Genomic DNA, 70,302 nt, shown 5'->3' with positions numbered 1-70,302 from the left:
GACATTTCATTAAATAAAGTTTGGAACTAGCAGGGAAACCTCACTGTACAGACGTTCACACAAATGGGGTAGGAACACGGGCATTCACAAGACAATGTATCCAGTTATGCTCTTAGGTTAGGAGCTCCAGTTGAAGATGATATGTGCATGTGTGTGTGCACATTGGCGCATCGGCAATGCCTCGGAAGCGGGCACATTATCATGCAGACTGAGATTCTGTGACGTGATGTCCTTTCATATGTCTGTCTACACATCTCATATTCTATGCTAACCCATTTCATGTTATTTGAGAATCAGAAAAACACAGTAACGTGACAAGACTCACCTGTCATGTTTCCTCATTTTATCAATCTCGTTGAGCACATTTCATTTCTCTCTCTCTCTCTCTCTCACACACACACACACACACAGAGAGAGAGAGAGAGAGAGAGAGACTGCTAACATGGAATCCTTCTGTCTTAGGGGGATGCTCTCGGGAAAGCACTAGTTCCCAAGGTTCTGAAATGGAAAAAGACTAGCATACGCTAAGTGGCATAACAGGGAAATTGTTTGAGATGCAAAAGAAGGCAGAAAACAAAAATGACAACTACGTGATGCCTGAGATGAAGACGTCAGTTCTGTTTCAAAAGGGCATGCATTCAAGAGTTGGGGAGGGGAACAGGATAAATCACTTGATTGGCTTAATTTCCTATCTGTGTTTGTGTTTCCAGGTTGACATTAGGAGTGCATAGGTCCTGAGCATCTACACGCGGTGCCACTGGGTCGCCAGAAGAACAGCGCACTTCAGGGGCACAGAGTGGGGTTGAAGGGTCTGCACACCAGCGCTTGCAGGGTGAGCAGCAAGAGATCCAGCTCACAGAACCAAACCTGCTGCGATCCATGTGACACTGGGTAAGATTTCCCCATTTACTAAACATTCACTTGCATTCACCTCACGCTGACATTTCACAGTGGAATTTTCCTTGCCCGTCGTTGTACAGACACTTGTTTTCAGGATAAGAGTCACTGATTTGGTGTCGGCAGGCAAAAGTTTAAAGCCACGGTAGAGAGGTGCAGATGGCAGCCAGTGACCGCTGCCTGCAGCGATCCTCACGACCGATGGTAGCCAGTAATCACCAGGATGATCGCCACGCAGCTCTGGGTTCTGTGTGCTCTTGCACATGACATGGTGCCGACACCCAGCATCTGCATGTGGGAGACCTCCTCGGGCTTCCTGGGAAGCACAGGTCCATACTAGCACCCTAGAAATAAAAACATGAAGCATTTCCCCAGGTTTCCGCCCAAGGAGCCCAAAGGCACAGAATACTCAGTAAGAAACGTGGGGTCCCTGCTGGTACACCCACCTCCCCATGCAGGTGCTCCTCAAGACGGAATTGTTAAAATTAGGAGAAGGCCTTGGGTTTGCTGTGTAATAAAGCTTCTGTGGACCTTCTGTATGATCCCAAATACTTGCCATCTGTCTATCCCTCTGTCTAAGACTCACTTGTCACGTTTCCTTATTTTATCAACCTCACTGAGCAGGGTGCTTCGCGTTTCACGAAAGGATGCTTTCCTGATACATTTCCGCTCTCCCTTTACCATGTTGCAGCATACTCCAGAATTGTCCATTGGAAACACGAGTTCAAGTGCCTCAGGGAGATTCAGGAGGAGGAACACAGCCCACCCACACTGCACCCCCTTTGCAGTCTGAAGGCAAAGGATGCTCTGCAGAGCAGCTTGGTTTAGGAGAGACCTGCGGTAGCAGAGGGTGTGGCAGGCAGACCCCTCGGCCTCCCTTAGCTACCTTTTCCCAGCTCATCATGGACTCGGAGTACGTCCTATGCTCTTGGAAAGGCCGACTATGGCCAGCAAAGGTTTTGTGCACACGTGGGACTTCACCAAAAACGAAGCCTGAAAAGGCGATTTCTCTAGAAGTTCAAATCCTCGCAGTAGATGAAAAAATCAAGGTGAAAAGCACAGACGTGAAGACCCCAACTAAGTTTGAGATGGAAGACATTGCCGCCTCTGCAGCGGCACAGACGAAGCTCGGTGCCCCACTCAGAGAGAAGATGGGGTACAGAGGAACCCTTCGGGTGGCCCTGGAGATTCTGAAAGAGAGAACAAATCTGGGTGGAGGAAGGAAACCACATGAACTAGAGAGCACCACACCCTCTCAGCTTTCTCAAAAGGTGCCCGAAAAGCCAGCCAGTTCTGTCCCTCGTGAAGATGACTGGAGATGCAAAGGCGACCTAAGGAGGAGTCTTGGGAAGAGGGAAAACCCAAGCTCACCGACGGTCCCTTCAGAGAGTAAGCGTGCCCTGAGGGATGACAGGTCGCAGGAGCCCACAGCCATTGCCCCTACTCCAGGCGCCCTGCCCGGGGACAGATCAGGGGCGCCCAGGGCCATTGCCCCTACTCCAGGAGCCATGCTCAGTGGCAGGTCACGGGCACGCAGGGCCATTGCCCCTACGCCAAGCGCCCTGCGAGGTTACAGGTCTTGGGCGCACAGGGCCATTGCCCCTACCCCAGGCTGCCTGTACAGTGACAGGTCACGGGCGCACAGGGCCATTGCCCCTGCTCGAGGTGCCAAGCACGGTGGCAGGTCATGGGCATGCAGGTCCATTGCCCCCAAACCAGGCTCCCTGTGCGGGGACAGGTCACAGGCGAGCAGGGCCATTGACCCTACCTTAGGCGCCAGGCGCGGTGGCAGGTCACGGGCCCACAGAGCCATTGCCCCTACTCCAGGCTCCCTGTGCAGCAACAGGTCACGGGCTTGCGGAGCCATTGCCCTTACTCCAGGTGTCCTGTGCGGTGTCAGGTCACGGGTGCCAAAGGACATTACCCCTACTCCAGGCGCCCTGCGAGGTTACAAGTCATGGGTGTGCAGGGCCATTGCCCCTACTCCAGGTGCCCTGCGCGGAGACAGGTCAGCAGCATGCACGGCCATTGTCCGTACTCCAGGTGCCCTTGGCAGGGACAGGTCACGGGCACGCAGCGCCATTGCTTCTACTCCAGGGACCCTGCAGGGAAACAGGTCATCTGTGTCCAAGGCCATTGCCCCTACTCCAGGTGCCCTGCGTGGAGACAGGTCAGCAGCGCGCACGGCCATTGTCCCTACTCCAGGCGCCCTTCACAGGGACAGGTCACGGGCCCGCAGCGCCATTGCTTCTACTCCAGGGACCCTGCGGGGAAACACGTCATCTGCGTGCAAGGCCATTGCCCCTACTCCAGGTGCCCTGCGAGGTTACAAGTCATGGGTGCGCAGGGCCATTGCACCTAACCCAGGCGCCTGGCACGGTTACAGGTCAACGACAGGCACCGCCATTGCACCTAATCTGGGCGCCCTGGGCGGGAACAGCTCACCAGCCCACACGTCCATTATTCCTTCTCCAGGTGCCCTGCATGGTGACGGGCCACCAGCGCACATGGCCTTTCCTTCTACTCCAGGCACCCTGCATGGTGGTGGCTCTCAGGCACACATGGCCATTGCTCCTACTCCAGGCACGATGCGCGGTGACAGCTCAACAGCGCGCACGGCCATTGCCTCATCTCCAGGGGCCCTGCGAGGTGACAGGTCATGGAAACGCAAGGCCATTGCTTCTACTCCAGGTGCCCTGCATGGTAACAGGTCTGACAGGTCACGGAAATGCAAGGCCATTGCTTCTACTCCAGGCACCCTGCACGTTGAGAGGTCACCAGCACTCAGGGCCATTGTTCCAACTCCAGGCACCCTGGGCCGTGACAGCTCACCAGGGCGCACGTCCATTATTCCTTCTCCAGGCGCCCTGCATGGTGACAGGTCACCAGCACACATGGACATTGCTTCTACTCCAGGCGCCCTGCACGGTGACAGCTCTCAGGCGCACATGGCCATTGCTCCTACTCCAGGCACCATGCGTGGTGACAGCTCAACAGCTCGCATGGCCATTGCCCCATCTGCAGGGGCCCTGAGAGGTGACAGGTCATGGAAACGCAAGGCCATTGCTTCTACTCCAGGTGCCCTGCGTGGTCACAGGTCTGACAGGTCACGGAAACGCAAAGCCATTGCTTCTACTCCAGGTGCCCTGCTCGGTAACAGGTCTGACAGGTCACGGAAACGCAAGGCCATTGCTCCCACTCAAGGTACCCTGCTCGGTAACAGGTCTGACAGGTCACGGAAACGCAAGGCCATTGCTCCCACTCCAGGTACCCCGCGCATTGACAGGTCACCAGCATGCAGGGCCATTGCTCCTACTCCAGGCGCCCTGGGTGATGACAGCTCAACGGCCATTGCCCCTACTCCCCCGCGAGGTGACAGTTCGCCAGCAAACACGGCCATTGCTTCTACTCCAGGCGCCCTGCACGGTGACACCTCTCAGACACACAAGGCCATTGATCCTACTCCAGGTGCCCTGGGCAGGGACAGGTCACAGGCCCTCATGGCCATTGCTCCTACTCCAGTTGGAATGCAAGCACGTGTGTTGCAAAGCCCCCGAGCCTGCCAGGATTCCCTGACGCTTTCGCGGCATGTTTGTGAGAAAAAGGGGAAGAAAAGGGCAAACGCCTCAACTCTTATGTCCCTGCCTCCCACAGTAACGGAGGAGGGTGCATCTCTGCCTCCAGGTCTCACCAGCCCTGCACCCCCCGCTCTGAAGGAAGAGACACAGGACAGCCGCCCGAAGAAGGCCCTGGCTGCATCCCCGGAATGTTCTCCCTTCTCGGGGAACATTCAGGACCCCGGAGAGGGTGCCTGGAAGCCAGGCTGGGCAGGTATGGCTGCATCCTCTGGGTCCCGTCAGCACAGGCTGCCTTCTTCACTCCGGCTTGCCAATAGAAAAAGGAAGCGTCCAGGTCCAGATTTTCAGAGGAGACCTCAAGGACCTCAGACGCCTGGTGATGCTAAGCTTGCTAATCCTGTCACCACCGTTCAAAGGGCTGGCGGTAAACAGGATGGGCAGCCCCCCAGCCTTGCTTTTCCACAGGAGCCACATCCCATCGAAAGGGGAACGATGGTCTGGTTCAAATTTCAAGATCATCCGTTTTGGCCAGCAGTGGTCAAGAGTGTCAGCAACACAGACAAGACCGCGAGGGTGCTCCTGCTTGAGGCCAACCTGCACCATGGAAAGCGGGGCATTCAAGCTCCTCTTCGAAGGCTGAAGCACCTGGATTGTAAGGAGAAAGAGAAACTGCTGAAGAGAGCCCAGAAGGCCTACAAGCAAAGCGTCAACTGGTGCTTCTCACTGATCTCCCACTACAGAGAAGGACTGGTCCGGGGTTCTTTCCGGGGCTCTTTCCTGGACTATTATGCCGCAGACATCAGCTACCCAATCAGGAGAGCCATCCAAGAGGGAGACCTGCAGATTGACTTTCCAAAGGTGAATTATGGCGACCTGGAAGACTGGGAGGAGGAGACCTCCCTGGGCGGGAAGAGGCCTTACAAGAAAATCCTCCCGGACCGGATGAGGGCCTCTCGGGACCGAGACAACCAGAAGCTCGTGGACTTCATCGTGAGGAGAAAGGGGGCCGACCCCCACCTTCTGGACATCTTGCAAGGCAGGAAGCAGTCCAGGTGGCTGACCACGTTTCTGAAGCCACACAGGGATTTGCACTGCATTGAAACATACCTGGAGGATGACGATCAGTTGGAAGTTGTGGCCAAGCATTTACAAGAAATCTACAAGCAAATTGACAAGACCATGCTGACTCTGATAAGGGATGACAAAGTCAGTTTTGTTCTGGAAGTTCTTCTGCCGGAAGCCATGATTTGTACCATCGCCGCACTTGATGGGCTGGATTACAAGGCAGCAGAGGAGAAGTACCTGCGAGGACCACCTGTGCATTACCGGGAGAAAGAGCTGTTTGACAGAAATATCTTAAAGAAGGCAAGAAGAGAACGAGCAACCACCCATACAGCTAATTAGCTCCCGCCCGCCTCCCCCGCACCCATACCTTCGCAGGGAGCTGCCTCCTTTCTAGAATTAATGAGGAAGCCTCCTCTCTTCCCCAACGCGTGTAAGTATGTTCTGGATATTCGAGACTTTGGGAATGTGAGGAATTCATTTGGGGCCCATCTCTCGCACGTGCTGGTGGCATATTCATCACCAGGTCTTCATCGCAAACTCGTGAAGAGCTATTTTGTTAAACGATTGCAACCCCTTGCGATTCCCTCGACGTCTTTGGATGTGTAGTTGTCCCGATAGGTTTGAAAGACAAGAGCATTGATTTTCATAACGTGTCTTTTGACTGGACTTGGTACTTTCGCTTAGGACCTATATTCTTTTACACAAAAAGCCACTGGTATCAGCTTTTAAACAACAATAATTTTTAAAGCCTAATGTATATTTCTATGGAAACATCAGTGAGACTTTTCATTCTTTTGGCGATACGTGGATAGAAACCATCAGATTCCTCTTTCAGATAATTCCTGCCTTTTCCCTGCTATGCTTGTTTATTTTTTGAAAAGTAGCCCCGAGAGTTGAATCCCATGAGAGAGTCATTTTCTCCTATGTTAACACGACCTTCCGATACTTTTTCAAAAAGCAAACTGCAGGCCAAACATGAAGTTACCGAATGGCTTGCACGTAGTCCATATGTGCTTGAGTGAAATCTCAGTGTGCAGTGAGCGTCTTGTCAGCCTCATGCAAGATTGTCGCTCTGCATTTCCCTGAAATTCCACACCCTCCTTCAACGGCTGAACTGTTTCCTAGAACAGGCTTCAGGCTGTCTTCATAACTGACAGTGATGGATCCTCTCCCTCTAACTGTCGGTCCCCTGTGGAGGGCAGCTAGAGCCATCTCCTTCTTGGCCTGGCTTCTCTCCACCTATGTGGCTGGCCCAACTGCTTAGGAGCCCGTCTACCTGCCCGTAAATTGGAGTAAAGCCAGCTCCTTGTTCTGGATCCAGAATCCCCCAAGACGTGGCCATTTGTCTCAATGTCACCAAGCTTCATCTTCCGACTTATTCACGGGCCAGCTCCAACAGGTCCCAACAATCTAGACACAGGCTGGTAAGCCATTCCCGGCTGCTAGAGGCGCCAGGGCTGGGAGTTGGAAAAATGGGTCACAGGGGCAGCCTTCATTCCGCTAAGTGGGGCCGGCCCTTGGTGGAATAATATTAAACAGATGCAATTCAGACCTAAGTTGTGAAGCCCACAGATTGCTAGGATAACTTGAAACAAGATGGTTTTTGAGGATAAGTGTTATGGAAAAGCCAGTTTGTTTTTCAAACTTGATGCTAAAATAAACGCGAAGGCCTTCACATGAACCTGAGTCCTTTTTTAGTTCTTAGAGGAAGTCACCTGTTCTCATGAGACCATGTTATGTGTTCACATGGCCATGTGTTGGGGTAACATTGGCAGAGGAGCTGTTTGGAGTCACCTTAAAACCACTGTGTCTCCCACCTTGAACTTCAGCTGTGTCATGCTTGAGATTGTCCAAATCCATAGGTGGAATGTCTAGGAAATATATAGACACACTTCCAAAGCAGTAATAGCTTGGAAATTCTGAGGAAATTTTAGAAGAGAGCCTTCCAAGTGGTGTATACATCAGACCCGACGGAACCCTCTCTAGACTCTGCCTGAGTGTGACCAAGACTCCTGGGCACACTGCCTGGGCGGTCCATGTGACATCCTCATGGCCCCGGCAATTATTTGGAAACAGATCGTCTCCGTGCTGTGTGTGGACCTCACACACCGAGACAACACACTTTAGTTACTCCACAACACTGTCTCTCCGAGTCCAACATATCACCTGAGTTCAGCTTTCTCACGGAGCCATGTTTATCTCTAGCTTCTAATATTACTTTACTACCCCATTCATTCATTCCTGACCTCATGCTAGATCGGGAGAGCAAGTGAGGTGTGGTTGAAGGCTCTGCTCTGAAGACCGACTTCAGGTGACATAGAAACAGATGGGAATGTGGTGACTCAGGTGACAACCTAATCTTTAAGGTAACAAGGATGCACTGCTTCCTCCTGTCAGTGAGAAATTCTCACCAGTGTCATGGGCCGACGGCCTGTTTTTGAGAGCACAGCCCCAGGTTCACCCAACTATGTGAGGTCATAGGTGCCTGTTGGCTTGGGGTGAAGGGAGGAGACCTGGTGTCTCTTGGATGTCACTGACACCTGGGGCATCCACTGAAGAGAGGCAGACATGCCTCGGACATGCATCTATTCTCCTCCTCCTTGAATCAGGGTCACTGAAAGGCATCCGGGGCACGTGTGTGGGTTGAGGGATATATACACTCTGAGATCCTTTCCAGCCTGAGCAGATGCTGCGGCCCCTCCGTGATTGCCCTCAGCTGGACCTCCATCACAGGTGCCTGTGTGTTTGATGACAGAGCCCAGCCTGTCACCCACCCTGGCCCGCTAGGTTAAGGTGACCTCCTCTTCTCCAGTCAGAAGGAAGACTGCTGCACATCAGGCCCTGATCTTAACTGTTGCTTGGCAGAGCTGCACACACAGAGACGGCTCACACCACATTCGTAGGTCTCTATATCCAAGTAAGCAACTGATGGGAAAGAGGGGAACCCTCAGATTTGTAAGAGTGATGACCATGAGAATTTTGAATACCTAGAATCTCCTGAACCCTCACCCTGGCATTAGCAACCACCTAACCCTTGCTAATTGGGGAGCAATCCCCTTATTCATGGAGGCTCTGTAAAGACCTCGTCCAAGGGAGCTGCCGTAAAGGAAGTTGCCTTCGAGCCTGTAATTCCAGCACATTGAGAGGCCGAAGCGGGAGCATCGCTTGGATCTAGGAGTTGGAGACCAGTCTGGGCCACATAGTAAGACTCTGTCTCCACAATAATAAACATTTAAAAACTACACAGGCGTGGTGGTATGTGCCTATAGTCCCAGCTACTCGGAAGGCTGAGGCGGGAGGATTGCTTGAGCTCAGGAGGTTGAGGCTGCAGAGAGGTATGATGGCACCCTCGCACTCCAGCCTGGGAGACAGAGCAAGACCCAGTCTCTAAGAAAAAAAATTGCTTGTCTTACCTAACATCCATCCCGCTAACTTTCATCGCTCTGACAAGCGCGAAGTTTGAATAGGAAAGATCACAGCACAGAAGAGAAATACGGTTTCTGTTTGGGTGGGACATACCTCATATTCAGATAAGCTGCAGAAGCTGGCTAGTTCTCCTTGGCATGACCTGGGACAGCATAGGTGGGAATGGATTTTGGGCATGCGGAACCAGCAAGACAGCAGACAGAATACAGTTCAATATAGGGGAGAGTGTATTTACGTGGGAGCACGGAGCTACAAGGTGGGGTTCCCTGTCTTGGGGCTGGCCTCAGATCCTGCTGGGCTGGCAGCTTCACGTTTGGACAACAGCCTACAGTAAATGACATGGAGTTATGGGAACTGCCTTGGCAGAATATTGACCAATTGGTGAAAGGGTTGAGCGGAGAGCAGTATTAGATGTGATTCATTATGTGAGACCAGTGGCCCTACCTGTGAATGTTGTCCCCTTCGAGGGCTGAGAAGACACTCTAAAATGAGGAATTTGCTAGTGGGGTGGCCCCGGCATCTTTGAGAGCCTCTGCTTTGACTCCTCTCAAAACAATGGTTGGAAGCAAGCGACGCCGCCATGGAACTGGCAGGCAATGAGAGGATTCTCAAATGGCAGGGTCCAGACGGTGACACAAAATTATCAGGCCTCAGGTGGGCACCATTGTCGTAATGGGCAGCACAATCAGGGTGGGGTCAGGCTCATTTGATGAACAGGGACCTGTGGCAACGTTACAGATTGTAGTATCTCAGGGCCTGCATGTAAGGACAGCTGACTGGACTATTTCTTGATTTTTATTAAAAGACTAACATGAGCTGGCAAGCAGAAGGCTGATGTTAGCAGCTGCAGTGGAAAACTGTGGTCCCCCACCAAGGGTCCAGATCTGTCAGTTCATAGGCCCAGAGCTTATTGATGGAAGTGGAGGTCAGAAACCCTCAGCCACACATTCTCCCAGAAAACCTGTGGCTATTCACCAACATAAATAATGCAGTTCTGTCTAAAGCTCTTCTAACCGGGGATCCGATAGTTCTTTGGACCCATCCCAAGTTTGTTTCCCTCAGGACCTAGTTGTCAGTGATGTACTTTGGATGTTGCATCATCTTCATGTTGGCTCAAGCAACATTACATAGAAAGGTACATATGGGAGCCTACTAAGCTGCTCCCTCTTTACAATACAGGAACAAAGAAGTAATACCACTTCTATAGTAAAAACGAAGAGAAGACCCAAATTTCTAAATCAGAAATGAAAGCAAGGACATTGCTACTTACCTTACAGGGATTAAAAAAAAAAGACTCTAAGAGTGTATCATGAGAAATTTTACATTAAGAATGAATCTAGAGGAAACAGACAAATTATTAGAAGCACACAACTAACAAACTGGCTCATAAACAAAGAGAAACTCTCTATAGAACTATAACAAGTAAAGAGATTGGTTTTGTTATCAAAAATCTCAGAACAAATAAAAGCCCAGCACCAAGTGGCTTCACCAGTAAACTCTACCACACCTTTAAAGAAGAATTAACATAACTCCTTCTCAAACTCTTCCAAAAAATAAAAGAGGAGGGGAGTCTTCCCAACTCCTTCTATGAGGCCAACATTACCATGACACTAAAGGAAGAAAAAGACACCATAGGAAAACTACAGGCAATGACCCTCATGAAAACAAAGTTTAAAAATCCTCAAAAAAATGCTAGCAAATACAGGAGGCTGAGGCAGGGGGATATCCTGAGCCCAGGAGTTTAAGACTGCAGTAAGCTATGATGGTACCACTGCAGTCCAGCCTGGGTGACGGAGTTAAATGCCATCTCCAAAGAAAAAAAAAGTAATAGCAAACAAAATTGGGCAGCATAGTAACAGGGTTATGCACCACGACCAAGTGAGATTTATTGCAAGTGAGATCAGTGTGAGGGTGGTCCAACACGAAAATCAGACAATGTAATACACCACATTAATAAAATGAAGGAAACAAACCACGTGATTATCTCAAATTGTGTGGAAAAAGCATCTGAGAAAATCAAACACTCTTTCATGATAAGGACACTCAGAAAAATAAGAAGAGAATTTCCTAAACATGAAAAGGGTCATTCATGAAAAATCCACAGCTAAAATCACGCTCGATGGTGAAAAAATAAAAGCTTTCTCTCCCTAAGATCATGACCAAGACAAGATGTTCACTTTCACCACTTCTAGTCAACAGTTTACTTGAAGTTGTAGCCAAAGCAATTAGGCAAAAAAAAAAAAAAAAAAAAGAAACAAAAGACATCCAATTTGGAAAAGAAGAAATAGAATGACCTAGACCCATAGATGGCATGTTCTTATATATAGAAACTCCCAAAGAATCCACCAAACAAAGCCATCAGAGCTAATGACAAAGTCAGCAAAGTTATAGGATACCAGATCAATATGCAAGATCCATTTGCATTTCCACACATTATGAACAATTTGAATAGGAAATTAAGAAAACACTTCTATTTACGATAGCCTTAAAGAGAACAAAATACTCAGGAATAAATTTAGCCAGGGAGGTGTACACTGAAAACCACAAAACACTATTGAAAGAAATAAAAGACCTAAACAAATGGAAAGCCATACTGTGTCCATGGATTGGAAGAGGTAATGTTGCTATAATATAAAATTGTTATTGTTTAGGGAGATGAAAATACTCCCCCAATTTACCTACTTATTCCATGCAATCCCTCTCAAAATCCCAACAGCCCTTTGCAGAAATGGAAAAGCAGACCCCAAATTCCTATGGGATTGCAAGGGACTCTGAAACCAAAACAATCTTGGAAACAAACAACAAAGTTGGAGGACTCGCACTTCCCAGTTTCAAAACTTACTATGAGGCTATGGCAGTCAAGACAGTGTGGTACTGCCACAAATCTAGGCATACAAATCAATGGCATAGAATTGAGAGTGCAGAAATAAACACCTCCATGTTTGATCATTGATTTTCAGTAAGGCTGGCAAGGCTACCCAGTGGGGCAAAGGGTTTAGGTGTGTGATGAGCAATAAGGTTTCAGAGCAAGCCACTGGGCAGGGCAATGACATTCAGTGGAAGCCTGTCTACATTTGGTAGCCACTGTCTTGAGTAGGCACCCTCCTGAGGCTGCAGGGGAGGAATAGGTCTCCTCCTTGAACTGAAGTCCATGCATCCTCCAGATGGGACAGCCTCCCAGTCTCATTTTGGAGAAGCCCAACATAGCTCAGCATCCTGTTGCTGAGAGCCCCGTGTCCTGCCACAGACTGGCCCCCCAGCCTTGCCGCCCGCCAACATTCCTGGAAACTCCTTTCTGTACCTCCCTTGCATGCTGTCATGGAAACAGGACTTCCCCACCCCCACCCCCACCGCCGGATACCGCATCCTCTGAGCCCTTTCCAGCAGGGCTATTCTTGTCCACCCTCCTTGGAGCACAGGGCCTGGAGGTGGCATAGGTGACCTCCTTGCTTCTCACAGTGGCTTCCACATCATTCTCCCTCAATCCTCCCTGAAAAATACCCAGTCCCTTTGAAGTGCATGCTCTCAGACTACACTGCTAGGATTACCAGATTTAGCAAATAAAAACACTGGAAGCCCAGTTAAATTCAAACATCCCATTAAGGATGGCTATCTTGAGTAGAAGGGGTCCCATGCATTTCCAAATTTAACTGGGCATGACCACTGCCCCTCCTCACCCAGGCCAGGCTCCTCAGCCCAGAGCATGGATGGCTCTTGCCCGTCTCCTTACGGTTGTACTCACCTAGTTCAGCCTCCACTTTGCAGATGCAATGAAACATTCAGGACGTGCACCAGAGTTGAAAACGGGACCCACTTTTTGTCCAGTCCTGTGTTTTGAGCCATCTATCGGGATGCTGTCTGTGAACTGGAGCCCAGTCAGTATAACTCAACCATTCCTTCTTTTTCAAACCATGTAAATCATAGAGACCTCCCTTCTCCCGGCCCTTGACCCCATCAACAGCAGGAAGCGATACATCCAACTGGCTGTCCCCCTCTTCCAGGAGAAGGTTCAGGCTAAGATCATTGTATGTTAGATACCCAGGCGTCATAGAAACCCAACACCCCCAGCCTGTTCTTCATCACCCAGACTCTTTTCTGCATAAAGCACCGCACGTGCTGTCCTTAATCTGGCTGAGATTCCCACTGCCCCTTGCTCATGCATGTGCTGGGAAATGCTGGAGCCTGCCAGCCACAAACGCCTCTATCGTCACCTTCCACTGCGCCCTTCACCTGCCTCCATGCCTTGACTGTGTCATCCCCACTGCAGCTCTCTTGGGCCCACTAATGGCTAGAGCAGCCTAAGTGGCTTCTGAAGGGGAGGGGAATGCTGGGGTGTGGTGGGGGCTGGACGGTGAAGCTGCAGAGGTCAGAAGGGCCTGGGGACAGAGAGGGAGAGGCCGATTCCTCTCCCCGCATGACTCATGCCCTGCCCATACCCTGCAGAATGGGTGCCTCCCAGCTTGCAAGCCCCACACCTGCCTCGGAGCACCTGCCGCAGGACCAGAAGACACAAGACCGTTGTCCTATTGCAGTCAGTCATCTGCACACCTCCCTGTCATCTCCCATGCCTGGTCTTCACCACCCTTTCTGTCTTGGCTCCTCAGGCCTCTGGAATCCTCCTCTAACTCCCTGCTCTCTCCATCCTTTGCATTTCTCAACTCATAGAGTCTTTTCAGCCATGGGACCTCAGCCACCGTCACATCCCCTGCTGCCTACCACCAATACCTGATGCCAAGGATCCCACCCGCTGACCACCCCTTCTCTCTCTCCTACACGCTCACTCGATTCCCCAACAATCACTTAGCCCTACTACTACATCTCCCACCTCCTCCTTGTCTCCATCCTGGAAGGCATTATGATCACTCCTCACGCCACTCTCCTCACATCATGCTCATGCGGCCAGACCCCAGCGCAACCCTGCCAACGGGTCTCCTTTTCAATGCATCACGGCTCCTCTCACGTTGCTCCTTAGAGCCACCCAGTAATCCTACTCCACTTTCCTGGTCAGTTCACTCTCCCGCTCTGCCGTTTCTCATGGTGTCCCCTCTTCTAGCCCAGCACCCTCTTCTCCCCATCACCTCAGTTGATCTTCCCAGTGTGCACTAATATCGCCCACCTCCAAAGAGCAGGAGCCTTTCGTGCTCCCACATCCCACTCCCGCTTCTGCCCCTCTCTTCTCTCCCCTTGCACAGAATTGCTCCTTGGAAGGGCTTTTCCCTCTCCCTCCCTGTCTGCACCTCCTCCCCTCCGGGTTCTTCTTGAGCCCACTTGTCTTACGGCTTCTTCTACACACACCACTTGTATTACAGCTTCTATACATACCTCCCACTGCCGTGGCTCTGGCCAAAATCCCCAGTGACTTTTCTCTCGCTGAATCCAATATCGTCCTCTGCTCTCAAACCCTTCGTTAACATTCGATGTAATTGAGCATGGCTGCTTTTTCAAGGTGTCTCCACCTGGCTTCTGGCACATCACATTTTCTGAGGCTGTGTGACTAGAAGTGCAAGCCATAAACAAAGAGGAAGAGAGTATTGTTTTCCGCTCTGTTTGACTCTAGTCGGGCCAGACCTAGAGTGCCGCATCTCTGGTCCGACAACATTTTAAAGGGGAACATGGACAAAACCCAGTCCCTACACCAGAGTGACCGGAGGGAAAAAGGAACTCCAAATCGTGTCCCCAGAAAAGCCAAAGGAATGTGGGACACTTCTCTTGAATGAGAAGACACAGGGACACGCCTTTGGCCAGTTGGGTGTGACTCACAAGAGAACTGGACTTCTGCCCCCACCACACTAGCACCAGAAGCCAGGACCCGAGAGGAAGAGACGACAGTTTCCCCACTACAGAACTGGCACCCAGAACGGCAGCCGTCAGAGAAGGGAAGCTGCCGCGTGGGCCCCGAGATCACTGCGACCCGCTGCCTGAGAAGCAGAGCAGAGTCCAGGGCAGCTGCAGTGTCCGGACTCTGCTGGCCGGGGTGGGGCACTTGAGGAGGGACCTGGGCAGGCTCAGGGGGCCCATGAGTCCCCGGCCCAAGGCAGGGCTGCACATGCACCGGGTGAGAGCCGGGCAGAGGCCCTGGAGGCCCAGGCCAGCCTGGGTGCAGACAATGCCTGGACCACATCAAAGACAGACATCTGGCGGGACACCAAGCAGGTCACCCCTCGGCAGTGGGGACCACGCCCTGAAGGAAGGACTGCTACTGTAGTCCTGCCCAGGCAAAGCCCAAAACTGCCCTTGGGGAAGAAGCAAGGGTAAGACAGATTTGAGGCGGGCTGAGCCCTGACCAATAAGAGGGGCAGAGGGACCCTCAATCAATGGAGCATCCCGCTTCTGTCTTTCAAGTGCATCACCCTCTTCAAAGCCTTCCTGAGGACACATGGGAAAACGTTCTGGGAAATTCCAAGGGTGCGGTCACAGTGGTCCGCAGCCACGTCCAGAACCGCTGTGAGACCCTGCAAATCCGGGAGCTGCCCCCCGGGTTGAGGCGGCAGGGCACACAGGAAGGCCGGGCCTGAGGCGCTCCCTCCACTGCCTGCAGGCTCCCGCCGTGGGGGCGGTAGGCTGGAACACTGCGTGTTCATTCGTGTTTCTGCATCCCCGGGTCTGACTCACTGTAGACCAGCCGGAGTGGGGGCCCCAGGCCCAGGGTGGGGGGTTCTCACACTGTGAGGCCCTGTGCCCACCTTCTCCAACAGCCGGACCCTGGAGAGGGCCTCCCCACGGGCCCGGGAGCCCATCCCACCACGGGAGGGCGCTCCTCAGCGAGTGTCAGCTGCCTTGGGGCGGTAGGCACAAGGCAGAGGCAGCCGCCATGAGAGGGGAGCATCTGGCTGCCCCAGGGAGGAGCTGCAATGCTGGGAGGGAAGGCCTGGAAGCAGCCTGGCCATGTGGCTGTGCAACAGGGTGAGTGCTTCTCTCTTCCACCCTCCGCCTCCCTCCCGAGGTGGTGGGGGGCAGTCTGTCAATGGAGGCAGGCAGGCCGATCTCCTGGTCCAGCTGCAGCACAGAGGGCCCACTAATGGCTAGAGCGGCCCAAGTGGCTTCAGAAGGGGAGGGGAATGCTGGGGGGTGGTGGGGGCTGGACGGTGAAGCTGCAGAGGTCAGAAGGGCCTGGGGGCAGAGAGGGAGAGAGAGGGCGGGAAGGAGAAGCAAGTGCCACACTCCCCTGCCTGCAGGTGGGCCCCATGGTGACTTGGGCCCACAGCAGGCCTAGTGACAAAAGGCCTTCCAGGGCTCTTGGATAAACCTGCTCAGGGGTCGGGGGTGCGGAGGGTCAAGGAGACCTCGGGGAGGTGGGGGAGGCCTGTTTCTGTCATTTGTTACCAAGGAGGGGCCCGTGGCTTGAACGAGCCCTTGCTCCAGGAGACACGCACGTGGTGAGTGGGGCTGGTGGGCCAGTGTCTTCACAGACATCTCAGGGTGGAGTCAGCCCCTGTGCCAGCCACCAGGCACACAGAGAGGTAGGGGCCAATGTCCCCACTATCCAGGAGCCCACAGTCTCCCAGAGGAGACGCAAGGGAGGGCTCATCATCACCCTGAAGGTCTAAAGGCACTGAAACAGACTGGACCCAATTAACTCTCAAATCTTCCCTCCAGGACAAAGGCCCCCACAGAGCAGAAACTTCTGGGAATAGAAGACAAGTAAAGCAAGACAGGCACAATAGGGGCAAAGAAAAGAGAAAGTCCAAATCACAATGGAGAGGGAGAACAAACGGAGAACGTACAATGGAAAGTAGACAGACAGATGGTCACAGTTCTCACAGTCACCAGAAGAGAGTGCCCTTCATACGCGAAATCAGAAAACCTAGCCTCTCCCACCCTTCCACAAGTGCAGAAGGACTGATTTCATGGGAAAACCAGTTGACAAGAGGATCAAAGGCAAATTTTGTACAAAGTTACTAAAAGAAAGAAGAGAATAAGGAGCGGAATAACATCCCTCCAAGCCCAAGACCGGGCCTGACGGAGGCGTCCCTTAGCCCAGCACGTCCTCAGCCTTGGGGATCGTGAACCCCTTTGAGAACCAGAAGGGGGAAGGGCCCTTCCCTGGAAACAGACATGAATGCACAAGACCCCTAGAAGGGTGCCTTCTCTGGCCGGGCAGTCACGGGCACCCTGGCCCCATCCATGGTCCCAGCTGGAGCCTGACTTCCGAAGGTGAGCTCTATGTTATTTCCATGATGATACTTTGTCATCGTAATAGGACCTGGGGAAGAATCAGAGCAAAACAATCAATCACTTTGTTTAGTAAAATAATTTTATTTTCTATCTCAAAGTTGGGGAGAGATTTGGTTATTTTTATTTTTATTTTAAAAAAGCAAGCAAATATTATGATGGCTCCTCACAAAATGAAACATAAAATTACCCAGCAACCCCACTTTTAGGCAATACCCCCCAAAATTGAAAGCAGAGTCAAAGGGGTTTTTGAACATCCATTTTGACAACATTTATTGTTATTACTATTATTATTATTATTATTTGAGACAAGCTCTCACTCTGTTGCCCAGGCCCAAGTGCAGTGCTGTGGTCATGGCTAATTGCAGCCTCCACCTCCTGGGCTCAGGTGATCCTCCTGCCTCAGCCTCTCAAGTAGCTGGGACTACAGGCACGCATCACCACACCTAGCTACCCATTTTGTTTTTTGCAGAGGGGATGTCTCAGTATGTTGCCCAGGCTGGTCTTGAGCTCCTGGGCTCAAGGGATCTTCCCACCTCAGCCTCCCACAGTGCTGGGATGACAGGCGTGAGCCACCGCACCTGGCCGATAGCAGCACTATTCGCAGTAGCCAAAAGGTGAAAGCAGCCCAAGCTCCCATCCATGGATGGATACGCAAACGTGCTCCACGCACACGACAGAATACGATTCAGCCTTCGAAAGGCAGGAAATTCTGAGCCAAGCTACAAGGTGGATGACCCTTGAGGACATTATGCTAAGTGAAGTCGGCCAGATACAAAAAGACAAATACTGTAAGATTCCACTTCCATGAGGCCCTTAGAGTAGTCAAATTCAGAGACAGGAAGTAGAAGGGTGGTTGCCTTGGGCTGAGGGGTGCGGGGAGTTGGTGCTGAACAGGGACAGGGCTTTAGTTTGGGAGGACAAAGATCTCCGGTGACAGATGGTGGTGATGGCTGCACAGCACCGTGAATGTGCTGAACGCCTCCTAACTGTGCATTTCAAAATGGTTAAAGTGGTATATTAAAGTGGTATGCTTTATGTGATGTGTATTTTACCACGATTAAAATTGTAGAAAGGAAAAGAAAAGCTGGCCAAGCATCTTAGTTTCGGCACACTGACACTCCATGTCACAGCCAGAACGAGGGACTTCCACCACCGGGATTCGAGAACCTGGAGACGCTGGCCACCAGAGAGAGTCACCAGGCGCCAATGTCTGTGGCCCGCGGCCCATCGCAGAGGCGAGGCTCTCGGTATCCAGGGCCGGCTCGACCTGTGGTCCGCAGCCAGCCTCCTGCAACCACAGGGAGGAACCAAGAGAGGCGAGAGGGCCTTCGGAAATAGGCACCTCACTGACCTGCTAGAAGTTACTTGAGCACATCCATTCCTTGGCAATCACGGAAAAGAAAGTATTTTCTTCTAGCGTACCCAGAATGCCCAGCTGAGCTATCTGACCTGACCTGGCCCGGCTCACGGCCCCAGCGTGTGGATTTGGAACCTACAAGCACACTGGCTCTGTTGGCAGCCCCAACTCGCACACCCAGTCTCGTCTCCCCGGCGGGGCTCACCGCTGCTGCGTGGGCCTGTGGGGACTCCTCTCTGCTCTCCCACTGGCTGCAGCGTTCATAAATCCCCCTTCCCCCAACACGGTGCTCGGTGCTGAGTAAAAATATACACACACACGTGGAGCCCAAAACCATATTTGTCCTAGGGATTGGCTCATGCTAGATGGGAAGAATAATCGGAGTGTGCACAAGCAGGAGCATTTGCTATTTCTTTTCCAGTCTACGATGAAGCAGGAACGTAAACTGAGTTACTCTAGTCGGCCACAACGTGGAGTTCTGGTGTTTATCTAGCTGAAAGCCTGTGTAATGTGAGCACAGAGACACATTCATTCATTCAAGAAGCACTTTGGGAGCACCCACGCTACGCCAATAAGACGGCTGGGAGCCGGGATTACAAAACACCCCCGGTCAAGGTGTGCCACAAAAGATGACAGCCCCCCAGAGGGGATCCCGAAAGCAGCAGCTGGAAGTCAGTGGGATGCGTGCTAAGATCCCAAACGGGGGAAGCCACGGGACTACAGGAGGCAACGGCAAGGGCGCCTGCCCCTACCGAGTGGGCAGGGAAGGCGTCCCGTGGGAACCGTTTAAGCGAGAAAGGCACTACGAGTAGGAGTTACCCAGGCTGAGGACAGGGGTGCGCAGGCAATACCAGGCGGGGACAAGCACTTCCAGACAAAAAGGAGCAGAGTCATTGGAAGGCGGGGGATGGCAAACATTTTCTGGGCAGGGCCGGAGGGTCAATATTTTCAGCTTTGCGACCTCAACTCTGCGGTTGTGGCACGAAAGCCACCCCACAGGCACAACGCAGAGATGAAGGATCATGGCAACTTGATTCCTGGACAGTGGCATCTGCATTTCCCATCACTCTTGCCTGTCCTGAGATAATACCACTCTCCCTTTGGTCATTTAACCAGTCTCCCCGGGCTGGACACTTGGAACTTTCCCAGTCTTATGCTGTCACTAGCTATGCTGCACTGAAGAAGATCTTAAACATATTTCTTTCATCTATGAGAGGGTTCATCTGTCGGCTGGATATTCCTCCCACACAGTGGAGGGATCAAAGGTTCTGTGCATCTGAATTTTTAGTGGATCTTGCCAAACTGCCCTCCATGGGAGTTGTGCCAATGTCTACTCCTGCCAACAACCAGTGGGGGCATCTGTGTCCCATCAGGCTCACCAACACTGTGTGATCTGACATTTAGAATTTAGCCCATTGAATCAGTAAAAACAAACAAACCAACAAACCAAAAGTGATTATCTCAGTGTCTTTTGATGTGCATGTCTGGGGATGTGCATCTTTTCATAGGTTCAAGAGCCTCTTGTATTTCCTTTCTTCTTAACGGTCTGTTCACGTCCTTTACCCATTTTTCCCACTGGGTGCTTCATCCTTTTCTCTGTAAGAGTTCATTGCGTATTGAGATAGGAGTTGGAGATAGTTTTCCCTAGTGTGTCATTTGTCCTTTGACTTTGCTGATTGTATTAGTCTGTTCTCACATTGCTATAAAGAAATGCCTGAGACGACTGGGTAATTTATAGAGAAAAGAGGTTTAATTGGCTCACGGTTCCGCAGGCTGTACAGGAAGCATGGTGTTGGCATCTACTCTGCTTCTGGGGAGGCCTCAGGAAACTTGCAATCATGGCAGAAGGCAAAGGGGGAGCAGGCACGTCACCTGGCCAGAGCGGGAGCAAGACAGAGAGTGTGAGGTGCCACACACTTTAAAACAGCCCGATCTCACAAGAACTCCTCACTATCACGAGGACAGCACCAGGGGGATGGTGTTAAACCATTCATGGAAAATCCACCCCCAGGATCCAATCACCTCCCACCAGGCCCCACCTCCAATACCGCAGATGATAATTCAGTAGGAGATTTGGGAGGGGACACAGATCCAAACTACATCACTGATGATGGATCGCTTTGCCACTCACAAGGTTTGGCTTGGCTTTGTACCTTTCTGTTACAGAAGAGACTTTCTAAATCTCATGAAGGAACAGGTGTCAGCGGTGGCAGAGATCCGAGTTACCCCGAGTTACTGGTGGCGAATCTGTAGGCGTCTGCAGTAACTGCAATTCTTGCCTCCTCAGAAGAAAGCATTCAACTGAGGGGTATAGGGCAGAAAGGGGGACCGAGGTGAGTTCCAGAGCAGGGGTGTAAGTTTATTAAAAAAGGTTTTAGAATAGGAAAGAACCCTTGGAAGAGATCCAAGTGGGCACCTGAAGGTCAAAGAGAAAGAGAAAAAAGGGCCTTTCCCCCTTGACCCTGGGACTTTATAGGCTCACATCTTTCCGATGATTCTTCCCTTAGGGTGGGCTTTCTGCACGCACCGTGTCCTCCTTACCCTTGAGAACTGCACCTGCCCAGTGTGTTGAGGGATTTGTACACATGCCCACCTCAGGCTTTTTCCCTTTTTCCAGTGGCGTGTATCCGCGAGATCATAAAATACTTCAGCATTTTTGTCTCTTAATGTGCATGCCCAGGAAGTTGCTTCTCCCTTGGGGCCTGCCTTTAATCAACACTTTAATGTTAACAGGTGCGGACCATCAGGAACTGGCCTCTCTCTGGCGCCGGCACTACTTTTAGAGAGGCGATGCGATAACTGCTGAACCATCACCCGACATTTCCAGTGGGTAGGGGGAAGAGCCCTCACCTGCCCCACTCATGGCTAGCTACCTGTATAACACAGGGACTTGATCCTAAAGGCAGTGGAGGGCTGACACGGAGGTGTTTTCAGCAAGGAAGTGACCCGGTCATGGGTCCATGTTATTTATGAAGCTCATTCTGGCTACAGGGTGGTGGAGGGACTGGAAAGGGACTGAAATGGCCCCAAAGAGACCAGCTGGTGGCCAGGCCCAGGGTGTGGAAGTTGGGGCGGGCCAAGAAGCATTTCTGAGTGGAGCTATGTGATGGGGAGAGGGTGCAGTCCAGGAGCAGGCCAGGCTTTGGGCTTGTCCAGCTGGGTCACTGTATGGATGTCCATGATGAAGCCATGGAATGTAGAAGGAAGAGCACGGCTTCCTTTTCCTTCCTTCTTTTATTGGGGTGCAGGGGAGACAATGAGTTCTGCATCCTACAGGGACCCTTTTCTTAAACCCCACAAGGAGCTGAGTGCCACACCTCTGTGCTCCAGGGCAATGGCCTGTGCAGTGCCTGTTTCCCTCAAGAGCCTCCCCCAGGGGCAGGGACGATGCTTTAGCCGTATGTGGATCCCTAGTGCCTAGCACAGTGCCAGGCACTGAAAAAATACTAAAAAAATAATGCTTACACCAGAGGAAGAGAGCTCCCGAGGGGAAGATAAATCTAAGTCATTAACAACAGCTCAGAGGGCAGGATCCATGCTCTGGAGGTGGCACCATAGGCCCACAGGCGGGGCTGGGCCTGGAGAATGAATGAATGGATAAGTGAATGAATGAGGTGCCAGGCAGAGAGGAGGCCTTTCTCCACCCCCTGCCAGTGTCTCTCAGGCTTCCGTCCTTCCTTGGCCCTGCTCTTCTCAACAGGCCATGTCCCACCCTCAGCTCCAAAGGCCACTTGCCCGTTCTGTGTTCAAACTTCAAGGTCAGTGGTCCACGGAAAGGAATGGTGGGCGGCGCATGGGTGGGGGGCAGGAGAAGAAGGGCCATAGAACCTCCCTTATTCCAACACCACTTTCTGAGTGTCTAGTTTGTGGATGTTTCATAGGATAGTAAGTAGCATATTACAGCAGTGACGTGTGTGATTTGGACATATCTAGGTGTGCACTTCTTTGGTGGGGAGGTGTCTGTTGGGCCCTCTAGGGATGCCAAAAGAGCCTTAGGAGTGCCAGTGTCTGCCAGCCCACAGCGGGAGATGGAAGCAAAGACGGCCCCTTGGAGGGGCCCCGTGGTGAGCAGAGATAAGAGGTGCAGGCAGACAGGAGGAGTGTGGCTGGGTTGGGGGGATGTTTTGTGGCGGCAGCATCATTGATATATGATGAGCTGGGCAAGGAGGAGCTGGGCAAGGAGGAGCTGCCACCACACAGAAGCAGTTACAAATCCGTAAGCTCTGCCTCAAGCAGCAGTAGACTCAGCACCCGTTTCCTGAGCGAGCACAATGTGGCCAGCAGAGTTCAAGAAGGAGAGTGGCATGGCCCCTGCCCCCAGGAGGCTTGCAGCAGGGGGTACCCCTCTAAATACATCTGCCTCTGTGTGCTTCCCTCGGCTGCCGTAAGAAAGCACCACAAACCAGTTGACCTAATCACTCCACAGAAACTGATTCTGTCCCAGTTCTGGAGGCCAGAAGTCTAAAACCAAGCTGTCTGCAGGGCCGTGCTCCCTGGGAAGGCTCCAGGGGATGATCCTTCCTCGTCTCTCCCAGCTTCCAGTGGCCCCAGGTGTCCCTTGGCCTGTGGCCTCCTGGCCCTAATCTCCACCTCCTTCTTCATGTGGCTTTCTCCCCTGGGTCTCCATGTCTGCGTTTCTCCTCTGTTTGGTCCCTATAAGGACATTTGTGATTGGATTTAAGGCCCACTCGGGTAATGTAGGATCATCTCCTCTCAAAATGCTCAACTTCATGATCTCTGCAAAGACCCCTTTTCCAAATAAGGTCACATTTGCAAGATCAGAAGGTGAGGATGAGGCCATGTGTGTTTTTTTGGGGGGGGGGAGGTGCAGGTGGGGGGGCACAATTCAGCCATGACCCTGGCCCTGTCTCAGCTTGTGCATGGCCGTGCTTCTCAGGGGTTGCCCTCTGCCTTGGAGTCCAGCCCGAGAGGCGGCGGGAGGCTTTGCCACACTCGCTGCATCTGGAGGATTTCCCTCGGCTAGAAAGAATGTGATGGGGATGAAGAGCTGACTGCCTGGAAGTCTTCGCATGCTCAGTGCCCTTGTGGGCACCTCCTGGGTCTGAACTCTCTGCTATCCCTGCCCTGCCATACAGTTCTGGAGGTCAGAAGTGCAAAATGGGAAGTTCTAAGGGAAGAATCCTTTTCCTTGCCACTGCAGGGCCAGTGAGCACAGAAGTCAGGGAGAGCAGAGAGGAGAGCTCCTGGCCCAGATTAGCAGAGCCTGGCCTTTACCTAGGGCCCCCCCCCCAGAATCAAACAGGGAGCCATAAGGATGCCAGAAGTATCTCCTCACCTCATCTGCAGGACCCAGCCCTTGAGCAGGGTGCACAAGACTCAGCTCGTTACCGCCCGTGGTGGCACAGTAACAGCCCCCAAAGATGTTCGTGGCCTAACCCCTGGGAGCTGCACATATGTTACCTTACATGACAATAGCGATCGGGCAGATGTGAGATGGGTGGGGAGATTATCCTGGATTGGCCAGGTCTTTACACTTGAAGGACAAGGGTCCTTAAGTGAGGGAGAGGGAGGAAGAAGAGTCAGTGTCAGAATGATGCCGCCAGAGAAGGACTCAACCGGATGTTGCTGGCTTTGGAGACGGAAGGAGCCAAGAGCCAAGGAATTCAGGCAGCCTCAAGGTGACAGGAAAGGCAAGGAAAAGGGTTCTTCCCCTAGAACTTCCTATTTTAGACTTCTGACCTCCAGAACTGTAAGACGATAGATCTGTGTTGCTTGAAGCAGCGGGTTTGTGATCATTTGTTACGGCAGCAACGGGGAACGAAAACACCACCTGCCTGCAGGTGCACATCTGCAGCACACTGCGGGGGTGGGGGTTGCTTTCACTGTGGTGAAACAGACATCACATTACATTTACTATTTTAACCACTCTAAAGTGTACAGCTCAGTGTCATTAAGTACATTTGCAATGTTGTGCAACCACCATCTCTACCCAGTTCCAAAAAGAATTTCATCATCCTCACAAAGACTCCTCCTCCCATTAGCAGTCACGCCCCATTTACTCCTCCTCCCAGCCCCTGGAAACCACAAATGCACTTTCTGTCTCTATGGATTTACCTCTCTGGGCGTTTCATAGAAATGGCTTCCTGTCATATGTGAACCTTTCTGACTGACTCCCTTGTCTTTTTTTTTTTAATTGTAGTGAACTACACATAACACAAGATTTACCGTTTTCACCATGTCTAAGTGTAGACTTCAGTGGCACTAAGTCCATTCACATTGTTGTGCCACCATCACCACCATCCATCACCAGAGACCTTCATCCTTCCAAACTGAAATGATGTCCCCCCATTAAACACTAGCTCCCTTTCTGTCCCTCCCCTGAGACCCTGGCACCCACCATTCTACTTTTTGTCTCCATGAATTTGACTGCTCTAGACCCTCGTATAAGTGGAATCACAGAGTATGTTCCCCTCTGTGACTGGCATGTTTTGCTCAGCATAACGTCTTCAAAGTTCATCCATGTTATAGCATGTGTCATAATCTCCTTCCTTTCCAAAGCTGAATACTATTCCATTGTGTGGATGTACCACAATTCGTTTATCCATTCGTCTGTCAGTGAACAACCTCGTGTCGTTTTACAGCAGACTCACCCTTAAATTGGGTGGGCACAATCTAATGAGCTGCCATCGAGGTTAGAATATAAGCAGGCAGAAAAATGTGAAAAGAGATACTGGTCTAGCCTGCCAGCCTGCATCTTTCGCCCATGCTGGATGCTTCCTGCCCTTAAACATCGGACTCCAAGTTCTTCAGTTTTGAGACTCAGGCTCTCCTTGCTCCTCAAGCTTACAGACAGCCTATTGTGGGATCTTGTGATCGTGTAAGTTAATACTTAATAAACTCCCACATATATTTTTTATATATATATATATATACACACACTTAATAAACTCCCATATATATATATATATATGGTTATAAACTCCCATATATATATATGGGAGTATAAACACTTAATAAACTCCCATATATATATATGTATATGTATATGTATATATATATATAGTTTACATATATGTATATGTATATAGATATAGTTTTTATATATATATATGTATATGTGTATATATATATGTATATAGATCCCATTAGTTCTATCCCTTCAGAGAACCCTGATATGCTCAGTTCCAACAGACTTTCACAGCATAGGCCCATCCTTCAAGCAGGCAACTTGCTTGCTGTGAGCTATGACTGTGAGCTATCCTATTGGTTTGCTCCTAAAGTCTTGCCTACAGGGAAAATTTATTGTGACATCCCCCAGGGAACTTGATCACTGCCCAGTGCTCACAAACTCATGATTTGAGAAAACCATGGGCATCTTTTTCTTGTGGCTAACTAGACCAACGAGGAAACTATCTTCCACAGAACCAACCAAAAGGACACAGACGAATGGCCTGAACTTCACGGAGCAATTTGGAAGCAGGTAACAGAGAAACACAGCACAGAACACTTATGGGGCCAACTCCAGCCAAACCATGATATTTCCTTGGCAACCATGGTCCCAAAATTCACTCTGATATGTGACATGAGACACCGTCCAACACACATAGCACCTGGGAAGCCAGGACCCCGGAGTCCTCCAGGAGAGGACAGGGACACGAGTCCCTGGGACCAGGGTGCAGCCATCTGCAGGCTTCTCTCCCAGAAACCGTGGCCCTGCCCCTGAATGCTGGTTGACTGCTGAGTCACCATCCAAACTCCAAAGTCAAAGTGAGGAGGGCCGGCAGGCTCGAGGGCAGGAAGAGCAGGAGCAGGGGCCTCTGACAGGAATCCCCGGACTCCTGGCAGAAAGGGCCAGCCATGCCCAGATGACACTGCCTCCTCGGGAGGAGAGTGAGTGTGCCCCATGGGTTGGAAGAGCCAGTGGCACACACAGGAAGGAAGGGAGCTGGAAGGCAGCTGTGGGAGGAAAGATGCTGATGGCATCTAGCTGCAGGCAAGCTCACTGGGAGCAAGCACCGGGCTGAGCTTGCTATGAAGGCCATTTCAATCCCAAACCAAGGCAGAGAGGACTGATCACCAATGCAGTTGTACCCTGAGCCCCATGGCACCACCCAGCCCACTGCCACCGGCCTCCACAACCAACGCCCCACCGACTCTCCTCCAGAGGGACTTGACTTCAATGAGTTGAAGACTGTGCCACAGGCAACCAGCTGTGTCAAGGACCAACGCAGAACAAGCTCACACTTATTCAGCCCAGCAGGACCCTGAGTCTGGGAAGCATGGCGTGCCACATCGGGTTGTCCCTCAGAAAAACCCTGCTAGGTGGGAAGGAGCCACCTGCACCTGTGAGGCTGCAGAGGGCAGGCTAGGGGCAGGGCAGGTTGTACGTGCATGTGCATGCGTGTGTGTGCGTGTGTGTGTGTCTGTGTGTGTGTGTGTGTGTTTCGGTGTGTGTGTGGGTGGGGCACAGCCAGACAGAAGCTGAGGAAGTACTGCTCCCCCCGCCCCAGGTAGGGGCAGCCAGCCAGGGAATGGCAGGGTCATATGGCAGGAGGCAGGTGCTAGCCTGGCAGCCCAAGGGCCTGTCGTGGGCTCTGGGCAGGGCAGAGAGCCGTCGGGAGCAGAATCAAAGAGGGCATTGGAGGAAGAAGCTTCTGAGCAGTCAGAGCAGGCCGCGGCCGGTGGGGAGCTGGCCCGAAGCCACAGACTGGGGAGCTTTGGCCCTGCCTGAGGTAGGACGGTAGGGAGGAGCCCCAGGCTCTCCCTGGAGGACACAAGGGGGCCCCCGTTGGCTGTGCAGAGCCTGGGCCCTCGGACATTGTGGTGCACAGCAAAGAAGCCCTTCCTGGTTCAAGAGCAGACAATGCTCCCACTCAACCTGTGGAGGCTGTAAGGGACACGTCCGAGGTCAGCCAGCTGGGAGGCAACCAGGTGGGGAGAAACACACACGGAGACCTCCTCTGCGTCCAGGCCTGTGTTGGAGGCACTCAGCAAGGCTGGCTGTCCTTGCGACTTGTTTCTCAAGAGCCAGTACTACAGCAGGTGCTCTACAGAGGCGTCTGGTCACCAAGCAACCCAGAGCCTTCTGTGAATCTTGATTGCAGCATCTTCAATCAAGTGCCACCTCACAGTACAGTGCTTCCGTGTTTATCCCTTCAGGTGTCCAACATCTGCTGGGCACGCTGGCTCTGTGCAGTGCCTTCTGCTGGCAATCAGGGGGACCAAGCCAAAAAGATGGAAGCCTCTGGGAGCCAAACCAAGCAGGGGCCACCTATACAATTCCTTTACCTTTACCAGGGAGTCTGCCTGCCCACAGGGCAGGGCTGGGTGCTGCGGGGCAGGGTGGGGAGGGACGGGAAGATGGAGAGTGGCAGGCTGGCGGGAGGGAGGAAGAGGGCAGAGCTAATGTCTACCTGGGTGTCACACGAGCCACTTGAATGTGACCACGGCCACAGGAACTCATCCCCATGCCCGTCACCCCTCTTTCCACAAAAGGCAAGAGGAAAGACAACTGCCAGCATGATCCCCATGTCAGACAAGGGTCCTGCCTTCCACCCGGTCCACACACAACAAGGAACCCGGGACCCTGCCTGAGCCCTCCCCGGGCCTTCTCCCTCTCTAGAGCCTGTATCTTCTGCTTTCCCTTAGACCCTCCTTGCCCAGCCCCGGGGTCGGGGGGGGCCTGGACTTGGGCTGCAGCCCCCTCGCTGCTCCAGGCTTCCCTTCCTGCTGATTAGTTCCCCCAGACGGCTGGCCGGCCGGTCTCAGCATCACCGCCTCCTGGCTTCAAACCCATCGGGGCTCCCCACAGCCCTCAGGATAAGGTCCCGGTACCCTGGCAGGCTGGAGCAGGCTGACAGATTCAGGCACTTGCTGGAAAGAAGGCACCGAGAGCCTCCTCTGGGCCACACTCTGTTCTAGGTGCTGGGGATCTCAGGGTAGGAAACGCTGTACTACGGTTTGAACGTTGTGTCCCTGCCAAAATTCATGTTGAAAGTTAGTCCCTAACGCAGCAGTGTTAAGGGGTGAGACCTTTAGGAGGCAATGAGACCATGGGGGCAGAGCCCTCGAGGATGAGAGGAGTCCCTTGTAAAAGGCTGGAAAGCACTAGGTAAGCCCCCTTTTTGCTCTTCCCTCCCCACGACCATGTGAGGACGCAGGCACAAGACACCATCTTGGAAGGAGAGACTGAGCCCCCACCAGATGCTGAACCTACTGGTGCCTTGATCTTGGGCTTCCCAGCCTCCGGAATTGGGAACAAGAAATTTCTGTTCTTTTGTAAGTTTCCCAGTCTCCAGTGCCTTGACTTTGAGCTTCCCAGCCCCCAGAATTGGGAGCAATACATTTCTGTTCTTTGCAAGTTACCCAGTCTCAGGTATTTTGCTATAGCAGTGCAAATGGGCTAGACACACAGGCAAGTCCACCCCACCTTCTGGGGCTCTAGCTTGCCACCTGGGGAGGGAGCCCCTGATACCCAAAAGCAAAGACTCAGACCAGCATTTCTCACGTGCCGACACATGTACTGATGCCGCCAATAAGAATATAAACCGAGGGCACGTGATTTGTGTGTCCCAGCAGAGGGGGCCTATGGGAGGAGGGGACAGTTCAGCTGAGACATGAAGGAGGAGGAGGTGCAGGAGGAGGGGGAGGAGGAGGAGGGGGAGGAGGAGGAATAGGAGGAGGAGGAGGAGGGAGAGGAAGAGCAGGAGGAAGCTGCTGCCACAGAAGGTTCTTGGGCCTGGATGGCTCACACAGAGGAAGGAGGGATGGCAAAGGCCGAAGGTGGGAACAAGCCCTGTGCTGCGGGGCCAGCTGAACAGGCCAGATCGGCAGGAGTGTGGTGAGAGGAGCTGGGGACATGGCAACATGGGGTGGATTTCGGGGAAGGAAGGAGAGCATCAGAGGAAGCCAGATCCCCAGGAGCAGCGTGGGGGGTGCTCTTGACCAGGATGGGGACTTTGAGATTACTCTAAGGAGATGGGGTGCCACAGGGAGGAGCAGGGTCTGGTGGTGTTGCAAAAAGATCACCCTGGCTGCTGCGGGGGTGTTGGTGGAGCAGGGAGGAAGCGGAGTGGAGGCAGGGAGAACAGGAGACAGGGCGGGCCAAGGACCACGGAGATGAGAAGGGTAGCAGTCTTGGACCAGAGTCAACAAAATCCAATGATGGGTTAGATTTGGGAGTGAGGAACAAAGGATAGGGGAGAGAATCCTGGCTGCTTTGTTTGAGTCACCAGGTAGAAGGCAGAGCCCTTTGCACAGAGGGGGAAGCCTGGGGACAGTGTAGGCATGGTGAAGGGGACGAAGCCCTCCGGTTTGAACATCTTAGCTCTGAAATGTCTGCGGGGCATCCACGTGGGCAGATGGATGGGTACGTGCGGAGCTTGGAAGAGAGGTCACGTCCAGAGACAGAGCATTCATCGGAGGTGCCGTATGTCCCAGGGTTGAGGCTGGGAGCCCGCCCCGACCACGCTTAGATCCAGCAAAGTAGGAGGAGGAGGAGGAAGGTCCAAGGGCAGAGAGGCAGGTAGAGAGGGAGGAGGTCAGCCCAAAAGTGGGGTGGGGGAGAGGAAGAAGCTGAGAAAGGAAATGGTTTTGAGAAGGAAGGAGAGTCAACTGTGTTGAGAGGTGGAGACAATGGGGACAGAGGACTGACAAAAGAAAGACAGTTGACGTGTCACAGCCCAGCCTTGCCCGGGGTTGGCGGGGGGCAATGGGTGTCCTGCAGCGTCGTGGACTTGGAGTCAGCAGGTGCAGAAGGAAGGAGAGTGGGAAGAGACAAGGCCGAAAACAGGAAATTAGTTGCGAGCCGGCCTGTGGGCTGACTGGGCCAGTTGGAGACACCAGACCCACAGATGTTCCCAGGGTGGGGGCGGCCGAGGCGGTGGGGGGGGGGGGGAGGGGGGGTCGGTGCCCTTTCTGAAGAAGGACTCCAGAAAAATCACGGCTGAAAACAAGAGAGAGGACAATATGTGGTATAAGCCGTGACAAGTCTAACACTAAAGGTTCGATAGACAGACACTCTCACAGCAGAGGTAAAGAGCAGCAGTTTGCCTGAATGAGAACAAGCAGTCTTGGCCCTCAAGGGGGAGAAGCGGTGGGGGGCAGGGGGGCGGGGAGGACTGGACACACGAGCCCAACCGGGGAGGCTGCTTTGTGACAGAAGACATGCGTTTCTTCGCTGACCCCACGTTTACTACCTGGGAGGTAGAAAAGCCTGGGGAGCAAGACCATGCCAACCTAAGTACCACACAGAGAGGGAGCCTCCCTATAAGAAGATGGTATCTATTCAGAAATAGGCATTGCAGTGGGGACGTGTGCGCCCTAGTGAACTATGTGCATATTCAGGCAGGGGAAGGCAGACAAAGGGTTTTCAGGACAAGTGAAGAGGATTACATAATTGTTTTGACATAATGATCTTTGGCTACAAGGATGAATAACAAGGGTAGCATTGGTCAGGGGCTTGGACAGGAAGTTGCTGGGCAGGTGTCCTCGCAGAAGTATTATTTGTGTCAGGTTGCAACAGCCTTTGTGCAAATTTGTGGGTTTTGCAGTCTTCTGTGATAGCTTTTGTTATCAGGCATTCGTGCATGGGAACCCTGCCTAGGTGGCCCTCCACAGCTCTATTTGTCAGGTTTTTGGATTTTTGTTTGCTTGAACAACAAGTGACTCCATCTTGATTCTGAAACCTTTCACAACCATACGGGCAAGCCAAAGTCTAATTGTGAGGCCCACTCCAATGCGACCTGCTTCTGGGCAACGTGATAGACTGGCCATGGCTTATATCACAAAAGGAGAAAGGCTTCGATCTTGACGCTAGGAACTTTCTCCTGGAAACGGGCCGATGACGCCTGTCATCTGCGAGATGAGGAGGAAAGGAGCAAAGGAGATTCACAGAAGAGGAACCAGGAACGGCCAGTGGGAGGATGCACGACCTCGCCACCGCTCGGGGAAACGCAAGGCACACAGCGATGAGGTGGTGTCTCTCCCCGTGGGATGGGCAAGCGGGCGAGGCTGGACAGGACCAAAGGCTGCTTGGGCTGTAGGAACCCAGGACCGCTCCCACGCTGCCAGTGCGAGGGAACATGGGTTCAGCCACGCACCGGAGGTCACAGATGAGCAATGCTTGGTTGTGGCGTTGATAGGCACAGCCCAAGTCCCAGCAGAGCCACTGCCTGCTGTGCACGCCAGAGTCTTTCTGGCTGACGGTGGTGGCTCAGACAGGCATGCGGGATACCACTGGCAGCAGTGTCTGCAACAGCCAAACAGTGGGAAGGACCGGAATGTCCATCCCCAGGGTCATAGACAAATACTCTGGGGCTGTGATTCAGCAAGGAGCTTGGGCGAGCTGGACGCTTGGGGGAAACCTTGGCCAGCAAGTTGCCAAACAGGAGGTCAGGCAAGGAAAGAGAAGGGGATGAGGGAACGACACCCAGAGGTGTGACCCCGTGGGAACCCGTTTGCCACCTGCCTGGTGGAGATGCTGTTCACATGGCCCCAGCCTCCCGTGATGGGTCAGGTGCAGGGTGGTCAGATCCACAGGCGCAGAATCTCTGTTTTGAGCGGAGGCTGCTCTGCCCTGGCGCAGTGTCTAGCCCCGGCAACAGAGGACTGGGGAAGGACCTATGGAGGGCTGACTCAGGCCCTGACAGACGGAGGTCTCCAGGGAGGTACGACACCCATGCTGCCCTCAGGGCCAAGAGAGCAATGCCCCAGAGCCCATCAGGCTGGTGAGGGCACAGGGGGCAGGGGACAAATTGAGTAGCCCACTCCACGCGGACTACCTTTCCAGGCACACACTCAGGCAGAGACCCAGACTCGGGACTTGCGGCTGCAAAACGGACGAGGCCCGGGCATACTTGGGTGCTGGGTCACCCTCCTAGGTGCTGGCTCCTGGCACCAGGGCAGCAAAGTGCTTCGGCCGGAGGGCTGCGGGTCCCTGAAGCCAGATGGGCAGCGGGGAGATGGCAGACCCTCCGTAGGATGGTGTGTGTGAGCTGCGTGAGCGCCTGGGGCATCTCCTCCACGGAATGGCACCCGCACCAGGTGCCCCTGGCCTCGCCTGGCCTTGCCAGCCAGAGGACCAGTCCTGGACGGGGAGGGGTAGGACAAGAGCAGGTGCACAGGCCCCAGAACCCGGCTCCCTGACCCTGGCCAGAACGCAGAGCTGCCGGGCGCACCTCAGACCACTCCCTGGCCCTCTGGTGGGCACGCCGGGGTGCAGACCCCTCGCCCCGCTGGCGCCTGCCTCCGGGGCACGTGCGGGAGGGGCAGAGGCCTGGACCAGGAACCGCTCTGGTGAGAGCCAAAGGCGCTGGGACCTGCGGCCCACAGACCTTTGGACACCCCGGTGGGGGTGCGGGTGGGCTGGCGCCTGTGTTCCCGGGACCCGCGGCGCGAGGGGAGTGGGGGTGGGGCTAGGGGATAGGAGCAGGTGACGTCACCCGGGGTCCTGGGGCGCTCGGGAAGGCGGCGAGAGCCAGGCCACGTGACCCGCCCGCGGCAACGGCCCTGCGCTCTCCCGGGCCGGCGACGCGGAGGGGTCCGCGCTGCACCGCCGCCGCACCCCGGCCGCGTGACCGCACTGCAGAGAGCGGCTGCGAGCAGGCGCCGGCGCACCGGCCCAAACGCCGAGCGAGCGAGGGAGAGGCACAGTCAGAGGCAACGCCCGCGCTGGGAGCCAGGGGCGCCCGACCCCGCCGCCGCCGCAGCGGCGCGCAGCCCCCGACGCGCCCTGTGGGGACCCGGACCAGGAGGGACCCTGCCCCGGGAAAAGGTATCAGACCCACCCGGGGAGGGGGACGCTGGGTCCCGGGAGACTCCGCCGCCCCTCGCCTGTCCGCCCTAACAGAACTGAAGCAGCCTGCGGGGCAGCGGTCCGGGGTCCGGGGTCCGGGGGCGGCGCGGGGATGAGGCCAAGACCCGCAGGGACCACCCCCCCGGGGGGGCGGGGCGGGACAGGGGCGGGGCCTGGCTGCAGAGGCGCGGCCAGGGGAGGAGGGCGGCTGGGGGTGGGAGTGGACGTGGACGTGGACGTGGGCGTGGGGAGGGGTGGGCATTAACCTCGCTCTCGCCCGCTCGCATTCACAGGCTGTGGAGACCTGGGCTCCCACCCCAATTCATCCCCCCACACCCCCGCCGCCCCGTGCCACCCTGGTCCGCGCTGGGAACCCTATCCTGCCCCTGGTGTCAGCCCGGCACTGGCCAGAATTGCGGGCATGGCGGTGACGATGCTGCAGGACTGGTGCAGGTGGATGGGGGTCAACGCTCGCAGGGGCCTGCTCATCCTGGGCATCCCGGAGGACTGTGATGATGCCGAATTCCAAGAGTCCCTCGAGGCTGCCCTGAGGCCTATGGGACACTTTACAGTGCTAGGCAAAGTGTTTCGAGAGGAGGATAATGCCACCGCGGCCCTGGTCGAGCTCGACCGGGAAGTCAACTATGCTTTGGTCCCCAGGGAAATCCCCGGCACTGGGGGCCCGTGGAACGTGGTCTTTGTGCCCCGTTGCTCAGGCGAGGAGTTTCTCGGTCTCGGTCGCGTGTTCCTCTTCCCGGAGCAAGAGGGGCAGATGGTGGAGAGCGTGGCCGGCGCCCTGGGCGTGGGGCTGCGCAGGGTGTGCTGGCTCCGATCCATCGGTCAGGCGGTCCAGCCCTGGGTGGAGGCCGTGAGGTACCAGAGCCTGGGCGTGTTTTCCGGGAGGGACCAGCCAGCCCCAGGGGAGGAGTCCTTTGAGGTCTGGCTAGACCACACCACCGAAATGCTGCATGTGTGGCAGGGGGTCTCGGAAAGGGAGAGGAGGAGGAGGCTGCTGGAAGGCTTGCGTGGGACCGCCCTGCAGCTCGTGCACGCGCTCCTGGCGGAGAACCCCGCCAGGACGGCGCAGGACTGTCTGGCGGCCCTGGTCCAGGTGTTTGGAGACAACGAGTCCCAGGCGACCATCCGGGTGAAGTGTCTGACCGCTCAGCAGCAGTCAGGCGAGCGTCTCTCAGCTTTCGTGTTGCGGCTGGAAGTGCTGCTGCAGAAGGCCATGGAGAAGGAGGCCCTGGCCAGAGCATCCGCCGACCGCGTGCGCCTGAGGCAGATGCTCACCAGGGCCCACCTTACTGAGCCTCTGGATGAAGCACTGAGGAAGCTGAGAATGGCCGGGAGGTCTCCAAGTTTCTTGGAGATGCTGGGGCTCGTTCGGGAGTCTGAGGCATGGGAGGCCAGTCTAGCCAGGAGCGTGAGAGCCCAGACACAGGAAGGGGCCGGTGCCCGGGCTGGTGCCCAGGCTGTTGCCAGAGCCAGCACTAAAGTAGCGGCGGTCCCAGGAGGTCCTGGTCGGGAGCCAGAGGGCCTCCTCCAGGCAGGAGGCCAGGAGGCTGAGGAGCTCCTCCAGGAGGGGCTCAAGCCCGTCCTGGAGGAATGTGATAACTAGGTTGGGGCTGGGGAGGCAGCCCAGCGCGAGTCCTCCCCGGGCAAATAGGCTCCGAGGGCCCCGGGGCCTCCTCTCCTCCTCTCAGGCAGCAGGGCCCTGGAGACAGGCGGAGGCGGGGCCAGGGCCGGTCCCTCACCCCACATCGGGATCGGGGCCCCCCACTTCCCCCCAAGGGGCCCTGCCCACCACCACCTTCCCGGTGACCCAGATGACCACATTTAATACCAAATGGGGTGGGGGGAGGCGCCCCTCCAGTGCCAGGGGCACATGCTGTGAGCTTCCTGGGAGCCCAGGTTGTGCTCACTGCTCTCCTGTATCATGAGCACCACCTCTGCTTTCCTTGCGTAGATCTAGGCCAGGGGCTGCTTGTTTTTGTGGAGCCGTGTGTGTTCTTCTCTGAGCAGCTCCTCCCCAGAGGGCCCCAGCGCAGTCCCGGGAGATGGCGGGAAGAAGACACCAGGGCACAGTGGACACTCATCCCGTGACAGCGATGGTGACCATGACTGCGGGAGAAAGAACGGGACCCGGGATGGAGTGGGGCTGTCTGAGGTTCCCCAGTGAACTTTGTGCTTTGGCGTTCCACTCCTGTTGTTACTTGTTACTGAGTTTCCTAGACCTGGGGTGGGTGTTCCCCCAGGAGGAGGGGGGTCCTGACCTGTGTCCTGTGGTGGCCATTTGCAGCTTCTGTGTTGTGATTCCCTTCTCTTCAACGGTTTCAGTACGTATCTCTCTTCAATAAATTTCATTCAGTGTTCCAGCCGGCCTCGCCTCTGCTGTGGGAAACTGCATGGGGTGCGGGGTGCGGGGTGCAGTGTTGGCTGGGGACAAGGTGAGGTGAGGTGCCACAGTGGCTGGGCTAACATCGGGGTGTGTGGGGTGCTTGGTCCCTGAGGGTCTGTGTGGTCCCCTGGGCTGCACGGGATGGTGTGGTAGTCTTGAGCAGGGGCTGATTGGGTTCCCAGGGCACTCTGATCACCTCCCAGGAGTAGGTGGTTTGGACGTTGCAGACAGGCAGAGGGACAGTAGGCTAGTTCCTGGTATCCAGGATCCCTGACAGCACTGTGGGGTGGGGTGGGGGGGGGCGGCGCTCAGGGCTTTCAGAAGGGTCAGAGTGGCCACATGTGTAACCTCAGGCTGGAAGCCAAGATCAGGGAAGAGCCCCAGGAGGGCCTGGGCATGAAGTCAGAGGCCCACATGGGAGCCATGTGGAGGACTCGGCGGGTGGGGGACCCCTCTTGGGAGACCCAGGCAGCTGACACCCTTGAGAGGGCCTCTTTCCCCCTGCCTCTCCCAACCCAGGACAAGGAGTGGGGGGCAGACATCTTCAGGTGCCCCTACCCAGGCCACAGCTGGCCCGGATCCCGATGTGGGGTGAGGGACCGGCCCTGGCCCCGCCTCCGCCTGTCTCCAGGGCCCTGCTGCCTGAGAGGAGGAGAGGAGGCCCCGGGGCCCTCGGAGCCTATTTGCCCGGGGAGGACTCGCGCTGGGCTGCCTCCCCAGCCCCAACCTAGTTATCACATTCCTCCAGGACGGGCTTGAGCCCCTCCTGGAGGAGCTCCTCAGCCTCCTGGCCTCCTGCCTGGAGGAGGCCCTCTGGCTCCCGACCAGGACCTCCTGGGACCGCCGCTACTTTAGTGCTGGCTCTGGCAACAGCCTGGGCACCAGCCCGGGCACCGGCCCCTTCCTGTGTCTGGGCTCTCACGCTCCTGGCTAGACTGGCCTCCCATGCCTCAGACTCCCGAACGAGCCCCAGCATCTCCAAGAAACTTGGAGACCTCCCGGCCATTCTCAGCTTCCTCAGTGCTTCATCCAGAGGCTCAGTAAGGTGGGCCCTGGTGAGCATCTGCCTCAGGCGCACGCGGTCGGCGGATGCTCTGGCCAGGGCCTCCTTCTCCATGGCCTTCTGCAGCAGCACTTCCAGCCGCAACACGAAAGCTGAGAGACGCTCGCCTGACTGCTGCTGAGCGGTCAGACACTTCACCCGGATGGTCGCCTGGGACTCGTTGTCTCCAAACACCTGGACCAGGGCCGCCAGACAGTCCTGCGCCGTCCTGGCGGGGTTCTCCGCCAGGAGCGCGTGCACGAGCTGCAGGGCGGTCCCACGCAAGCCTTCCAGCAGCCTCCTCCTCCTCTCCCTTTCCGAGACCCCCTGCCACACATGCAGCATTTCGGTGGTGTGGTCTAGCCAGACCTCAAAGGACTCCTCCCCTGGGGCTGGCTGGTCCCTCCCGGAAAACACGCCCAGGCTCTGGTACCTCACGGCCTCCACCCAGGGCTGGACCGCCTGACCGATGGATCGGAGCCAGCACACCCTGCGCAGCCCCACGCCCAGGGCGCCGGCCACGCTCTCCACCATCTGCCCCTCTTGCTCCGGGAAGAGGAACACGCGACCGAGACCGAGAAACTCCTCGCCTGAGCAACGGGGCACAAAGACCACGTTCCACGGGCCCCCAGTGCCGGGGATTTCCCTGGGGACCAAAGCATAGTTGACTTCCCGGTCGAGCTCGACCAGGGCCGCGGTGGCATTATCCTCCTCTCGAAACACTTTGCCTAGCACTGTAAAGTGTCCCATAGGCCTCAGGGCAGCCTCGAGGGACTCTTGGAATTCGGCATCATCACAGTCCTCCGGGATGCCCAGGATGAGCAGGCCCCTGCGAGCGTTGACCCCCATCCACCTGCACCAGTCCTGCAGCATCGTCACCGCCATGCCCGCAATTCTGGCCAGTGCCGGGCTGACACCAGGGGCAGGATAGGGTTCCCAGCGCGGACCAGGGTGGCACGGGGCGGCGGGGGTGTGGGGGGATGAATTGGGGTGGGAGCCCAGGTCTCCACAGCCTGTGAATGCGAGCGGGCGAGAGCGAGGTTAATGCCCACCCCTCCCCACGCCCACGTCCACGTCCACGTCCACTCCCACCCCCAGCCGCCCTCCTCCCCTGGCCGCGCCTCTGCAGCCAGGCCCCGCCCCTGTCCCGCCCCGCCCCCCCGGGGGGGTGGTCCCTGCGGGTCTTGGCCTCATCCCCGCGCCGCCCCCGGACCCCGGACCCCGGACCGCTGCCCCGCAGGCTGCTTCAGTTCTGTTAGGGCGGACAGGCGAGGGGCGGCGGAGTCTCCCGGGACCCAGCGTCCCCCTCCCCGGGTGGGTCTGATACCTTTTCCCGGGGCAGGGTCCCTCCTGGTCCGGGTCCCCACAGGGCGCGTCGGGGGCTGCGCGCCGCTGCGGCGGCGGCGGGGTCGGGCGCCCCTGGCTCCCAGCGCGGGCGTTGCCTCTGACTGTGCCTCTCCCTCGCTCGCTCGGCGTTTGGGCCGGTGCGCCGGCGCCTGCTCGCAGCCGCTCTCTGCAGTGCGGTCACGCGGCCGGGGTGCGGCGGCGGTGCAGCGCGGACCCCTCCGCGTCGCCGGCCCGGGAGAGCGCAGGGCCGTTGCCGCGGGCGGGTCACGTGGCCTGGCTCTCGCCGCCTTCCCGAGCGCCCCAGGACCCCGGGTGACGTCACCTGCTCCTATCCCCTAGCCCCACCCCCACTCCCCTCGCGCCGCGGGTCCCGGGAACACAGGCGCCAGCCCACCCGCACCCCCACCGGGGTGTCCAAAGGTCTGTGGGCCGCAGGTCCCAGCGCCTTTGGCTCTCACCAGAGCGGTTCCTGGTCCAGGCCTCTGCCCCTCCCGCACGTGCCCCGGAGGCAGGCGCCAGCGGGGCGAGGGGTCTGCACCCCGGCGTGCCCACCAGAGGGCCAGGGAGTGGTCTGAGGTGCGCCCGGCAGCTCTGCGTTCTGGCCAGGGTCAGGGAGCCGGGTTCTGGGGCCTGTGCACCTGCTCTTGTCCTACCCCTCCCCGTCCAGGACTGGTCCTCTGGCTGGCAAGGCCAGGCGAGGCCAGGGGCACCTGGTGCGGGTGCCATTCCGTGGAGGAGATGCCCCAGGCGCTCACGCAGCTCACACACACCATCCTACGGAGGGTCTGCCATCTCCCCGCTGCCCATCTGGCTTCAGGGACCCGCAGCCCTCCGGCCGAAGCACTTTGCTGCCCTGGTGCCAGGAGCCAGCACCTAGGAGGGTGACCCAGCACCCAAGTATGCCCGGGCCTCGTCCGTTTTGCAGCCGCAAGTCCCGAGTCTGGGTCTCTGCCTGAGTGTGTGCCTGGAAAGGTAGTCCGCGTGGAGTGGGCTACTCAATTTGTCCCCTGCCCCCTGTGCCCTCACCAGCCTGATGGGCTCTGGGGCATTGCTCTCTTGGCCCTGAGGGCAGCATGGGTGTCGTACCTCCCTGGAGACCTCCGTCTGTCAGGGCCTGAGTCAGCCCTCCATAGGTCCTTCCCCAGTCCTCTGTTGCCGGGGCTAGACACTGCGCCAGGGCAGAGCAGCCTCCGCTCAAAACAGAGATTCTGCGCCTGTGGATCTGACCACCCTGCACCTGACCCATCACGGGAGGCTGGGGCCATGTGAACAGCATCTCCACCAGGCAGGTGGCAAACGGGTTCCCACGGGGTCACACCTCTGGGTGTCGTTCCCTCATCCCCTTCTCTTTCCTTGCCTGACCTCCTGTTTGGCAACTTGCTGGCCAAGGTTTCCCCCAAGCGTCCAGCTCGCCCAAGCTCCTTGCTGAATCACAGCCCCAGAGTATTTGTCTATGACCCTGGGGATGGACATTCCGGTCCTTCCCACTGTTTGGCTGTTGCAGACACTGCTGCCAGTGGTATCCCGCATGCCTGTCTGAGCCACCACCGTCAGCCAGAAAGACTCTGGCGTGCACAGCAGGCAGTGGCTCTGCTGGGACTTGGGCTGTGCCTATCAACGCCACAACCAAGCATTGCTCATCTGTGACCTCCGGTGCGTGGCTGAACCCATGTTCCCTCGCACTGGCAGCGTGGGAGCGGTCCTGGGTTCCTACAGCCCAAGCAGCCTTTGGTCCTGTCCAGCCTCGCCCGCTTGCCCATCCCACGGGGAGAGACACCACCTCATCGCTGTGTGCCTTGCGTTTCCCCGAGCGGTGGCGAGGTCGTGCATCCTCCCACTGGCCGTTCCTGGTTCCTCTTCTGTGAATCTCCTTTGCTCCTTTCCTCCTCATCTCGCAGATGACAGGCGTCATCGGCCCGTTTCCAGGAGAAAGTTCCTAGCGTCAAGATCGAAGCCTTTCTCCTTTTGTGATATAAGCCATGGCCAGTCTATCACGTTGCCCAGAAGCAGGTCGCATTGGAGTGGGCCTCACAATTAGACTTTGGCTTGCCCGTATGGTTGTGAAAGGTTTCAGAATCAAGATGGAGTCACTTGTTGTTCAAGCAAACAAAAATCCAAAAACCTGACAAATAGAGCTGTGGAGGGCCACCTAGGCAGGGTTCCCATGCACGAATGCCTGATAACAAAAGCTATCACAGAAGACTGCAAAACCCACAAATTTGCACAAAGGCTGTTGCAACCTGACACAAATAATACTTCTGCGAGGACACCTGCCCAGCAACTTCCTGTCCAAGCCCCTGACCAATGCTACCCTTGTTATTCATCCTTGTAGCCAAAGATCATTATGTCAAAACAATTATGTAATCCTCTTCACTTGTCCTGAAAACCCTTTGTCTGCCTTCCCCTGCCTGAATATGCACATAGTTCACTAGGGCGCACACGTCCCCACTGCAATGCCTATTTCTGAATAGATACCATCTTCTTATAGGGAGGCTCCCTCTCTGTGTGGTACTTAGGTTGGCATGGTCTTGCTCCCCAGGCTTTTCTACCTCCCAGGTAGTAAACGTGGGGTCAGCGAAGAAACGCATGTCTTCTGTCACAAAGCAGCCTCCCCGGTTGGGCTCGTGTGTCCAGTCCTCCCCGCCCCCCTGCCCCCCACCGCTTCTCCCCCTTGAGGGCCAAGACTGCTTGTTCTCATTCAGGCAAACTGCTGCTCTTTACCTCTGCTGTGAGAGTGTCTGTCTATCGAACCTTTAGTGTTAGACTTGTCACGGCTTATACCACATATTGTCCTCTCTCTTGTTTTCAGCCGTGATTTTTCTGGAGTCCTTCTTCAGAAAGGGCACCGACCCCCCCTCCCCCCCCCCCCCCACCGCCTCGGCCGCCCCCACCCTGGGAACATCTGTGGGTCTGGTGTCTCCAACTGGCCCAGTCAGCCCACAGGCCGGCTCGCAACTAATTTCCTGTTTTCGGCCTTGTCTCTTCCCACTCTCCTTCCTTCTGCACCTGCTGACTCCAAGTCCACGACGCTGCAGGACACCCATTGCCCCCCGCCAACCCCGGGCAAGGCTGGGCTGTGACACGTCAACTGTCTTTCTTTTGTCAGTCCTCTGTCCCCATTGTCTCCACCTCTCAACACAGTTGACTCTCCTTCCTTCTCAAAACCATTTCCTTTCTCAGCTTCTTCCTCTCCCCCACCCCACTTTTGGGCTGACCTCCTCCCTCTCTACCTGCCTCTCTGCCCTTGGACCTTCCTCCTCCTCCTCCTACTTTGCTGGATCTAAGCGTGGTCGGGGCGGGCTCCCAGCCTCAACCCTGGGACATACGGCACCTCCGATGAATGCTCTGTCTCTGGACGTGACCTCTCTTCCAAGCTCCGCACGTACCCATCCATCTGCCCACGTGGATGCCCCGCAGACATTTCAGAGCTAAGATGTTCAAACCGGAGGGCTTCGTCCCCTTCACCATGCCTACACTGTCCCCAGGCTTCCCCCTCTGTGCAAAGGGCTCTGCCTTCTACCTGGTGACTCAAACAAAGCAGCCAGGATTCTCTCCCCTATCCTTTGTTCCTCACTCCCAAATCTAACCCATCATTGGATTTTGTTGACTCTGGTCCAAGACTGCTACCCTTCTCATCTCCGTGGTCCTTGGCCCGCCCTGTCTCCTGTTCTCCCTGCCTCCACTCCGCTTCCTCCCTGCTCCACCAACACCCCCGCAGCAGCCAGGGTGATCTTTTTGCAACACCACCAGACCCTGCTCCTCCCTGTGGCACCCCATCTCCTTAGAGTAATCTCAAAGTCCCCATCCTGGTCAAGAGCACCCCCCACGCTGCTCCTGGGGATCTGGCTTCCTCTGATGCTCTCCTTCCTTCCCCGAAATCCACCCCATGTTGCCATGTCCCCAGCTCCTCTCACCACACTCCTGCCGATCTGGCCTGTTCAGCTGGCCCCGCAGCACAGGGCTTGTTCCCACCTTCGGCCTTTGCCATCCCTCCTTCCTCTGTGTGAGCCATCCAGGCCCAAGAACCTTCTGTGGCAGCAGCTTCCTCCTGCTCTTCCTCTCCCTCCTCCTCCTCCTCCTATTCCTCCTCCTCCCCCTCCTCCTCCTCCCCCTCCTCCTGCACCTCCTCCTCCTTCATGTCTCAGCTGAACTGTCCCCTCCTCCCATAGGCCCCCTCTGCTGGGACACACAAATCACGTGCCCTCGGTTTATATTCTTATTGGCGGCATCAGTACATGTGTCGGCACGTGAGAAATGCTGGTCTGAGTCTTTGCTTTTGGGTATCAGGGGCTCCCTCCCCAGGTGGCAAGCTAGAGCCCCAGAAGGTGGGGTGGACTTGCCTGTGTGTCTAGCCCATTTGCACTGCTATAGCAAAATACCTGAGACTGGGTAACTTGCAAAGAACAGAAATGTATTGCTCCCAATTCTGGGGGCTGGGAAGCTCAAAGTCAAGGCACTGGAGACTGGGAAACTTACAAAAGAACAGAAATTTCTTGTTCCCAATTCCGGAGGCTGGGAAGCCCAAGATCAAGGCACCAGTAGGTTCAGCATCTGGTGGGGGCTCAGTCTCTCCTTCCAAGATGGTGTCTTGTGCCTGCGTCCTCACATGGTCGTGGGGAGGGAAGAGCAAAAAGGGGGCTTACCTAGTGCTTTCCAGCCTTTTACAAGGGACTCCTCTCATCCTCGAGGGCTCTGCCCCCATGGTCTCATTGCCTCCTAAAGGTCTCACCCCTTAACACTGCTGCGTTAGGGACTAACTTTCAACATGAATTTTGGCAGGGACACAACGTTCAAACCGTAGTACAGCGTTTCCTACCCTGAGATCCCCAGCACCTAGAACAGAGTGTGGCCCAGAGGAGGCTCTCGGTGCCTTCTTTCCAGCAAGTGCCTGAATCTGTCAGCCTGCTCCAGCCTGCCAGGGTACCGGGACCTTATCCTGAGGGCTGTGGGGAGCCCCGATGGGTTTGAAGCCAGGAGGCGGTGATGCTGAGACCGGCCGGCCAGCCGTCTGGGGGAACTAATCAGCAGGAAGGGAAGCCTGGAGCAGCGAGGGGGCTGCAGCCCAAGTCCAGGCCCCCCCCGACCCCGGGGCTGGGCAAGGAGGGTCTAAGGGAAAGCAGAAGATACAGGCTCTAGAGAGGGAGAAGGCCCGGGGAGGGCTCAGGCAGGGTCCCGGGTTCCTTGTTGTGTGTGGACCGGGTGGAAGGCAGGACCCTTGTCTGACATGGGGATCATGCTGGCAGTTGTCTTTCCTCTTGCCTTTTGTGGAAAGAGGGGTGACGGGCATGGGGATGAGTTCCTGTGGCCGTGGTCACATTCAAGTGGCTCGTGTGACACCCAGGTAGACATTAGCTCTGCCCTCTTCCTCCCTCCCGCCAGCCTGCCACTCTCCATCTTCCCGTCCCTCCCCACCCTGCCCCGCAGCACCCAGCCCTGCCCTGTGGGCAGGCAGACTCCCTGGTAAAGGTAAAGGAATTGTATAGGTGGCCCCTGCTTGGTTTGGCTCCCAGAGGCTTCCATCTTTTTGGCTTGGTCCCCCTGATTGCCAGCAGAAGGCACTGCACAGAGCCAGCGTGCCCAGCAGATGTTGGACACCTGAAGGGATAAACACGGAAGCACTGTACTGTGAGGTGGCACTTGATTGAAGATGCTGCAATCAAGATTCACAGAAGGCTCTGGGTTGCTTGGTGACCAGACGCCTCTGTAGAGCACCTGCTGTAGTACTGGCTCTTGAGAAACAAGTCGCAAGGACAGCCAGCCTTGCTGAGTGCCTCCAACACAGGCCTGGACGCAGAGGAGGTCTCCGTGTGTGTTTCTCCCCACCTGGTTGCCTCCCAGCTGGCTGACCTCGGACGTGTCCCTTACAGCCTCCACAGGTTGAGTGGGAGCATTGTCTGCTCTTGAACCAGGAAGGGCTTCTTTGCTGTGCACCACAATGTCCGAGGGCCCAGGCTCTGCACAGCCAACGGGGGCCCCCTTGTGTCCTCCAGGGAGAGCCTGGGGCTCCTCCCTACCGTCCTACCTCAGGCAGGGCCAAAGCTCCCCAGTCTGTGGCTTCGGGCCAGCTCCCCACCGGCCGCGGCCTGCTCTGACTGCTCAGAAGCTTCTTCCTCCAATGCCCTCTTTGATTCTGCTCCCGACGGCTCTCTGCCCTGCCCAGAGCCCACGACAGGCCCTTGGGCTGCCAGGCTAGCACCTGCCTCCTGCCATATGACCCTGCCATTCCCTGGCTGGCTGCCCCTACCTGGGGCGGGGGGAGCAGTACTTCCTCAGCTTCTGTCTGGCTGTGCCCCACCCACACACACACCGAAACACACACACACACACACAGACACACACACACGCACACACACGCATGCACATGCACGTACAACCTGCCCTGCCCCTAGCCTGCCCTCTGCAGCCTCACAGGTGCAGGTGGCTCCTTCCCACCTAGCAGGGTTTTTCTGAGGGACAACCCGATGTGGCACGCCATGCTTCCCAGACTCAGGGTCCTGCTGGGCTGAATAAGTGTGAGCTTGTTCTGCGTTGGTCCTTGACACAGCTGGTTGCCTGTGGCACAGTCTTCAACTCATTGAAGTCAAGTCCCTCTGGAGGAGAGTCGGTGGGGCGTTGGTTGTGGAGGCCGGTGGCAGTGGGCTGGGTGGTGCCATGGGGCTCAGGGTACAACTGCATTGGTGATCAGTCCTCTCTGCCTTGGTTTGGGATTGAAATGGCCTTCATAGCAAGCTCAGCCCGGTGCTTGCTCCCAGTGAGCTTGCCTGCAGCTAGATGCCATCAGCATCTTTCCTCCCACAGCTGCCTTCCAGCTCCCTTCCTTCCTGTGTGTGCCACTGGCTCTTCCAACCCATGGGGCACACTCACTCTCCTCCCGAGGAGGCAGTGTCATCTGGGCATGGCTGGCCCTTTCTGCCAGGAGTCCGGGGATTCCTGTCAGAGGCCCCTGCTCCTGCTCTTCCTGCCCTCGAGCCTGCCGGCCCTCCTCACTTTGACTTTGGAGTTTGGATGGTGACTCAGCAGTCAACCAGCATTCAGGGGCAGGGCCACGGTTTCTGGGAGAGAAGCCTGCAGATGGCTGCACCCTGGTCCCAGGGACTCGTGTCCCTGTCCTCTCCTGGAGGACTCCGGGGTCCTGGCTTCCCAGGTGCTATGTGTGTTGGACGGTGTCTCATGTCACATATCAGAGTGAATTTTGGGACCATGGTTGCCAAGGAAATATCATGGTTTGGCTGGAGTTGGCCCCATAAGTGTTCTGTGCTGTGTTTCTCTGTTACCTGCTTCCAAATTGCTCCGTGAAGTTCAGGCCATTCGTCTGTGTCCTTTTGGTTGGTTCTGTGGAAGATAGTTTCCTCGTTGGTCTAGTTAGCCACAAGAAAAAGATGCCCATGGTTTTCTCAAATCATGAGTTTGTGAGCACTGGGCAGTGATCAAGTTCCCTGGGGGATGTCACAATAAATTTTCCCTGTAGGCAAGACTTTAGGAGCAAACCAATAGGATAGCTCACAGTCATAGCTCACAGCAAGCAAGTTGCCTGCTTGAAGGATGGGCCTATGCTGTGAAAGTCTGTTGGAACTGAGCATATCAGGGTTCTCTGAAGGGATAGAACTAATGGGATCTATATACATATATATATACACATATACATATATATATATAAAAACTATATCTATATACATATACATATATGTAAACTATATATATATATACATATACATATACATATATATATATGGGAGTTTATTAAGTGTTTATACTCCCATATATATATATGGGAGTTTATAACCATATATATATATATATATATGGGAGTTTATTAAGTGTGTGTATATATATATATATATAAAAAATATATGTGGGAGTTTATTAAGTATTAACTTACACGATCACAAGATCCCACAATAGGCTGTCTGTAAGCTTGAGGAGCAAGGAGAGCCTGAGTCTCAAAACTGAAGAACTTGGAGTCCGATGTTTAAGGGCAGGAAGCATCCAGCATGGGCGAAAGATGCAGGCTGGCAGGCTAGACCAGTATCTCTTTTCACATTTTTCTGCCTGCTTATATTCTAACCTCGATGGCAGCTCATTAGATTGTGCCCACCCAATTTAAGGGTGAGTCTGCCTTTCCCAGCCCACTGACTCAAATGTTAATCTCCTTTGGCAACACCCTCACAGACACACCCAGGAACAATACTTTATATTCTTCTATCCAATCAAGTTGACAGTATTAACCATCACACTGAGCTGGGCTGAACTGTGCCTCCTTGAGGACATACCACACTTTCTGGTAGAAATAAGGCTTTTAAGGGTGTCAGCTCAGAGGGGAGAAGGCAGCCAGCAGCACATGGCCTCCGGAAGATCCCAGGCCCTCCCTCTTGTGACATAATGTGACCCCATGGCCTGGAGTTTTGGATGGGGGGATGGGAAGAAGGTGAGTAGTGCTAGCTGACAAGAGCTACCTCTAGGGGCTTTTTGATGATCAGTCAAAACTCTAGTTTTCCAAGGGGAAGTGTGGCTCAAGACTGGAAAGAGACCCTGTCCAACAGAAATCTCCTTGTCTCCTGGCTCTGGTGTCTCTCCAACCTCAGCAGATGAGAGCACTCAGTAGTCCCTGGATTTAGCCAACATCTCGACCTCTGTAGCCACCTCTGGTGTATACGAATGCCCCCTCCAAGCTATCCCTAACACTGCTTCCTGGCTGACTTTTCTAGTTCACAGACATGAGCAGGTCATTCCTATCCTTCACACATCTCAGGGCAGTGGTCATTCCCTGAAGACCCAGGTGCCTTGCTGCACTTCTAGGGCAGAAGTCCAAAGTTGTTAGCAAAGTACTTAGCATTACAGACCCTTCATGGCCCTGTCTGACCTCCCTATGGAGCTATTGTCTTCTCCTTGCCTCTCCGTCCATCACCCTGGGACCCAGCCACACTAACTTTCACTACAGCCTCCAAATATCTACAGATCATTCAACCCCATTCATCAAAGAGTGAGTGCCTTGGCTGTGGAGAGCTCACCAGGACTGCAAGTTTTGAGAGAAGGGAAACAAATGATGTAGGGCCAAAGATCAGCCCAGATATCAGCTTAGAAGCACTTACAGTCTATGGCAAAGCAAAGGAAGAATGCAAACAGCATGTGGCATTCTCATTGAGTTGTGCAATTGAATGCCACTGGGGTTTCTAGAATTTGCAGTCACTGTACAGAAGAGAAGGGAAATGAGCAAAGAAAGAGCTCCAGAGCACCTCACAAAGTTCCCACTGAGTCTTTGGCTGCATACTAAGTTCTGCTCAGATAGAGACACCACAAGGTTGAGCACAGAACACCTCCAAAGCTGTGAGCTGGACAATTGTCAAAGCTCACACAGTGTTCAGAGATGTTCAATTTCCCACCAGCCACAGTGGAGAGACCACATTGAAATAGCTGGGCATTCAGTACAGAGCCTAGAAATGCCACACCTCGGGAGCAAGTCTAAGGTAGAATGAAAACCCACATTAACAAAGTTTAAAAACAAGGCTTCAAAGGCTTATGCTGCTCTGTAAGTAAACAAACTGCCTGCTGGAACAACTCAACACAGAATTAATGGAAACAACAAGACCAAGATATTTTACATCCTAACCTAAAATATCCAGCTTTTACACAAAAACTTCTAGACATGGGAAGGAGAAAAACGTGACCCACACCAAGGAGAAAATGTTTCAATAGGCCCAGAAATGGCAAGGACGATGGGATTAGCAGATGAGAACTTAAAGACAGTTATTAGAAGTAAATGTGTTGTTCCAGAATTGAAAGAGAAACATGAAAATGATGAAGAAATGATTAAGGAAGGATCTCAACAGAAAAACGACACCGATAACGGAGAATCAAATGGAAGCTTTAGAAGTGAAACATGTAGAAGAGAGGAGCCCTGTGATAGACCCACAGGTACAAAGTCAAACAGTTTTTGACCAACACTCTAAATAAAATCAATGTCGAAAGGAAAGTCTTTTCAAATGCATCTTGACCCCACACCAAAAACTAATTTAGGTACTTTTTTTTTTGAGACAGGAGCTGGCTCTGTCGCCCAGGCTAGAGCACAGGCTCAATCTCCTGGGCTCAAGAGATCCTCCCACCTCAGCCTCCCAAGTAGCTGGGATAACAGGCATGCACCACCACACCCAGCTAATTTTTGGGGTTGTTTGTTTGTTTGTTTTTTGAGACTAAGGCTGGTCTCAAACTCCTGGGTTCAGGCAATCCTCCCACCTTGGCCTCCAAAAGTGCTGGGATTACAGGTGTGAGCCACTGCACCCAGCCAATATAGGTATATTCTAAGACCTAAATGCAAAAGCTACAACTACAGAGGTTCTAGAAGAAAACATAGATCAATATGTTTGCAAATGTGGGCCAATGAAAGATATCTTAGGCAAGACCCAGGCAGTGGTCATTGTAAAAAGAAACAAATGATGCAATGGACTTCATTATAATTAAACCCATCAGCTTATGAACAGACACCATGAAGAATATGCATAAGAAAGACACAACTGGTAAAAAGTGTTCCCAGCACATATATCAAAGTACTTGTATCCAGAGTATTTTAACAACTTGCACAACTCTAATAAAAAATTAAAAAACCCAGGTAAAAACTAGGCAAGGGACTTGAACAGGCACTTCACTAAGGAAGACAGATAGCTAATAAGCACACGAAAAAGTGCTCGATATTATTAGTCATCACAGAAATGCAAACTAATGCCTCAGTGAGATACCACAGTGAGTCACCCAACAGAATGGTTAAAAGTTTAAAGCTGGCAATACAAGATTTTTTGGAGTACCCTAAGAAACGGGCACCGCTCATTGGAGTATAAATTGTCACAATAGCTTTGGAAATCTGTGTGAAGTTTCTTATAAAGTTAAATATACCACTACCCTGTGGCCCAGCCATTCCATTCCTAGGTATTTACTCGGGAGAAAGGAAAACAAAAGTCCACAGAGATTCATACGAGGATGTTTCTATCAGCTTTAATCACACAATAACTGTAACACATATCTATTTTTAGATTAGGGACCTTAAAATAGATACTGCACTTGATCGTAGCCAAAAGGCCAAGAAGCCATGTGAACCTTAAAAATAGGAATGTGCCAGGGGTCAGAAATGGATGATTAGCTAGTAGGCCCAGCTCTAGGGCCATCAGCCTAGAGGCAACAAAAGTCTCACTGCTGTTTGGTGGCAAAGAAACTTCTACCTCTCTCTGCCTTCTTTCCAACTCTCTTGATCCCTTAAAGAAATAAAAAAAAAAAAAAATCAATCACCCAACATTTGCACTCACACGAAAATTCACACACCCTCTCATAAACTGTCTCATACACACTAACACACATACTCACACATACACTCACCCATTCCACACATTCACGCATATGCACACACAGTCAAACTCATAAACATTAACACACTCTGAAACACACATTCACTCATGTGCACACTCAACAACACAAAGTCACCCACACATTCACTGTCATACACACATTCACACACCGTCTCACTCTCACATATTCACATACTTTTACTAACACACATATACATTAAACACATAAACATACATTTGACCACTAACACACATTCGCTCACACACAAAAACTGATGCATACTCACACTCAAATACAAACACACATTAACATATTCACACACCATCTCACACACTCACATATTCACACATTCGCTGACACACGACACACACAAACTCACTCTCCTACACTCACTCTCACACAATCACTAGTACGCATACTCACACATATTCACCATCTCACACACACTCACAGAGATGGGCCTGGTTTTGATGCTCCAGGTGTGGAAGCCCAATAGTGATACAAGGGATCCTGGGGCCACTGGTCCAGCCTGCTGTTCCTCACCCTTCCTTAAATATGTTATTCATTTCTGAGAAGCTCAACCAGTGCCCTGAGGACTCAACCAGCCACTGCCTGGGCCTACCAGTGTCCTGTCTACTGGGACTATCCAGCCTGCTCAGCTGGGTTTCTTTGCCTGGGTCTACCAGTGTCCTGTCTACTGGGACTATCCAGCCTGCTCAACTGGGTTTCTTTGCCTGGGTCCGTGGGCCGTGAACCCTAGCTCATGACCAACATGCGCAGATAGGGCATTCTAGAATGCCTTGTAGACTGAGCCCCAAGTATACACCAGTGTTAACAAAGCCACTGTGGCCCTCACTCCACCCCAACCCCATCCCCAGCCAACCTCATCCCCAGTCTCCCACAGCAGAGGCGAGGCCGGCTGGAACACTGAATGAAATTTATTGAAGAGAAACACGTACTGAAAACGTTGAAGAGAAGGGAATCACAACACAGAGAGAAACTGCAAACGGCCACCACAGGACACAGGTCCCACACAGGTCCCGGGCCCCCTCCTCCTGAGGTTCCTGGCAAGACGCCTCATCTGCTCCTACTCCTGCTGCAGCCCCCGCTGCCACCTCCCTCCTTCCTGAGGGCCCCAGGGTCTGCCTCTTGCCAGGAAGGTAGACTCTGGCAGTGTCCACTGGCTTTAGGGAGCCCCCTCCCAAGCCCATCTGCTGGGGCAGGGCCCTGCCCTATGGCCCGCACAGGACAGTCACAGGACACTGGAAAACACAGCAGGGAACACCCTACCAGGTCAAGGAAACTGAGTCACGAGTAACAACAGGGGTGGAACACCAAAGCACAAAGCTCCTCGGGAGCCTCAGGCAGGGCAGCCCCGCTCCGTCCTGGGTCCAGTTCTTCCTCCCACAGTCACGGTCACCATCGTGGTCACGGGGTGAGCGTCCGCCTTGCCCTGGTGCTTCCTTCCTGTCATCTCCTGGGACTGTGCTGGGGGACTCCGGGGAGGAGCTGCTCAGAGAAGAACACACACAGCTCCACAAGAACAAGCAGCCACTGGCCTAGATCTACACAGGGAAAGCAGAGGTGGTGCTCATGACGCGGGACAGCAGTGAGCAGAGCCTGGGCTCACAGGAAGCTCACAGCATGTGCCTTGGGCCCAGAGGCGGCCACCTGGGTGGGTGCATAGCACACTACTTTGCACAGGAACAACGGCTAGCGGTGGGTGGGCGTCTGCTGGACGCGTGGGTCACTACAGGGGCCTACACAGGTGAGGATGAGCTTCCTGGAACGGGGGCAGCCTGTCCCAGGAACGGTGAGTTGGGGGACCCCTCTTGGGAGACCCAGGCATCTGGCACCCTTGAGAGGGCCTCTTTCCCCCTGTCATCTCCCAGCTCAGGGCTGGGGGAGTTTGGGACAGACGTCTTCAGGTGCCTCCACCCAGGCCACGGCTGGCTGCTTAGGGGATGCCTCCAGGCTGGATTCCCCAAGGTGGCAGGGTTGTGGCTGGCCTTGGCATTGGCATCTGTTGAGTTGCTTTGGCCATGGCAGCCCCAGGTTCTCCTTGCTTGATCTCTCCAGGAGTCTGGTGGCCCTGTACAGAAACAAGCAGAAGAAACAAAACCCTACCAAGTCCTCCCTTTTCCTCCTCCTCCTTTGCAACAAAGACTTCCCTTCACAGCCACCCTGGTCCAAGTCAACTGTGAGGGCACTGGCCTGCCGGGTACCCAGTACCCCTGCTGGGGGTCTTCTCATCAATCTTTGGTCTCCTTGCCTGCACAACCTCTGGCTGGCACTGGGCTCCCGGGGCCTTAGGGTCTCCTGTCTTCACTGGCACAGGGCCTCCAGGGTGCTGCCTTCCTGGGGCTCCCCTAGTGCAGTGTAGATGATCCTGAAGACGGGATGGACCCTGTGGCCTCCCCTGCAGGGCTTTATCTCTGCCCCCCAGCTCTTCCTCACCAGCCCTGGCACCTGCTGGCAGGGGCAGGCCCCAGGTAGGCTCCTCCAGGTCCCATGTGGCCTGGGGGCCAGTGGGCATGTTCAGCTCAAAGTCCACAGGGTGGGTATTTAGGGGTGGTTGGATGAGCAGGACAGAACCCCCAGCCGCACCTTCTTTAGCTTCTGCTTCTTTGGGGTCCCCATCTGAGGCCCAGGCACCCCATGTGCTGGATGCAGTGGCTCCCTGCTTTCCTCTCCAGCACCTCTTCGGGGACCTGGACCTGACCCCCACTGAGCCTGTTGCCAGTTGGTCTTGGTTGCTGAAGTCCCTTCCAGCTGGCCAAGGGTGAGAAGGCCTGGCCTTGGTCTGGCTGCCCTGTCCCTCTGCCCCACTCAACTCATCTGCTGTTTGTCTGGGCTTCTCTTTCCCCTCCTTCCAATATCTCTTTTGTCTCCTTGGCCTGTGGTAGGAAATGTTGCCCTGTTCTCCCGAGCCTACTTGGCCTTGGACTTGGGATGGCTCTTGTCCCAAGCCCAGTTCCCGTTTCCCGACTCAATTGCAGCCTGTTTCTTCTGCTTTACCAAGAGCAGGTTGGAGGAGTTGATGCACTGTACCCTGATGTGGCCGTCTTCCCCACAGCTATAGCAGAATGTGTGGCGTTTCCGTTTTCTTGAGCCTCGAGAGCCAGCCCTTGCCACACCACCCCTTCGGTGTTGGCCTCTGCCCCTCCGGCGCCGGTAGCCCTGGGAAGGCCTCGCATCAAAACTGTTGCCAGAGGCAGGGAGAGGTACTGCCCCAACCCCAGTGATCCTGGCAGGTGGCCTTGGGGCTACTTCCAGCCCCTCCAGGCTCTCCCTATCTGGACCTAAAGTGGCCTCCCATTCCTCCTCCTCACGCAGGAGCTTCACCAGGGCCAGGAAACCAGGAGGCTTCCTTCGCTGTTTCATCAGCTTAAGCTTATCTCGGAGTTTGTCAGGAAGGGTGGCCCCACTTAAGACTCGTTTCAGGCGAGTCTGATTCACGTTTCTACGTGATACCACATTGTTTTCTACAGCTCTTTGGAGCAGGGGTTCCAAACGTAACACAAAGCTAGATACTTTCTCTCCTGCCTCCTGATAGGCTTTACACAACTTCACCTGGGCAATTTTATGGCTCTCCACAGGTCCGAACACCTGCTGCAAGGCAGCCAGGCACTCCTCCACAGTTATGGAAGCATTGCTGGCCCGGAGCCCACTGACCACCTGGAGAGCAGGGCCCCGTAAGCATTCCATCAGCCTCCGCCTCTTTTCCCCCTCGGGCACCTGCCACATCTGTAGCATCTCAGTGGTGTGCTCAAGCCAGGCATCAAAGGCCAGTGCACCTGGGATGGATATGGTGTTCCCAGAAAACACTCTTAGTTCTCGGTACAACATTTGTTCTAGCAGAGGCTGCACTGCTGCCCCCAGAGTCTGGGCCCAGGTCCAGAACTCTGGTGATATAGTCACTCTTGGAGCCGAACAATTGGTGTCCGACCCGAGGACTCGGTTCATATCTGACACGGTCCGCCTCTCCTCCTCTAAGAAGCGGTTCAGTCTGTTGAGAAATTCCCCATCTGAGTTACGGGGTTTTACAATCACTTCCCAGGGCCCCCCCTTTCCTGGTATTTCCCTTGGGAGCAAAGCATAGTCGATATCTTGTGCCAGCTCCAGTAGAATCGCCTGGGCGTTCTCCTCCCTCCTAAACATCCTGCCAATCACCCTGTATCTGCCCAGGTGCCTGCAAGCCTCCTGGAGTGTCTCCTCAAACTCATCCTCGCCACAGTCCTCGGGGATCCCCAGGATGAGCATGCACCTCCGGGTGTTCAGGTGTTCCCCCCGACACCAGTCCTGTAACAAGGTCAACGGCATGTCCTCGAATCTCTGCGGATACTAATTTGGGGGGAGTGATCAGGGCGTGAGGCACATATCTGGATCAACTCCTAGGGTGATCGCAGAAGGCCCAGGTCTCCACAGCCTGTGAATGCGAGCAGGGCGAGAGCGAGGTTAATGCCCACCTCTCCGCACGCCCACATCCACGCCCACCCCCACCCTCACCCCCAGCCGCCCTCCTCCCCGGGCGGCGCCTCTGCAGCCAGGCCCCGCCCCTGCCCAGCCCCCCACCCCCACCCCCCGTGGGGTCTCTGCGGGCCTCAGCCCCCTCCCCGCGCCGCCCCAGGACCCTGGACCCCTGCCCTGCAGGCTGCTTCAGTTCTGATAGGGCGGACAGGCGAGGGGCGGCGGAGTCTCCCGGGGCCCAGCGTCTCCCTCCCCAGGTGGGTCTGTTACCTTCTCCCAGGGCAAGGTCCCTTCTGGTCGGGGTCCCCAGAGGGCTCTCCGGGGGCTATGCGCGGCGGCGGCGGCGGCGGACGGGGGTCGGGCACCCCTGGCTCCCAGCGCGGACGTTCGCTCAGACTGTGGCTCTCCCTCGCTCGCGCAGCACGTGGGCCAGTGCGCCGGCGCCTGCTCGCCGCGGCTCTCTGCAGTGCGGACACGGGGCGGGGGCGCGGCGGCGGTGCAGCGCGGACCCCTCCGCGTCGTCCGGGAGACCGCAGGGCCATTGGCGCGGACGGGTCACGAGGCCGGGCTCTCGCCGCCGCCCCTGGGGGCCCCAGGTCCCCGGGTGACGTCACCTGCTCCTCTCCCCTAGCCCCCCCGCCACGGGGGCCCCCGGGTCCCCGGGCACACAAGCGCCCGCCCACCCCCACCCCCACTGCGGTGGCCAAAGGTCTGTGGCGGCCAGTCCCCGTGCCTTTGGCTCTCACCACAGCGGTTCCTGGTCCCGGCTCCTGCCCCTCCCGCACGTGCCACGGAGGTGCCAGCTGGGCGAGGGGTCTGCACCCCGGTGTGCCCACCAGAGGGCCAGGGAGTGGTCTGAGGTGTGCCAGGCAGCTCTGCATTATGGCCAGGGTCAGGGAGCCGGGTTCTGGGGCCTGTTCACCTGCTCTTGTCCTCCCCCTCCCCGTCCAGGACTGGTCCTCTGGCTGGCGAGGCCAGGCGAGGCCAGGGGCACCTGGTGCGGGTGCCATTCCGTGCAGGAGATGCCCCAGGCACTCATGCAGGTCACGCACACCACCCTAAGGAGGGTCAGCCATCTCCCCGCTGTCCATCCCGCTGCTGGGACCTGAGGCCCTCCGGCCAAAGCGCTTCGCTGCCCAGGTGCCAGTGGACAGGTTTACCGGGACCTTTCCGGTTTTGTGCGCTGCAAATCTAGTGACTTGGGAAACCACTTCCAGGACTTGGAGCCCAATCCCTTGGGCCTGCCCTTCCTTGGCAGCCGTGCGCCGTGGGTTCTATTGTATCCGTTTGATCCCAGGGCAGCAGCCAAATGAAGAAGGGAGTGACTGTCCCTCAGGCAGTGGGCCCAGGTGTTCTGTGGGTCCTGCCTGCTCTGCCAGCCGCATGCTCAACTCCTATTCACACAGCTTCAGCTCCTCTCCAAACACACGAAAAGGGGCTTGTGGTTGATTTTCAGGCCAGGTTCACCCATCCAGCCAAGTCTGGGAGGCCACCTTGCAGTGAGTGGGGCACAAAACTGTCCACTGACTTCCTGCCCCACCCTGAGTTCTGCTCGTCAGCCTGACACTTGTCAGGGACCAAGAAGAAATGGCCCCAAGGGCTTTTTCCTGGTCAGACAGAATTCCTAAAACATCTTTACAGGAGTTATTTCATTTGCTCCTCACCAGAACTCTGAAGCAGGTATTAACATTATCCTGATTTGACTCATGAGGCTCAGAGAGATTAAGAGACATTTTCAAGGTCACACACCGTATTGAAGGTAGAATTGAGACTGGATTCTAAATTAGTGCCCATCAGTCTTTGGGTAGAATTGGGACTATTTCTCCCCTGGTTGCTTCATGCCTATTAGAATTTATTTCTCTCATTTTTGTCCATTCACAGTCCCTTGCTTTGTCACTCCAAGGGCTCAACCAGCTTCAAACTGAACCTTCATCTGCCCAACTTGCAGGGGTGGAAACAGAGGTTCAGAGAAGGGACACTACTGGCCCAAGATCACACAGTGAGTAAATGACAAAGCTTGAGATGTCAAGGGGAGATGCCAAGTATTCATGCCAAGGCAGAGGGGCGTGTCTGGAATGTCTCCGGAAAGAAGCCTGTGAAGTTCCCAGACAGACGCAGTGATCTGTGGATGTTCTGGGCATTGGGAAAAAAGGATTTGGAAACACTGGTATCAAGACAATAGATGTGAATATGTCCAATTTGAAAAGTTTTAGAACTCCTTTATATTGGAGTTAACCTTTGCCCTTGAAACCAGTGGAAATGTCTTAATTACTTTTGCTTCCCCATCTCCTTGCATGGTAGATAACACAGCAGCACCAAAGTTGGGGAACTGATGGATAAACATTATTACTTGTAAAGTGAAAAACATAATACAGCATGAAGGAAGCAACCTCCACCGGGGTGGCCTTGCCCTGGCTTAGACCAGTAGTGACTATCGGGGTCACAAAAGGGGCAGATTCATGGGCCCCACCTCTGCAATCTGATCTGCTGAGTCTGAAGCAGGCCTGGGAATTTTTTAAAGAGTTTCTGGTAATTAAATACTTTATAAAATACATTCTGCAATATTTAACATACAAAACGTACTTAAAAAGTACATCCAGTACTCCTGAAGGTAGTAACTGGATGAAGACATAAAACACTGCCAGTGAGGGTAAGCACCTGCAGATTCCTTCCCTGTTGTCTCCCACTCTTGTCCTCCATGTGCATTTCTTCGTGCTTTTTCTGCAAATGACTATATCCCTAAAAAATTGTCTTTGTCTCTTTTACACTTGGCAGAAATGATATCATACTATTCATATTCATCACTGTATTAACTAATTATTGTTTGTGAGAATCACCATTTTGATATAAGCAAATTTTATTCCTCAATTTTCACTTCTGTATAGTATTCCATTGTGTGTGTGTGTGTGTACCAAAATTTATCAATTTTCCCATTCACAGATATTTAAGTTGTTTCCCATTTTTACTATCAGAAACAATGCTGCTTTAAATATTCTTGGAGAGTTCCTCTAAGTTATGTACCTAGCCATGGCATTGCTGAATCAAAGACTATCTTTAGTATTCAGAGACATTGCCAAATTGTCTTCTGGGTTGCTGTACAAATTTATGTTTCCATCAAGCTCCATATCATCACTAACATTTCATATTGTGTGACTTAAATGTTGTTAATCCTGAGGAATGTCAATTGTTATTATGCTTTTATGTAGAATTTCTATGATTATGAATTAGATTTAATACCTTGGTTGGGGGGGCATTTTTTATTCCTCTTGATTGAAATTCCTATTTTTGTCTCAATTCTCAACTGGGGTGCTTCTCTTTTTTAATTCTTTCATAGGAGTTATTTATTTACTTTGGATATTTCTTCCCATTAAGTTACTATTCCTGTACAACCAGCTACCCAAAACATACTGGCTTAAAGCAACCATTTTATTCTGCTCACAATTTTGTAAGTGAGAAATTGAGAGAAGGTTTAGCTGGGCAGTTCACTCATGGGATCTCTCATGTGGTTGCATTGAGATATAAGTTGAGAATCAAGTCTAAAGACGCAACAGGGCTGGGCACCCAAGATGGTTCATTCATATGGCTGGCATTGAGTCACACTTTTGGTACTTGCAGCCCAAAGCACGCTAATTTTTATAGAAGCTCAGATAACAATAGCTCCTCTGAATCATCATTATTGGACCAATTAAGTTTTTTATTTGGACTTTAAGAAATTTCTCTGGGAAAATACACAAATGGACAGAAATTACACCTCTTAATTTAAGACTGTTATGGGTTGAATTATGTCTCCCCATACCTCAATTCATATGGTGAAGTCCTAATCCTTAGTACCTCAGAATGTGACCTTATTTGAAAATAGGGTCATTGTAGATGTACTTAGTTAACATGAAATCAAGCTGGAGTAGTGTGGGCCCCTAATCCAATGTGACAAGTGTCCTTATAGCAAGGAAATTTGAACACAGAAACATGAAGATGCTCAGGGAGAACACCATGTGAAGATGAAGGCAGAGATTGGGGTGATGCTTCCACAAACCAGTGAATGCCAAAGATTGGCAGTAAAGCCCCAGAAGTTAGGAGAAAGGTCTCTGAGCAGATTCTCCCCCACCACTCTCAGAAGGAACCAACACTGACAATACTTTGATGGTCTTCTGGACTCCAGAAATGTGAGACATTCCATTTCTATTGCTTTAGCCACCTAGTGTGGTACTTTTGGTACAGTCACCCTAGAAAACTAATAAAAAGATTAAACTGCAAATCTTCGAATGGTAAAAATGCTGAAAGGTTTCTGAAATGGAATCTGGACTAGATGGCATAACTATTTAATAATGAGGATACATGAGAGCCAGAGGAGAGCAAAGGAATTACTTATAAGATAAAAAAAAAAAAAAATAAAAAAAAGAATCTGGAAGTAAAGAGACAAGAACGACTCCCCGGAGTGGCCAAAGCCCGTGCACCACTGCATCCCTCCCCCAGAGCCTATGTCCCGCCACTATCACCACCATCCCCAAGAGAAAGGCTGAAGGGGATGCTAAAGGAGATAAATCCAACATGAAGGACAAACCACAGAAAAGATCCAAGAGGTTGTCTGCTAAACCTGCTTCTCCAAAGCCAGAGTCTAAGCCTAAAGAGGCCCCTGCAAAAAAGTGAGTGAAGGTACCCATAGGGAAAAGGGTAAATGCTAATGCTGGCAGGGAGGGGAATAACCCTGCAGAAAATGGAGATGACAAAACAGACCAGGCACAGAAAGCTGAAGGTCCTGGAGATGCCACGTGAAGTGTCTGCATTTTTGATAACTGTACTTCTGGTGACTGAAGAGTTTGAAATACTATTTTTTATCGAGTTTTATAAAAATTCATAATTTTGTTTTACTTTTTTTAAGCTATGCTGTTAGCACGCAGAGCACTTCATTGTTGTTTAGGGGGAAAGGGGCATAGGTCACTAATAGAATGTCTATGAAGCTGGATTGATGTGGGGAAAACACATTTCCCTTCTAGGTTTGAGAGACTTCCTATTGGTTCCCAAGAGGAGAGATTCCCTGACTTTGACACACATGGCCACCTTGGCACAAAAGCCTTGGTATGGAAAAACAAGTTGTTTTTATGTCCTCTTCTCCCTTTCCACCTTTCATCATAGACTTAACTCACTCAAACCCAGACACCTGTTGGGACCTGAACCCAAATAATTGGTTACCAGTGTGTCAGGCAATCTGGACTTGCCTGTGATGCCACTGAGATGGTGCCCCTCAAAAGAGCAGCGGTTCTGTTTCTAGATTGTGGATCATCAGATAAATTCTGCCATTTTCATTTCACTTCCTGAAAGTCAGGGTCAACTCATGAAAGGTTGTTAAAACAACATGCTAAATGAGAAATGTCAACCTTCACTCTAAACTTTCCCTGTTCAGAGCATCAGATGAAGTCTTCATTGGGTTTTACAGTGGCTTTCTGATTTTTGGTAGTCCATTGAAGTAGGGAATTTGAAATGTTTTATACTGTGAATGACTGCCCATGTCCTGCCTGAAATGCCATGATTGTTTCTGGAAAGTATCTTTAATAAAGCTAGATACAGTTTGGCTTGGGGAAAAAAAGAATCTTTCTTTTACAGGTTAGATTTAAGTAACAGTTGGTCACTGTCTGTTCCCTTTTCATTTGCCTCATTGTGCTCTAAATAAGAACTTTTACCTTGTTCCTGACCAACAGAAGGCCAGGGCCCCCACAAGAGCAGGCCGTCCTTGATTGTAGGATGATGTAAAGTTACAATTACCAATTCTTTTTAATCATAAAATTCCCACACAAACAGATAGTGATTATGGGTCAAAGTTTTATTTAACTAATCAGTGAGGGAGGAGCAGAATGAAGAGCTGGTTCGAAAAGATTTGAAGGACTTATGGTTTTGGGGGAAAGAAATGATGAGGTAAATTGCTAAGTTAAATTCAAAACTGATTTACTCCTTGAGACAATAAGGCCATGGCACTTATTTCCCATTCAGGAAAAAAAAAATCACACCTTTGTTACTTTACAGAATTGTAAAACATTTGGGCTAAAATGAATTTTAGTCAATCAAAGTTAAATTTCTGGGAACAATCAAGTGAGTCCAGAATTAGAAAATTATCTAGCCCAATATTAAAAAGTCAGAGTCATCATTTTGCAGCATTTTAAATTTAAAAACTTTAGAGCTGTTTTAGGTTACCAGCAACACTGAATAGAAGGTAGAGAGTTCCCATGTACCTCCTCTACACTGCTAACACACAACCCCTGCCACTACTGACATCCTGCACCAGAGTGGTACATTTGTTACAACTGATGAAAATACATGGACAAAGCATTGTTGCTCACAGTCCATAGTTTAATTAGGATTCTGTATTAGTCTGTTCTCACACTTCTATGAAGAAATACCTGAGACTGGGTAATTTATAAAGAAAAGAGGCTTAATTGACTCACAGTTTTGTATGGCTAGGGAGGACTTGGTGGAAGGGGAAGCAAACATATCCTTCTTCACACAGTGGCAGAAGAGAGAATGAGAGCCAAGTGAAGGGGGAAGCCCCTTACAAAACCATCAGATCTCATGGGAACTTACTATCACAAGAACAGTATGGGGGAAATTGCCCCCATGACTCAGTCATCTCCACCTAGTCCCACCCTTGACACGTGGGGATTATTACAATTTAAGGTGAAATTTAAGTGAAGACACAGAGCCAAACCATATTATTCCACCCCTAGTACCTCCCAAATGTCATGTCCTCACATTTCAAAATACAATCATGCCCTTCCAACAGTCCCCCAAAGTCTTAATTCATTCCAGCATTAACCCAAAAGTCCAAGTTCAAAGTCTCATCTGAGACAAGGCAAGTCTCTTTCGCCTATGAGCCTATAAAATCAAAAGCAATTTAGTTACTTCCTAGATACAATGGGGATATAGGCATTAGGAAAACACACCTGCTCAAAATGGGAGAAATTGGCCAAAGCAAAGGGTCTACAGGCCCCACACAAGTCCAGAAATCTAATAGAGCAGTCATTAAACCTTAAAGTTCCAAAATGATCTCCTTTGCCTCCATGTCTCACATCTAGGTCACACTGATGCAAGAGGTGGGCTCCCATGGCCTTGGGCAGCTCTGCCCCTGCAGCTTTGCAGGGTACAGCCCCCTTCCCAGCTGCTTTCACAGGCCGGTGTTGAGTATCTGTGGCTTTTCCTGGTGCCATGGTGAAAGCTTTCATTGGATCTACCATTCTGGGGTCTGGAGGATGGTAGCCCTCTTCTCACAGCTCTACTAGGCAGTGCCCCAGTGGGAACTCTGTGTTGGGGCTCCCACCCAACCCCACATTTCCCTTCTGCACTACCTGAGCAGAGGTTCTCCATGACGGCCCCACCCCTGCAGAAAACTTCTTCCTGGACATCCAGGAGTTTCCATACATCTTCTGAAATCTAGGTGAAGTTTCCAAAACCTCAATTCTTGACTCTCTGCACCCGCAGGTGCAACAGCACGTGTAAGCCTCCAAGCCTTGGGGCTTGCACCCTCTGAAGCAATGGCCTGAGCTCTACATTGTCCCCTTTTAGCCATGGCTGTGATGCAGGGCACCAAATCCCGAGACTGCACAAAACAGCAATGGTTCCCTGGGCCTGGCCCACAAAACCATTTTTTTCCTCCTAGGCCTCTGGGCCTGTGATGGGAGAGGCTGCCATGAAGACCTCTGACATGCCCTGGAGACATTGAGGAGGAGCACATAACCTGTAATATTCCAGTGCTGGTAACTGGAGCCTGTAATAGAATGGTGCTTTGAATGGAGGTACTATTGAAAATTATAAACAGTCACAAGGAGAAATAAGTGGAAGATAAGAGTGAGCAATGGAACTTGCTTGCTTCTAAGCAGGAAGAAAGTGGGCAATAGTTTCATGGAAGAGAAACATGGCAGAAGAGGACATGGCTTTATTTATTAGATATTTGGGCCCTCTTGAAAATCACAAACTAGAAATGTTGTATAATATTCACGTTCCATTGCATTTCAATTTGTAGGGTTACCTTTTTATACGGTAAGCTTTTGGACATTGGAGCCCCCTTGGTGTTTGTCCTGGGGGAAGGTGAGCTTTTCCTCATTTCTGGCTGACACATTTACTTGACTTGGCCAGTCGGGGTCACCATAATGCCACTGTAGACTACATGATAACAGGAGGGTCTCCATGAATGAGGTTGAATTTGACACTTCCGGGGAAGACACAGGAGATACAGACATGGTGTAGGCTTCAGAGTGTTGTCTAGCTTGCCTTTAGGATGGCAAAGAGGATTGGTCTGTGGAAGCAAAATGTCAGATACTTCCCCTTTGAAATCAATAACGTTAGGCCTGGATTATGACCAGCTGAGTTATCTTCATATTGGCCATCAGTTTATATAGGTAATCGCTATATTGGAAACCCCAGTCAACTCATGGAGACATGAGGTTCTGTCCATGCCTACACAGTATTGTCATGAGTCCCAGCCTTATGCAATGATCTTATGTATGTGTGCATGTGGGCAGGGTGGGCAGGGTGGTGGCGATGTGTTAGTAGCTGGTACCTGACTTTTTGTTTTTGGTTCTCTGGTGTAGTACTCCTGGAAATTTCAGAAATACCAGGTTTCTTATCAGTCACTAAGGAAGGCCTTCCATTTCACACTTTATAGATGTCAGGTGTCAAAGAGTGCAAATTCACGGACCAGTATAGTTTTCTCACCAAATGTCCTTTGGGAGCTTAGCATCTCCATTCTAAACCTTCCTGTCTTTCACTTTTTTTTTTTCTGAGACATGGTTTTGCTGTGTTGCCCAGGCTGGAGTACAGTGGTGTGATCATGGCTCACTGTAGCCTTGTCCTCCTGAGCTCAGGCAATCCTCCCACCTCAGCCTCCTGAGTAGCTAGGACTACAGGTGTGTGCCACCATGCCCGGCTAATTTTTTTGTATTTTTTATAGAGATGGGGTTTCACCATGTTGCCCAGGCTCGTCTCAAATTCCTGGGCTCAAGCAATCTAACTGCCTTGGCCTCCCAAAGTGCTGGGATTACAGGCATGAGCCACCATGCCTGACCCTGTCTTTCACGTCTAATATCAACAGTGGTTGTTAGCAACTAAGGGGGCTGGAGAAAGAAACACACCCAGGGAGATTGGTCATCCCAGCATACAACCTCTTGATTGCCCCAGCACAATTTTCAGTATACAAGGTTTCCTTGCTCCTATAAAGGAATGATTCACAAAACCTAAACTCCATACTTCAGTGCTAGCTTAAAATTACCAATTTATGCCTAGTGTTCCATTATTGGAATGCTAAGCATGTGGGAGTTATTTATATCCTACTGCTCAAGGTCATCACCAAGGTCTGATTGCAAAAATTCAAAAAATTGCAACCTCAGGCATAAATGGGTTAAATCAATATCCCTTAAAGAAAATGAAAATATCTTTTATAACCAATAGTCCATAACAGGAATCTAAAGCATCCTTCCCCTAATAATTTACAATAATTATATCTAAAACCTCAGTCCCAGTGACATGAGGGTGGAGCTAAGGGATGATTGGAAGCATAAGGGGCATTTTCCTGGGTGACTGAATGGTGGTTCAGGAATTCACCAGGGTGTGGGTGTGGGTGGCCTTTGCCAAAACTACAATATTTCCTGAAATGCAGGGTTTGGAAATGTGAGGAATCTAGTTGACCTCCAAAAGACTATACTTTCAGCATTTTTTATAGTAATTTTGCAATTTATGTGCCAGGATTCTATGGCCACATATACTTGTGTCCGTGAAGCCACTAGGGAACCAGGCAGAGAGCTTCTGGTCCCTGGGTGGAATAGTTAAAGAGCTGAAATATTAAATGCAACAGCACCATTAGCTGCCAATCCTCTGCAGTGGCAGCTTCAGTGCCTTATATCTGCATGGGATCCAATGTCAAATCACGGAGTCTCTTCTAGGTAGACAGCAAGCCAATGCTCAGATCAGAGAGCCTTTTGGGAGCAGTATCTTTGTTAAACCCTAACAACAGACTAGGGTTAGATCTACTTACGTAAACCTGTAAAATACTAGAAGCTGGTTTCAAAATTAAGTAATGGGAATTCTTGAAATTCTTAAACTGCATTGCCCAAAATAAGAAAAAGTTCAATAGTAGAGCTGATGACAGTTGACTAAATCACAGATCTGAAAGTTAAAGATCAAGGAACTCTCCCAGAAAATGCAAAAAGACAAAGAAGTGGAAACGAACATAAGGAAAAGCGCACTAACAGAATTTCCCAAAAGAGATTACAGAGGAAAAAGGAAGCCACTTTTTCCCCTTCCCATGAGGGGTCCCCGGGGACAGCACCCTTTTCCCCTTCCCATGAGGGGGTCCCAGGGACAGCACCCTTCCTCCACACATTCCCAGCCACACACTGCTTTAGTGGACCACACATGCTCGTTTCTACTTCTTTGTCTTCCTTCTGTGTTCTCCAGCAGGTAAAAACTTATTGCAGAACGTTGTAACTTGGCTGAACCCCCTTAAACTCTGATTAGGACATCAGGATGGGCTGTGATCTGACCATAGTTGGACTGTATATGTACCATGCACACATACTCCTGGCATAAATCTGGGAAGCCCTATCTGTTTCTTAGCATTCTCTGGGGAGAGCAGTTCCTGAACCATCCAGGCTTGGGGGCTGCAAAAGGAACAGCAGCATGCCCAACACCTCTGAACCCTCCTCCCCATACCCCCCCTTCACCACCAACTGCAAGTCTAGGTGCTCAGCTATCTTGAGGACCATCCACTGCTGGTGGGAAATCCTAGCATGGGCACATGCCTTGGGGTCTAGGCCCAGGCCATTGTCAGCTCTGACAGGTTAAACCTCCCCTCTGCTGCCACCTGTGAGATCACCACCGCACCTGAGATGCCACCTTGGTCTGCTTTTGAAGGTGTTTGAAACACTAAAGAGTGTCTCATATGATAGGCAGGTAATTTTCATTAAATGTTTGGAAATGTTTGGCTGATAAGGCCAATATTTGAAGGTCTGTGGGAAGTTGATGTGGGCGAATCTCCAAACTGGGGCTCAGCCTAGGAGGGTTCTTGTCTTCATGCATGAACAAATTCAAAAGAAAGCCGACAGAGTAAAGTGAAAGCAAAATAAGTTTATCAGAGCAACAGAGTACAGGAAAATGGTTGCTCCATAGAGCAGGGCTGCCCCATAAGCACAGTAGCCCTCGTGGATTGCTGGCTAGCTATATTTATAGCTACTCCTTAATTATATTCTACATAAGGCATAAGTGATTCATGAATTTTCTAGAAAAGGGGTGGAATCAAGAGTTCCTCCCCTTTTAAACCATATAAGGTAACTTCCAGGCACTGTCATGGCATTTGTAAACTGCCATGGCACTGGTGGGAGTGTCTTTTAGCATGCAAATGTATGACAATTAGCCTGTAATGAGCAGTGGGGGCAACCAGAGGTCCCTTTCATCCCCATCTTGGTTTTAGCTGTTATGACTGCTTTCTTTACTATAACATATTTTGACCAGATCTTGTTTTTATCAGTGGGGTCATGACCAGTGCTCAGAAAACAAGTCCTGCTGATCTCCTACCTCACAATTACTTTGTTAAATGCATAGAATATGCATTCAGATGAATCTTGGCCATTTGTCTTCTATTATTATTGTTATTAATTGGCTGCTTTCAAATTTATGAAATTAATGATAAACAAAAATTAAACAAAGTACAAATAGCAACTGATACTTCTCTGCCTGCCTTCTCCCCTTCCCCTGAGCCATACATATAGCCCCAGGCAGCCTCCAGGGTGATCTAGGATGTCTTGGTCCCTAGCCAGTCTCTGCCTCCATTTATCCAGCATCTTGCCATACCCAGCCACCCCACCTCCCCTGAATTTCTCTTGCACTACTGTGAAGGCGGATGCACTCCAACTCTAAGATTCAGCTAGAGTGCCATTAATTAAGAGTTTCTTAATATTGTTCCTGGGATCATGGACCTCTGGCTGAGCTTTCCCCTAGAGTGCTCCCTAAAACGTGAGGGCCATGTAAACTGTATTCTCTGTTGCCCCCCTTTTGCCTAGCTCACAAACCACTCACGGGGGAGTAAACATTGATCCAGACACTCAGCTTCCTCCTCATGTTCTCTTTCCATTCCTCAGTAACAGGAAGACTCCCCAACGTCAAAATCTCCATGCTTCCATCCACAGGCTCTGGGAGGAAGGAGCTAGGGGAACTATGTGTATGCGGTTAACACCTGAAGAGTTCGATTAGGTCCTGTATGAGTTTCCTGTGTGTAATAATTTGTTAAATTATTGGCTTAAAACAACAGAATTTTATTCTCTCACAGTTCTGGAGGTTGGAAGTCTAAGATCAGTATCACTGGGCTAAAACAAGATGTCAGCAGGGCCCCACTTTCTCTGGAGGCTCCAGGGGAGGATCCATTCCTAGCTCTTTCAATATCTGGTGGCTGCCTGGATTCCTTGGTCTTAAGGCCAGCATTTTCAAACCTCTCTCTCTTCCCTCATCATATCACCTCCTCCTGTATGTGGGTGTGTGTGCAGACAATCTGCCTTTACCTCCTTATAAGGACAAGTGTGATCGGATTTAGAGCCCACCAAGATAATCCAGGATAATCTCCCCACCTCAAGATCTTTAGCTTAATCACATTGTAAAGACCTTTTTCCCAAATAAGGTAATATATACAGATTCCAGGAATTTGGACCTGCTATCCTTGGGGGCCATTATTCAACCTACCACAGGTCCCAATTTGTGCCCTGGCTCTGGTCCAACCCACAATGCCCACCCCCACCCATAGGGTAGCAGTGGATCCTACCAGCTTACAGAGTCCTCTCCACAGCCTCCCTTCCCCTGATCGCTTCCTTTGGAAAGTTCCTGCAGATACTTATCTAAGAAACTCTCACAATAAAACACAGTCTTGGATTTCTGGTTGAAAAATTCTTTTTGACCCTTATATGTCTCTCCAACCTAAGAACTAATAGTTCCTGGCTCCAGCCTGGATGAAAAGGTTGGATTTTACAGCTGTCTGTTGCTAACAGCCCTCCATAGGAATAGGATCAGATTTCTCACATGCCTCATAGTGGCACACTTGAAAGACAAACAAGCTTCTCTCTTATTAATATAGTTCATGTCACATGATATAAGTTCACTGTTATAGCATGACATTCTTGATACAAGTTATACAGGGGTGAGAACAGAGAGGAAAAGAGAACCTGAAGGAAATACAGAGACCACCCTGCCATCTTCACCTCTTTATGTAATATTGTGTCTAATTAGATAGATGTACACCAAACTTATCAAAGTATTCACTGGCCAGGCATGGTGGCTCATGCCAGTAATCTCAGCAATTTGGGAGGCTTAGATAGGAGGAGGGCTTGAGCCCAGGAGTTCAAGACCAGCCTGGGCAAAATGGAAAGATCCCAACTCTTCAAGAAATAAAAAATTAGCTGGGGGTGGTGGCATGTGCCTGTGCCCCCAGCTACTTGGGAGACTGAAGTGGGAGGATCACTTGAGTCTGGGGGTTCGAGGCTGCAGTAAGCTGTGACCACACCACTGCACTCCAGCCTGGGCAACAACAGAGTGAGGCCCTGTCTCAAAAAAATAATATATTTTTTAAAACCACTTACTGCTGAGAAGGAGAGTGAGGTTTAGGAAGTGATCAAAGAGAACTTTTTATTTTTACTTGATTTAATTTTGTAAACATTGAATGAATGTTTTGTTTGTCCAACTGAAAACACAAGATAAATATGTATGCACTAACACAGAATGATTTCTATGAGTTACCATTTAAGACAAAAAAACAAGACACCAGACAGCACTTACAGGAAAATCTCACTTAAGTAAAATAAAACCAAATTATATATGCATATATTTACATGTATGAGTGTTAAAGGAATAGGCAGAGTTCTGGAAGGATGCTGACTGAGGAACTCACAGTGTTCACCTCTGGGGAAGGAAAGGGATGGAGTGGAAATGTGACTTTCAGTATTTCTTCTATATATCTCCCTGTTGTTTGAATTCTTTACAATGAAAATATAGTCAGGAAGTATGATGGCTGGTTTTACGTGTCAACATGGCTAGGCTATAGTTCCCAGTTGCTTGGTCAAACTATCTAGATGCAGCTGTGATGCTATTTTTTAAAGATATTATTAACATTTAAATCAACAGACTTTGGGTAAAGCAGATTGCCCTCTTCCACAATGTGGATGGGTCTCATCCAGTCAGTTGAAGGCCTTAAGAGAAAAGACCGAGGTCCCTTGAATAGAAAGGAATTCTGTGTTCAGACAGCCTTTGGACTCAAGCTGCAACATTAACTCTTCCCTGGGTCTCCAGCCTGCTGCCCTACTCTACAGATTTCAGACTTGCCAGCCCCCAACTCACAATCATGTGAGCCAGTTCCTTAATGTCTCTCTCTCTCTCTCTGTCTCTCTCTGCCTCAACAGGAGATACATCTATCTCTCCTATTGATTATGTTTCTCTGGACAGCCCTAACTGATACCAAGATGAGAACATAGAAAAGGAGTCATTTTTCCATTCAGGACTCTGCTTCAAAGACATGCTCTTGAGCTGAAGAGACCTGGCTTGAAATTCTGCCTTTAGTGACCCTATCTGTGTTCTTGACCGATTAAGTTGAACTTGATGAATGTCTGCTTACTTCTGTGTATTAACGAGAGGAGTCACAGGAAAGACCATTTGCATTACTGATGCACATTGAGCATGACCACAGTTCAGCAAGTACCATTTACTGTTATTAATAATATTTATTTTTCATTTTATGCTAAGAAAACTATCGAAAACAATTTAAGGGTTTTGAGCAGTGAAGTGATATAATCTTATCTGTTTTTTAAAAAGAATTCTTACTGCTATATGGGGAATGCCTAAGTGGGAGGCAAGAGTGGATGCAAGGAGAGCAATGAAGGAGGTCGTTGCACTAACACAGAGGAGTGATTTGGACTAGGATGGTGGTGGAAGAGATAAAGAGAAGTGTAAGTGTTTGAGAACATTTAAGGAGTAACAATTTTATTGATTTGACTTCGGCTTAGGGGTATGAAAGAGTAGCTTTTGGCAGACAAACTCTCCTATAGAGAACAACAAGAAAAGCCCAATGAAACATGACAAAAGGATCAGTTTAAAGGCACTGGAGACCTATTAAAATGATGAATACTTGAGGGGCCAACATGCAGGAAAGAAGAGAACCATGAGAGGGTGAGGTGGCGCTGCAGACACTTCCAGGTGCAGGGAAGGAGGCTGAGAATTGAGGCTTTACCTAGATAGCCACGGCTGGGGGTCAAACACCCAGCAGAGATTTCCACAGTCTCACAGGGCTGGAGAGACAAACTTCGTGACCTAAGGAGCCAAGATTCCAATGAGAAGTGAGAGATGGAAGACTGTGTCTGTCACACTGTTGGCTTGCCACACAAGACCAATATTGAATTATGAAGCTGTATGTAGTAAGAAGCTAAGGAGCCAAGAAGAAAGCCTTTTGAAAATAGGACAAGCAAAATAAATAAAAGCATTCATATCAGAAAGGAAGAAGTACAACTGTCTTTATTTGCAGGTAACATTTTCTGTGTAGGAAATCTGATAGAATCTACCCAAAAGATCTATTAGAACTAATAAGGGAGTTTAGAGTTTAGCAAGGTTGTAGGATACAGGGAAGCAGAGGTTACAAAGGGGAATTAGGAACTTTCTGGGAATGATGAATACACTTGCTAATCTTGACTGTGGTGATGGGTTCACAGGTGTATGCCTATACCAACGTTTATCAAATGTTACACTTTAAATATATGTGTGTGAATTGTGTCTGAGTAAAGCTCTTCAAACAAAAAGAAACTAGGAGGGAAAGAAGAGGGCTGATAGGTTGGAAGAAACAGAGGAGTCAACATCTGAAGGCCCCAAAGAGGTTGAAAAAGGATCACAGTAGGGAGTCTGTGTCAGAAAGTGACATACTTGAGTCATTGATTCTCAAGATGGGACAATTTTAGGAGATGACAAAGCCTGGGGTGTGACTGACTGGGGGCAGGTAGCTTAGGTAGAGGAAGCTTCAAGGCCTGCTGCATATTCTGTCTCTGTTGCCTGAGCATGGTTCCACCCCCACCTCTACTCTTTGCCTGGCTAAATCCTACTTATCCTCCATGTCCCAGCATTCATGTCCCTTCATCAAGGATACTTCCTCTGGCACCCGCACCCTCTTCTGAGGTCACTCTTTAAGACATTCTTATAGCACTCTTGTACTACTTGCCTTCCTTAGCACTTAACCCAGTGATCACACATGCATTTGTGCAATTCTTTCAACACATCAAAGCTCTGTGACAGCAGGAACCCTAGACCATTGTGTCCCTAGCATCTGCCACAAGGCACAGCAGGGCATAGTTGCTGAGTATTGAATGTATAACAGGATGGCAAATGAAATGTTGCCTATTTTCACAGAACTTTAGCCCAAATCTGAGGACAAGAGGTGCTAAGTCCCTGTACGATCTACAT

General features: G+C 52.4%; 4 protein-coding genes and 1 pseudogene across 6 annotated transcripts in view; 3 read left to right on the top strand and 2 right to left on the bottom strand.

The window, feature by feature from the left end:
* The window catches only part of LOC117977584 (PWWP domain-containing DNA repair factor 4-like), a 10,894-nt gene extending 3,674 nt beyond the window's left edge, over positions 1-7,220 (top strand). The window contains exons 3-5 of one of the 3 annotated variants that reach the window (XM_055106511.1): positions 711-891; positions 1,589-4,101; positions 4,165-7,220. In XM_055106511.1, the coding sequence (XP_054962486.1) occupies positions 1,800-4,101; positions 4,165-5,879 (4,017 nt within the window). In that variant the 5' untranslated portion in view covers positions 711-891; positions 1,589-1,799 and the 3' untranslated portion in view covers positions 5,880-7,220. Of the gene's footprint in view, positions 1-710; positions 892-1,588 lie in introns of all 3 variants that reach the window. The other 2 variants (XM_055106512.1, XM_034949712.2) reach the window with 2 other exon arrangements.
* A 25,827-nt stretch (positions 7,221-33,047) lies between these two features.
* Positions 33,048-35,631, top strand: LOC106634358 (paraneoplastic antigen-like protein 6B). Its single transcript, XM_014343619.3, has 2 exons — positions 33,048-33,232; positions 33,547-35,631. The coding sequence occupies exon 2, from the start codon at positions 33,675-33,677 to the stop codon at positions 34,872-34,874; it is 1,200 nt and encodes a 399-aa protein (XP_014199105.2). The 5' UTR covers positions 33,048-33,232; positions 33,547-33,674; the 3' UTR covers positions 34,875-35,631.
* Positions 35,632-36,218: 587 nt separating this feature from the next.
* On the bottom strand, positions 36,219-38,179 carry PNMA6A (PNMA family member 6A). The gene is made up of 2 exons (XM_034950487.3): positions 38,024-38,179; positions 36,219-37,709 (listed from the first exon to the last, which is right to left on the bottom strand). The coding sequence occupies exon 2, from the start codon at positions 37,579-37,581 to the stop codon at positions 36,382-36,384; it is 1,200 nt and encodes a 399-aa protein (XP_034806378.1). The 5' UTR covers positions 37,582-37,709; positions 38,024-38,179; the 3' UTR covers positions 36,219-36,381.
* Positions 38,180-50,294: 12,115 nt separating this feature from the next.
* PNMA3 (PNMA family member 3) lies at positions 50,295-54,313 on the bottom strand. The gene is made up of 2 exons (XM_034950486.2): positions 54,115-54,313; positions 50,295-53,803 (listed from the first exon to the last, which is right to left on the bottom strand). Exon 2 carries the CDS (start codon positions 53,695-53,697, stop codon positions 52,306-52,308), a length of 1,392 nt encoding a protein of 463 aa, XP_034806377.1. The 5' UTR covers positions 53,698-53,803; positions 54,115-54,313; the 3' UTR covers positions 50,295-52,305.
* A 3,529-nt stretch (positions 54,314-57,842) lies between these two features.
* LOC134729829 (non-histone chromosomal protein HMG-17-like) lies at positions 57,843-58,730 on the top strand (annotated as a pseudogene).
* The last annotated feature ends 11,572 nt before the right edge of the window (positions 58,731-70,302 follow it).

Source organism: Pan paniscus, chromosome X (genome assembly GCF_029289425.2).
Source record: "Pan paniscus chromosome X, NHGRI_mPanPan1-v2.0_pri, whole genome shotgun sequence".
Classification (NCBI taxonomy): Eukaryota; Metazoa; Chordata; class Mammalia; order Primates; family Hominidae; genus Pan; species Pan paniscus.
Note: the sequence above shows the minus strand (reverse complement) of the source record. Positions and strands in the feature narration are given on the sequence as shown.

Coding starts and splice junctions, on each gene's coding strand:
- PNMA6A (XM_034950487.3), bottom strand. CDS start 37,581: ATGGCGGTGACGATGCTGCAGGACTGGTGCAGGTGGATGGGGGTCAAC.
- LOC106634358 (XM_014343619.3), top strand. CDS start 33,675: ATGGCGGTGACGATGCTGCAGGACTGGTGCAGGTGGATGGGGGTCAAC.
- PNMA3 (XM_034950486.2), bottom strand. CDS start 53,697: ATGCCGTTGACCTTGTTACAGGACTGGTGTCGGGGGGAACACCTGAAC.